This window comes from Antedon bifida, chromosome 3, assembly GCF_963402885.1.
Source record: "Antedon bifida chromosome 3, ecAntBifi1.1, whole genome shotgun sequence".
Lineage (NCBI taxonomy): Eukaryota > Metazoa > Echinodermata > Crinoidea > Comatulida > Antedonidae > Antedon > Antedon bifida.
The window spans coordinates 24,983,733-25,040,285 of NC_136228.1; the positions used below are offsets into that span (position 1 = coordinate 24,983,733).

The 56,553-nt window shown below is 34.7% G+C and overlaps 3 protein-coding genes across 22 annotated transcripts; all 3 read left to right on the top strand.

The window, feature by feature from the left end:
• The first annotated feature begins 321 nt into the window (after positions 1–321).
• Positions 322–13,301, top strand: LOC144837716 (fibrocystin-L-like). Of its 10 annotated transcripts, none has more exons than XM_078692946.1 (12): positions 322–439; positions 1,128–1,302; positions 1,624–1,791; positions 7,471–7,661; positions 9,491–9,645; positions 9,822–9,977; positions 10,109–10,456; positions 11,578–11,621; positions 11,864–11,899; positions 12,162–12,209; positions 12,325–12,357; positions 12,927–13,301. In XM_078692946.1, exons 8-12 carry the CDS (start codon positions 11,606–11,608, stop codon positions 13,037–13,039), a joined length of 246 nt encoding a protein of 81 aa, XP_078549072.1. In that variant the 5' UTR covers positions 322–439; positions 1,128–1,302; positions 1,624–1,791; positions 7,471–7,661; positions 9,491–9,645; positions 9,822–9,977; positions 10,109–10,456; positions 11,578–11,605; the 3' UTR covers positions 13,040–13,301. The 10 variants fall into 10 exon arrangements, 8 of the variants coding, with proteins under 8 accessions (XP_078549072.1, XP_078549074.1, XP_078549073.1 ...); XM_078692948.1 differs by having other exon boundaries at positions 12,165–12,209; XM_078692947.1 differs by having other exon boundaries at positions 11,867–11,899.
• A 10,589-nt stretch (positions 13,302–23,890) lies between these two features.
• LOC144836942 (fibrocystin-L-like) lies at positions 23,891–55,838 on the top strand. 11 transcript variants are annotated; one of them, XM_078691895.1, is made up of 13 exons: positions 43,904–44,082; positions 49,793–49,983; positions 50,196–50,860; positions 51,073–51,212; positions 51,404–51,652; positions 51,804–51,958; positions 52,135–52,290; positions 52,422–52,769; positions 53,891–53,934; positions 54,177–54,212; positions 54,475–54,522; positions 54,638–54,670; positions 55,240–55,838. In XM_078691895.1, the coding sequence occupies exons 9-13, from the start codon at positions 53,919–53,921 to the stop codon at positions 55,350–55,352; spliced, it is 246 nt and encodes an 81-aa protein (XP_078548021.1). In that variant the 5' UTR covers positions 43,904–44,082; positions 49,793–49,983; positions 50,196–50,860; positions 51,073–51,212; positions 51,404–51,652; positions 51,804–51,958; positions 52,135–52,290; positions 52,422–52,769; positions 53,891–53,918; the 3' UTR covers positions 55,353–55,838. The 11 variants fall into 11 exon arrangements, 7 of the variants coding, with proteins under 7 accessions (XP_078548019.1, XP_078548018.1, XP_078548021.1 ...); XM_078691897.1 differs by having other exon boundaries at positions 54,478–54,522; XM_078691896.1 differs by having other exon boundaries at positions 54,180–54,212.
• On the top strand, positions 39,056–40,466 carry LOC144838581 (uncharacterized). Its single transcript, XM_078694000.1, has 3 exons — positions 39,056–39,628; positions 39,784–39,980; positions 40,160–40,466. Exons 2-3 carry the CDS (start codon positions 39,838–39,840, stop codon positions 40,425–40,427), a joined length of 411 nt encoding a protein of 136 aa, XP_078550126.1. The 5' UTR covers positions 39,056–39,628; positions 39,784–39,837; the 3' UTR covers positions 40,428–40,466.
• Positions 55,839–56,553: the final 715 nt, after the last annotated feature.

A 56,553-nucleotide genomic window follows, 5' to 3' on the forward strand; every position in this document is an offset into this window, starting at 1 on the left:
GTGGTACACTGTTTGAAAAAAGTAGGGGATTGTCTCCCGGTGTGCTGATCTGGTAGGCGCTGCACTGCTGGCTGTCGAGGGTCCGTGGAGGGCCTAATCCGAATTTCCTTAGTTTCCTGTAAAGCTTGAGGACCAGAATAATACATTATAATAATACAGGTTGTGTTAAAATACTTCTATAAAGGAACATTCTTACATTGGAAAGTGTTAGTTCTGTAATTGTAACTTTTTTTCCCCTGGCATTTATTCATTCGATAGTGACACTTATTTATTTGTTTCAGATTTTTATGAGCCACATTATTCAGTTGCTTTCTTGGATATTGGAGAAGTTACTGTAGAAAGTCCATCGTTTGTACGTGAATATACATTTCATAATGGCTTCAGTCCTGCTATCGGGATGCAATTCAGGATAATGTAATTCACCACACAGTTGGAGCAGGTAAGCAATACCAAAATACTTCTCTTTTTTTTATATAGTAACTTACATTTTAGATTTTAGACAACAACATCGGGGTGATGCCATTTGTCATTGGGCCATCTTCTCTTTTAGTCATGAAGCTGTTGATAAGTATGTGTGAGAATGTAGTCATCGTTTATAATTGGTACAAGCCTGTTCTTTGATTGCGATGAGTTACAGGTAGGTTCAGTAAGAATATAAACATTTGTAGCATGTTACAAACCGAATACTGTAATTAAGCAATTATGATGAATTAGATTAGATAATGTATAAATGTAAAAATCATAATGAATGGAACAATGTTAATGACGATGAAATAAAAGTGGGAAACCCAAAAAAGACACAAAAAAAAGATATAAACATTTTCAATAAATATGAACATTTTTATTATTCATTTTAAAAGATTTTATTTCTGTTTTTCAAATGTTATTATTTTGTCAGTTTGGGGAACTATATTTTGCATTCTGTCAAATAAAATCAATGTATAGATATTATATATGCATACCTGACTTTCATAAGGAAATTTGTCAAAGGACTTTCTTACTCTTCTACCTTCTTTTTCTTAACGTGTACTGATAATGCCATTCCATTGTGTAATCAGTCACGTAATTTATAAATTCTGATTAAAATATTACATTTTCCCATTAACATTTTCATGTAAATATTTCAGAATCAACCGGAGAATGCAGGTCAAAATGCAAAACAGTGTGCACCTTGTGGTCCAGACAATGGAAATGCTGGATACGTGAGGGCAAATTTCATGTCTGGTGATAATGGTGCTCCATTTTTTCCATTTCATGGTATACATAATTACCCAGCTATTGCTGGAAGCACAAGATTGCAAGGTATGTAAAAGCATGACATAATCTGGTCCTTACTTGGACAAACCTAGTCCTTACTTGGACAAACCAGTTGAGTTCTATTGCAGGAAACGCATACTCATACTGTTTACACGTGAAGCTGAATGCTTATTTGGATATTACATAAAATTGCCATTGTATCCAAGTTATCGCCACTGTAATGTTGAGGTTGTCCCTTAGTACTGTTTTATCATAAAATATGTCTTTAATGTCGGAATACATTTTTGGTGAAACTTACCAAATGAATATATTTCAACATACTTATTCATTTACAAATAAAGGTATTTTGCTCTTTCTTATCAATAGATGTCACATTCGCTCATTTTGATAGTGCGTGTAAGAAAGATCATTACGCTACTATGACCAATCCATCAAATGATGATGGTATCCACCCAATGTCCGCTGTAGGTACTGTACAAAGAAGGTAACAGTCAGAGACAAGAACAGGGTTTACATACATATACCTAATTTAGGGTAAGTACTAATAGTATTTATCCTATATATCTACGGACCACTTGCATTTATCCAAGTTACGTAAATGTAAATCATTGTGTATCCTTACTTGCTAGTTGCATTATTTTCATCAACCTAGTACACTTACCTACAATACTTTTTGTAATGTACCGATTTACAATACAAATAAGTGAGAGAGAGACAAGTTCTGTTATAGTTGAAAGCTAGCACTGAAGTGTTTATTCTTTATTCTACATCTACTATATATAATAACAATATCGGTAATGGGTAATTAATCTGTCAAGGTGGAATGTTTAGTGGTCTCAGCAGAGGGGTCTACTTTAGCCATTAGTGACCATTAAGTAGCCAGGGTTATATAGAAGTGGGTTAACATAATATATATGGTAACAGGTGAAGGAAGTATAAATAATTGGTAGCAAGTAATATTAATCAAGTTCAATACATTACATTCCCTCCCTTCTATTATAAACAATTCTAAGCTATTTATTTATAATTGAATCAAAGCAGCACTGTACTACGTTATGGTTTAATAACACTTTAAATGTATATGGTATAATGCACTGTATAAAGTAAAATATAAGATCAACATTTTAAATTGTCCAGTAATAATGTCCATAAAAGTTTCTATATTTCAGTTATTAAAAATGTCCGTATCTTTCCGGCGGTTTTCTATCGCGAGTAAGGTATACTCTTCGCTGAGCAGTAATAGACTGTGCTTCGACAGTCGATTGTGATGTTTCCACTGTTCAGATTTGGATTAATGAGCATTGGAGGTAATTGTGGAGGATCATCTTTGTTTGTAAGCTGTTTATCCTGAGTTTGAACAGGCCTATCAGAACGCTTCCTGATATGGTCGGCATGACGACGACAAACTCGTCCATCTTCTAGTTTTATCTTGAATGAGATGCGACCGGATTTTAATATTATTGTTCCGGGTAACCATTTCAGATTTTGTCCTCTAAAGTTCTTTATATACACCTACTCTCCTTCTACAAAAGTGCGTTCTTTGCATGACGATCATGGGCTAATTTCTGTTTTTCAAGTTGAGTGATAACACGATCTGCTTGATAAGGGTGTAAAAGATCAATTTTCGGCCATTCAGTAATTCTGCTGGTGTTTTGCCAGTTGTGCTATGAGGTGTATTTCTATATTTAAATAGGAATCTTGAATTGTTTTTTTTTTTAACTTTATTTGGTAATCAAGGTTAAAAAACAATAAAATATAATACATAGAAAATAGAAAAACAATTGCACGGATAAAACAGGCCTTGATTACAAGGAATGCCAAGAAAAGTTAAAAACTTATTTCCACTTGGGTCCTAAAAACAAGAAACTGATAACAAGGACATACAAATTACAACATAAGAATCTTGCGACTTTTGTTTCGATATATCCATCTTTCATACGTTTCATTGTTTCTTTAAATGTGCGTACAGCACGTTCCGCAAGACCATTCGATGATGGGTGATATGGGGCTGTTAAAGAATGTCTTATTCCATTTCGCTTTACGAACGTATGAAATTCATCACTGGTGAAACATGTTCCATTGTCGGATACTATTTTATCTGGCAATCCATGCGATGCAAATATAAGCCTGAGCTTATCCACTGTGGTATTTGTCGTTGAGGAATTTACCGGAATTACCTCAAGCTATTTTGAGTATGCATCGTATTAAAAACATTTTTCCAATAAATGGTCCAGCATAGTCGATATGTAATCATGACCATGGTCTATTTGGCCAATTCCATGGGTGCAATGGTGCTTTAGGTGGTAAAGTTTGATTGGATTGGCATGTATCGCACTGCTTTGATATGTCTTTGTCCATATTAGGCCACCATAACGAATCCCTAACAAAACTTTTCATTCTGACAATTCCAGTATGACCGTCATGTAGTGCTTGTAGCAACTGTTTTCTACCAGGCTGTGGAACAACAATTCTATTTCCCCACAAAATACATCCATCTTGTGTAGAGAGTTCTCTTTGTCAGATCCATCCAATATGGTTGCAAGTTTTCAATTTTTGGATTAGTATTGGGCCAACCCTTTTCAATGTAGTAAAGAACTCGAGAAAGTGTTGGATCTTTAACCGTCCAACCTTTAATATCTGCTGTGGAAACTGGAGATTGGTTCATTGGCTCCATCAATAGAACAGTTTTGGCAGGTTGTGGAATTGATTCTGGTTTTCCTGGCAATGGTAATCTGCTTAATGCATCCGCATTGGCATGGGACTTTGTCAGTTTGAATCTTAATGTATATTTGTATGTACCTAATTTCAGTGCCCAACGTTGGATTCTAGCTGATGCTTGGCTAGGCACAAGTCTGTCCTCATTAATAAGACCCAGCAATGGCTTATGGTCTGTTACCAATGGGAAATGTCTACCATAAATGTAAGACTGAAATCGCGTTACTCCGAAAACGCATGCCAAACCTTCTTTCTCAATTTGCGAATACTTTTTTTCCGCTTCTGCAAGTGTTCTAGATGCAAATGCGATTGGTCTTTCTGTACCGTCACTTTGTCGATGTGCTAACACAGCCCCAATTCCATATTGAGATGCATCACACGATAATATTATTTCCTTTTTTGGATCATAATGTGCAAGTACTCTGCAGGAAAGTAGCAATTCCTTTGATTTATCAAAAGTAGATTGTTCTAAATTTGTCCAGTTCCAAGCTTTATCCTTACGAAGTAAGGCATATAACAGAGCAATTAAGTGTGTTGGATAAGTTTGGTAAAAACTTCATTATTAAGATAATATAATCCCAAATAAGCTCTCAGTTCTGTCTAGTTTTGAGACGCTGGAGCATCTTTAATTGCTCTCACTTTGGCGTTTGTGGGATGCAATCCCTCTTTGTCGATCAGGTGTCCCAAATAACCAACAGATTTAACCATAAAAACACACTTACTCTTTTTTAGACGAAGTCCAGCATCTGCCAGTCGCTTTAGAACGGTTTCAAGAGTTTCGAAATGCTCAAAGTCATTTTTTCCTGTAATTAATATATCGTCCAGGTATACTGTAACACCTTTAATTCCTTGTAATAGTCCTTCCATGACACGCTGGAAAATCGCTGGTGCTGAAGAGACTCCAAACGGCAACCGTGTATATTGTAAAGTCCCTTTTGAGTGTTGATTACAACATATTTTCGAGAATCTTTATCCAAGAGTAATTGTTGGTACGCTTGTGACATGTCCAATTTAGTAACTTTTTCTTCGGGGCAGTTTACAGTAATTTTGTAGTCACCACAGATCCTAATGATAGATTTATCTGCCTTAAGTACCGGAACTATTGGTGCAGCCCAGTCTGAAAACTGTATAGGTTCAATAATGCCTTCTCGTTGTAAGCGATCAAGTTCGTCATCTACTTTCTGTCGCAAAGCATACGGAACATTTCTGGCTTTGCAAAATTTTGGCATTGTCTCTTTATCAACATACATTTTTGCTTCAGTACCCTTAAGGGTACCTAGTTCATCTTTAAATATTTCTTGGTATTTACCAAGCAGTGAACTTAAATCTAATTGGTTTATTACCTTGATTTGTTGCCAGTCCAACTTTATAAACTGAAGCCAGTCTCGACCAATTAGGGTAGGTCCATCTGTTCGCACAATCGTTAACGGTAATATTGTAGTAGTACTCTGGTATGTAACTTCAGCATTAATTTTACCCAAAACATCCATTATTTGTCCAGTGTACGTACGTAGCTTAACTGACGATGGTTCAAGTTTTCTTTCAGGCCATAATTGCCTAAATTTCGTCTGCGACATTATTGATACCGCGAGGCTCCTGTGTCAATTTCCATTTCAGTATCCAAACCATCTAACAGTATCTTAACTTTCATAGGTGGAGGACTAGACGTGGTCTTTATTCCAAATAATTCTTCATACATTCTGTAGCTATGTTGCTTGGTTCATCGCTTGGCTCATCTGCCACAACATTTTTAACTGTTCGGGGCTTCCCCTTCTTTTTGCTAAGACAAACAGATTGAATCTGTCCTACCTTGTTACAATAATGGCAAGTTGTTTGCTTAAAATAACATTTGTCTGGCAAATGGTTATCCTTTCCACAGCGAAAACATGGTTTCGACTTCTTATTTGTATTTGATGTAAATTTTGACTTCTTTTTGTAAGCAATTTTGTTTACATTTTCAACTGCAGCTGCGCCAGATCTCTTACATTTCTTGTTGCAGTTTCGATGCTAGTTGCAATTTCAACAGCTTTTTCCAGTGTCAGTGCTTTTTCTGCCAAAAGACCAAATTCCGTGATTACGGACGCCAAAAACTAGACGATCTCGTAACATTGTATTGAGCGAGGCTCCAAAGTTACAGAATTCTGCCATCGATCGAAGCGATGCCATAAATTCAGGCACTGTTTCATTATCACGTCGAAAGCGTGAGTTGAATTTGTATCGCTGTACAATTTCACTAGGCACTGGACTGTGATGCCCATTCATAGCTGTTACCAGCTCATCGAATGTTTTATCCTTGGGTTTTTCTGGTGTAACCAAATTTCGTAAAAGCTTATAAGACGATGGGCCAATAACTGTTAACAGTGTTGCTTGTTTCTTCTCCTCTGTAGTAATTTCTTTTGCCTTGAAATACAAGTTACTTACTTACTTATTTGTTTTCATAGCTATCCCCAATATTGGGGACATTTCGCCGTCATTGACATTATGTTGACATAGCACAACTTTTCTTAATTTTATGAGAGACGTTAATTTTGATGAGAAGGTCATGGAACACTAAATAATTTTAAAAACAACTAAAAACCTGGGACCTGTAACCCTGACGGGTACTCTCCCTCCGGGTCAAAGGGATCCCGAAACTCATCGGTGGGCAGGGGCGCTCATCTCCCTGTTCAGGACTATTCCTGATGATTACCCAACCTATTTACATTTAAAATTAAAATTAAACATCAAGACATAACTTAATCAACTTAATGGCTACTGGACATAGTAGTTATTGTCTTCTATAAAAGATGCTGGAAGCACTTCCTTATATAGTTTTCTCGGTCTAGTTGACTAGCGTTTATAGTTCTCTGAAGTATACTTGGGCTCGGTCTTCCTATCAATTTACTTTTTTGGTCATAAAATGTAAGAACTTCGCAGGGATCATAGTTCTGTCTCCGAATACAGTGTGAAATCCAGTTAGATTGCTGTAGTTGGTAGAATATCGTGTTGGTTATTGCGTAGAGCCTCTGGTTATTGACAACGTACCGCCAATCAGTTTCCTGTTGTTCTTCTTCTTCCTCAGACTCTAGTCTAAAGTCTAAACGCTCAACAAACTGTGACCAATCTTCCCTTCCTTCAATAAATTCTTCAATTTTGCCAATAAGGGCCATTCTCGTCGCCACTGTAGTGTAATGTACCGATTTACAATACAAATAAGTGAGAGAGAGACAAGTTCTGTTATAGTTGAAAGCTAGCACTGAAGTGTTTATTCTTTATTCTACATTTACTATATATTATAATAACAATATCGGTAATGGGTAATTAATCTGTCAAGGTGGAATGTTTAGTGGTCTAAGCAGAGGGTCTACTTTAGCCATTAGTGACCATTAAGTAGCCAGGGTTATATAGAAGTGGGTTAACATATATATATATGGTAACAGGTGAAGGAAGTTTAAATAATTGATAGCAAGTAATATTATTCAAGTTCAATACATTACACTTTTCATTTAATCTTAACAGTAAAGTTAATCTTTCTGATTGCGTGGAGATGGATTGTGATGCATTTAAGAAAGCAATGATCAGAGATGAAGATGGTGGAATTCTAGGAGGATCACGGCCTGGTTATGTTATTCCTGATTCTCCATACGAGTGGGATAGAGATCCGAGACGTGGACTTAAAATTCCTTATGATGAAAAATGTCCACATAAAGGTTGGTTGTCTGCTTTAATGTTGAATTTTAGCTTTTGTAAACTGTGATTCTTCCCTAAATCTTCCTCCTATTAAAGTTGCACTCTTGAAACAAGACCAGTCCATTCACCGAGACTGGGCACGCAATTTTATTGTGGCATCCCTTTTTTGAGGAGTAGGAGAATCACTGTGTTGTAGCTGTGATCTTTTATATAATCTGCTCTTTTCATTAAGGTATCATTGGTACAGAAGTCTGCATATGGCATGAATCTTGGCAGGCTTTTGAATGCTATGACTATGATTACGCTATGTTGATTATTGAAAGTCTTGATCCTGACACAGAATTACGACGTCTTCACCAATCGTCATTGGGTCTAACGGTTATGTTGATTTGATCAATGGACCACAAGATCACGGCTGGTGTCATGGGTACACATGTCAAGAGCGCATCAGCACATTTATGTCTATCGTTGCAATTGGAGAGACTTATGAGATGTATATGAGAGTTCAACGAATCCTCAAACGCTATGACTTCATTTCCTGAACACAGCTCCAGATCAGAAAATAGTTGTCGGCATCTGGTATGCCAATCCTCAACGCTTAGATGTGTACCATCAAGGTCACTATGTCATGTCAAATAACGGGCAGCTGGATGGAGATATGTTCATATACAATACAATACAATACAATACAATACAAATCTTTCTTTATTCTGGAATAGCTCTTTCAATACACAAGTACTGGTCTCCCAAGAGGTCCAAATTTGGAAAAAAAATACAAGAAAAATAAAAGTAAAAGCTATATTAAAACTATGTACAATAGAAGTTATACAAGATGTTTAAATTCAACTTGACTAAGTGTCTCATAATTTTTACGGATATGTACAGGAAGATTATTCCATAAGGTTGATGCTCTATAATTAAACATTCTCTTTCCATAAATATTGTTCCATGCTGGAACATTTAGAGTTTTTGTTGATTGACTTCTTGTATTTTTTGTGTGAAAAGTGTCCATAAATTTGAATAGATTTGTTAAATAAGATGGTGCTAAACCCTGTAGGCATTTAAATAGCATAATTAATAAATCATTTTCCCATCTGACACTCTTCCATTTTAGTGAGGACATCAATTCTGTTATAGGGGTGTACATATCAGCATAAAGAATGATTCTAGCTACTCTATTTTGAAGTACTTGAAGACGATTAACAAGTTCTAAGTTACAATTTGACCAAACATTACTACAGTAATCAAAACAAGGTAATACTATTGCATTAGCAAGTAGTTTTAAAGCAAAATTTGGAATATAATATCTTAATCTACGAATAATACCGATACGTTGTGATACTCTAGAAGCTACTTGTTCAACATGCTGTTTCCATGACATAAGTGAATCAAATGTAAGTCCAAGATACTTAAAATTGTCAACTCTTTCGACATCATTGCCATTAATAGAAAGAGAAACATGGGTTACAGAAGATCCAAACGATCAGTTCATACCAACTCCTGACTCCAGAATTTATGGCGAGAACTATTTTGATCGCGATTGGCAGACTCTTTGGATACTTATACGTGGTAGTGACCCAATTGACATCATCACTACACCGGTTATAATGGTTGACTTTGGTGTGGCTCCTGTTGATGTTGATGACTTCTATGAAGAAGATCTTGTTAACAATCTTGCCAGTTTGGTATATATAATAAGTAAATAGCTTTCTTTAACCATATTAAAGTATCACATAATCTATCCAGATTTCTTCTTTTTTCAGTTTCATATGTTTAGAAATGAGTTGAATTTTATTTAATTACCTATTCTTTTAATATCTAAACAATAATTAATTTTTTTTCCTTACAGGCAATTCAACCCTTCAAGCAGAAATTGTTAATGCAGCACAAACCGGTACTTTGTACGAGAGTCTTGAAGTTGAGGTTATTAGCAATGACCGATCCTTCTCCCCCAGCTGAAGACCCAACAAGGGGTGTGAGAGCAACAAATACAAGCAATGAAACGTAAGTCACATTTTAAGAAGTAATGAGTTGAAGTAGAGTTTTCTGTAGAGTTACTGTAGTGCATGGCTTGTATCGTCTTGTCCAAAGTCTTAAATTGTATTCTCATGTGTGGCGTGCAACAAACATAACCATAATGCCTATATCATTACAAACCAACATAACTAATTGGTTCACAGGTATTCTGAGAAGCAAGCTGAAGAAGAGGCATCTAGTGACCAAGGAGTAGAAATCATCTATCAATTCCAAAGCACAATGAGTATACGTTTACGGCTGATGCTATGGAGAACCATCCATTTGAGGTTCAGCCTTGCATCTCTATATTAGATACCAGTGTAGGTTTTAACACAATTCTTTCTAAACTCCAATATACTGTAGGCTATCAAGCTTTGGTAATACACCATAAGTTTGATACAAATATTCTACGAAAAAAAGGAATTATTCAATGATTTTTTTATTTTTTCAGGCTGAAATTGTGCAAAATCTGGGACATTCTTCACATCCATGGAAAATGCCCAGGAGTATCTGATGCAGAGCTCGTCAGCAACAACACTGTAGATATAATCCATGGCTGGGCCAACTTCACTGATCTTGCCATTAATCTGTCGGGAAGTGGTTACTTCTTTGAATTCAGCATTGTTTATTCCAACTCATCCACGCTAGAAGGTATCAACTCAACAGAGTTTTCTGTCATTGAGGGTGTTTTCCACATATCAATCGCAGATCAACAGTAAAAGTTTTGGAGAAATTTAAAGTTCAGTTTAATCTAATTGAAGATTTTACAACGGATATTGCAGAACATCTGGATTCCAAGGTTGGTGATTTTTTAATTAATTATAAGTCATTTTCAAATTGTCAATGCAGTTCTCTCTCTAAGTAACCATCCATCTTCTATTTAATACTGCATTAAAATTCAAAAATCACCATCAATTGTAGACTAGTGACGTATCCAATCTAAGAGCAACTTCTTTTTGAAGACTACAGTCCATTTCAAATTTTCAATGCAGGTCTCCCTCTATTTAACCCACTACCTTCTATTAATACTTCCCCCTACCCCAATTTTAAAAGCATCTTCAATTGTAGACTATCGTATCCACTCTAAGAGCAACTTATGTTGAAGACTAGCCAAAAGTACCTACAAGTCACTCCCATAAAAATCCAATTACAGACTACTTTCAAATTTGATTTCATCGGCTGTATAAATCACCTCAAATTAAAGACAACCTCCAGAACAATTGGATAAATATTGGTCAAACATTGGTCAAACAAGGATAAATATAATATTCTAGGCTTTTCCTTAGGCTTTTTGTCTGGCACTTACTTGTTTTGGGTTCAGGCAGTCTTTAATTTCAGTATTTTGCAACTTAATAACAAGTTGTGTTAAAACACTTCTATAAGGGAACATATTAAGTGGATTGTTTTTAATAACAGATAATGATCACAAATCACAGGAGATCAGGAAAGTGCTAGATATGCACAAGCATGTGATGCGGTATATGCCCAAAATAAAAAGCAGGCAGCAGAGACTTCGAGGCCACAAGAACAGCCAATAGCCAAGGACATATCAACCTTGAAGAATTATAATGCAATTGCTGTAGTTGCGGGTGAAAACGTTTTAAACACGGCACATCTTTTTAAAAAAAAAATAGGCATTGTTGCTGGTACAATGCAAACTTCACTCTCACAAAGCATAAACACCTTAAAAACCAGAATCTCGCCAAAACCTAGATTATCTCAAAATATTTCCTGCCCTTTATATAGTCCGTACAGCTTATTACCCACACAGTACATATCTTTTACTTACCTGTTCTGCCAGTAGGTAATTGAAAAATCAGCAAATTTTGTCAAATTAAAAAGTGGCAACACTTGTACAGGTAAGAAGAATAAGAAAACTTAATTTTTTTTAATTAATTATTTTATTGTGTTTTGTTATAGGAGATAACCCAGAAGCCTAGAAGTAGAAATGAATACTTTTACAGGTAAGCTTTAATATAGTTTATAAACAAAGTATGTAAAATGAGAATACTTCTTTTGCTAATAGAAGAAACAATTCCAGAGTGCCATAAAATCAAGACCATATATTTGTTGGTTCTAAACATGGAAAACAATTTTATGGTAGATCTTAAGTTCTTCAATGCAATCAGTGCAATCAAAGTACTTAATGTACAGATAGATATTAGGAATATATTAAATTGTTAACTTTTCGTTTATTATTGATCAGCAGATGAAACTTTTAAAGAAGAAGAAAACATCACAGGTAAGCTTATAAAACATTACTAATAAAAATCTATACCAGCTGGTGCTGAGGTGAGGTGAAATTAAGATTGACTCTTTCTATGAAGTTCTTTTTTAGTGTTAAAATTAATTAATCCATGTCCCATTTTCCATTCCAATCTGTCCCTGTGTCATAAGAAATGTTTAAGAGTTGTGCAACTGTAGATGCCGGAAATGGCACTTATCAGACACAAATTAGATTTTCGTAAACATTATATTCTTAACATTTTATTGTTGTTTATCAGCAGATGATGCTGATAGTTATGGACAACTAGAAATTGCCACAACATCAGGTAAGTCTACTACAATATTAGCAGCAAAACATTTGAAAACACAAATGTACAATGTATCAAGAACGAAAATGTATAAAATATTAATGTTATAAATTGTTTTTGTTTACTACTATAGGAGATGACCTATACAACCATGACGATCTCACAGGTAAGTTTAAATTTAAAAAGGTTCGTTCTTCACATGCCAAAGAGCATTCAATTGGTTAAAGAGCAGTGCATATATATGATTAGACTGGGTTCCAGCCCGTAAATAGTAAAGATAAATAATTTGGCACATATGGTATGATAACCTACGTCATTCTTATCGGATGTTTGCGGGCATGCAAATCGATTTCTTCACATATTTCCCCAGTGCGTAAATCTGAGTATTATATTATACGTATAAAACGCCATATGTGCCAAAATTTACGGGCTGGAACCCAGTCTAATATAGGATGGATGTCTGAGGTTGTCATATGTACCTGTAGGCCTATACTTCTGTATTTAAGCATTTTAATTGGAATATTGTTGAACATTAAAGGGAAAGAGATCAATATAGTGTTATTTTTGAACAAGTACAGTAGTTATAAAATATGGGCCGGTTGTTGGTCGCAAATATTCAATTTCTCGATTCCAAGTGGATAGCTGTTATGTGACATCAAAATAGGACAAATTTAGGACAAATACATCTGTAAGAGATGATAGAATAATTGCATTTTTGTTTTTCTCATTTTGCAGGCAAGAAAGAGGTAGCGAAATTGTTGACATCAAATCCTGGATTCTCAATTCAAAATTGGATAATTATAAGGATGAAAGTTAAGAATGAAAAAATGATGCTGATGAGTTTTTGATTTTAAAAGGTTTGAAAATAGATATAACATAACGTATGTTAACGTTCTGATTGATATACTTGTTTTTAATAGTGTTACCATATCAATTTGTCAGGCTGTTGCACCTAAGGGCGCGTTTATACAACACGCTATTACACGCATATTCAACACGCCTACGAGAAGTGTGTTCTATAACATCGAAGAGATTCCGTGTAATGAGATTTTAATTGCAAAAAAGGCTACTTGGCTGAATCCTAACATTTTGTGGATTCCCGGTTGCTGTTATTATAAATAATAGTGTGATTTGATATTTGGGCTACAATAGTCTATAGATGGATTAATTAGTTTAAACTAATTGATACATGGTTATATACTACAAGTTGATCAATTTGGAAATGTTTGCAATATTAAAAGTGTAATTTGATATTTGGGCTACAATAGTCTATAGCATGTATTAATTAGTTTAAACTAATTGATTCCGTAAATCTTCTAATTGTAACCCTGGGTTATTATTTTTTGATTGTTTTTTAGGGTGGGTTACTATTAGAAGTGGGGGGAAGGGGGATTACTATTGGAGTAGTGGGTTATTATTACTAATCTTAAATTAGGCACCTGAAAATAGTAAGGCACCTGAAAATAGTAACCCACCCCAACTTTTCCGGTCAGCAAATCATAGAAAAATAATAAAACAGTACGAATAAATAAATTTGTTTGAACTTTATTTTATAAACTCAAAAACACTCAGTCCTCCCGAGATCAACATGCATTATCTCCTTATTTTCAAAATATTGCTGCATAATAAACGACCAGTCTTAATGTCATTTTTTCAATAGTTTTTGTGACTCTAATAATAACCTCCCCCATGGGTTACTAGTAGTAGTAGTGGGTTATTATTATAGATTGACTTATAAGTTGGGTTACTACTAGAAGGGGGGGTTACTATTAGAGTGTGGGTTACTATTAGAATTGACGGTACATGGTATAATACAAGCTGATCAATTTGGAAATGTTCACAATATTAAAGTGTAATTTATTAAGTTATTCAGTGATTAAATATTTCAAAGTATTTCAGCTAGAATGTCAATGTTTCTAATTTATTTTTCTTTACATTATGATCATTTATTTATACATAAAAATCATCACATATAAGACAAGAACAATTGTCCTGTAATTGATCCTGCTGGAGATAGATTTCATACATGTTAAAAACGTCAAATGTTTAAAAAAAAATTACCGGTATGAATATGAAAATATGAAGCACAATTAGTGTAGTATGTTCCTTAATAAAATTCTTAAAATTAATACTGTAACAGACTGAAATTAGGAACTATCCAGTGTATGTTAGATTCAATAATTAATAGTATTCCTAACACAGTACATTACTGTAGCAGCTTTGAGCGAGTAGCCAGATTTCTAATTCTTACATGATTGTACAGTAGAACAAATCATCAATAAAATAATCCAATACTTTTACTGGATTTGGACATCAGATGAATCTCTGATGAATCTAAAGATGTTAAAAACCACATGGACAATTGTTATTTAAATATTTTCAACGTCATGACAATACAAATTACATATTTAGAATATGACATCAACTAAGAACAATATAGCCATAGAAAATGAGAAAAACTGCAACCAGCTGCCCAAGAACATTTACTCCATCAACACATCAGACACTAGGCCTATATGAAAAGGAAAAAGACATTATTAATGTTAACACAACGAGTACCAGACAACATAACTCTTTTGGGATCATTTCAGCCACCAGTTATTGCGGCCGTCAGTTATGCCAGTACATTTTTTTTTTTTTTTTATTTTACATGTGCCAATAAGTATGTGTGATTTTTATAAATAAAGTTGTTTTGTTTCCGTTTTGGTTTTATTCTGCAAATTGTGTTTTTTAAATGTTGGAAATTAGTTTATTTATTATTAGTTACCATTACCAATATTAATAATTAATATTCATTTTATCGATAACAGGATTATGGTTTCTGTATCAAGTTATAAACTCCAATTGCATAAGAAATGAAGAAGTACAATTTAAAAAACGGGAAATATTGTGTTTATGAGATGAGCCTTGTTGTTTGGGGTATCATGTATAATAATGATATGCAGAAATAAGAAAAGACGTAAAAAAAAGAAATATACGATTAATTATTATAATTAATCATTAAAACTAGATGTTGGATTAGTAAAATTTGTTTTGTATTAAGACACATTGATTAGTATTTATCGGCTGTTTAATAATTAATTAATATTTACTATATTCATAAAAACATTGCGCGGCTGATACTTGACTAGATACTAAACTAGTTTAATGGCCATTTAGTTCTGTGTTTATTTATGGCTATTTGGAGGCCTCCTTTTGTTTGGTGCGCATATAAATGTGGGCCCGATCATCCGTTTAACACCCATACGCGAATCCTGGGCGAATATCTACTAGGCCTATTCTAGGCCTACCTAGCTAGGCTTAGACTAGGGCCTAGCCTAAGAAAGATAAGCTAAATAGGCCTAGGCTAGTTATTTAATTTTGGCCCTAATTAATAGCGATATACAGTACTATGCGGCGACTATAATAGGCTAGGCCTAACCTTTTAGCTTAGCTGACTAGGCCTATGCAACTAGTTTTCAAAATTGGTACCAACTCACCTCACGCCCAGCCAGGCGGCAAAGGCCGCATCACTTAGACCTAGGCTAGGCCTTCTAGGCCTAGACTAGAAGACACCGACAACAAATTAAAAGACATGCCTCTAGGACCTAGGCCTAGAATTATTTATAAATTTGGTGAAACAGAATTTAACCATTTAATTATTTTGTTTTATATAAATTGTAGCCTTAAGGAGGGGTCAATCGGTTGATTTTACTTCCCTCTTTTTAGTGTAAAATGGCCTTAAGGGTAATATAATAAATTCCCCTTAGCACAGCGATTGTGGTATGAAAACGTTAAGGGGAAAGACAAAAAGGGTTATATCTGCCATTTTACCTACAAAATAAAAAAAAAGTTTGTATCGTAATTGGAATCATTAACATATATGTTGAAACGCAAAAAAGAATATATTTAGCCGATATTTTGGTTTAAAAAGGTTGGAATACCATCTTTCCCACTACACCTGTACAAACCCATTTGCATAACAACGCCGACATACCACCAACGATGAGATATAAATTCTTTTCTAAACACGTAACGAAGAGAACTATAATTCCTTTTTTTCTGACATTCAATTGTTAGTCATTCGCGGCGGTCAACGCGCCACACTGTTGAATTTTGATGTTGTTAATCTTTTACATTATATTATCCTAAATTAACCTGACTCTCTAAATATCTCTCTTTCAAAATAAAAGAAAAGCATTTTATATTTATTTTAAAAAAAAAGAAATCCGTAGAGATTCGAACCCCAGCCAGTAGAGCTGAGAGAATTCAATCCAAACGATAGTTACTAGAGCACTACCCGTTATGCCACAATGTACACGAGTAATAAAAGGTGACAATAGTATAGTCTTATACGCGCTTCATATTACGTCATTCTAATCGTTACGTCATAAATTTGCATATTCATGACGTAATTTTGAGGAAACGAATCTAGTTTTAACCTTGCTATTAACCAGAGGGCCGGATAGCTCAGTTGGTAGAGCGTCGTGGAACACGATTATCGTGGGTTCAAACCCCATGCCGGTCGGTGGAAAAGAGTTAAAGCTATGCGAGCTTCTGTGTTTGGGGTTCACAGATTTAAACGTCCCCCTTTCCACCACACATTATGAGGCAATAACATCAAAGCATCTGATGTGTGGTACCCCCAAGGCTGTGAGAGAGCCTTACCGTGCTAGAGGCAAGGGAGCACACCATCATTTTTTTTGGCTTCCCGCCTCTTTCCGATCTCGTAAATTTTATGTTTGGCGCCCTCAATTTTAAGAACACCCAAGTTATGTCAGAAAATTAGGAACAAATAAATAGAAATGTGTAAAGATGCCGATGCCTAGCCTGGCTAGTGTATTCTCTCTATTTATTTAAATACATATGCATTATTGTAATAAATAATTTCACAATTTCTGTGTGAATTATTAACTTTGAACAAACAAACATTATTTCAAACCATGTACTACATTTTACTGTGTTTGATCATGAATAAATGAAATGAATTAAGTGAATAATTGATCATGAGAAATCAAAACAACTGATACAATGAATTAAATGATGAACAACAGCAGCCATCCAACCAACCCATTGATTGCTACTCCTATACAAATATTGTTCAGTTGGTATGCCGTGCGTTATTATGCAAATGAGTTGGTGCAGGACGGTGTAGTGGGGAAGATGGTATTGTTATTCATTGCGGTCAACACGCCACACTGTTGAATGTTGATATTGTTGATTATTCAAATCTTGTAAGAAAAACTATTTCTCCGGGCGGGAACCTAGCAGATCCCCTCATTTAGTTTGAAAGAAATCTCGAAAAGAAATCCATCTGGAAAAGATCTACACACATGTTCTAGCTATTCCAAATCCATTATAAAAATAATACCATTTATAATGCAAATGGCGAATGTAAACAAAAACAGACGTTAAGGCGAAATCGCAAAATTATATTTGTTGACAAATGTTATGGACATTTTAATTCACGTTCATTCCCCTGATATAGTAAAGTTTAAACTACACATTGTTCTAGGTATTCCAAATCCAGTATAAATTATAATACCATTTATAATGCGGCGATGTAGGCCTAGGCCTAAATGGCGAATGTTAAAAAAACAGACGTTAAGGCGAAATAGTAAAATTATATTTGTTGACAAATTTTATTGAAATTTTAATTCACGACTGCTTTAATCTCACTCTTCCCTGATTTAGTGTAGTCAAAACTACTATCACACATGTTCTAGCTATTCTAAATCCACTAAAAAATAATAATACCATTTATAATTTGCAATGTAAATGGCGAATGTTAAAAAAACAGACGTTAAGGCGAAATAGTAAAAAGAGCTGTCCCCAATTAAACGAGGGGTTCTACTATAATATAAATGTAGGCCTACACTATAATACCTTATGAGAAGAAAAATTTACTACACAAATGTTATAATGTAAAAGAAAAATACTAGTATCAGGTTTGTTTTTTTTAATAACTTAGGCGCACTTTTAGTAAAAAAAATGTTGTAAATGTATAGTAGAACCATAGGCATCATATTTTGAAAAATAAAAAATGTCCAAATCATCTAAAATTCTAGTAAATTACCCAATTTTTATACTAAAGATAAATAAATACATATAGAATTATTGTACCAAATTTGAACAAAATTGAAGTTGGTTAAGTATTTTTCCACGATGGTTTTTGAATGATGTTTTTACAGTTTTATTTTATCCAAATAATACTAAATTTCTATCACTAATAAAAATCTAACTTTTCGATATACTGTATTACAATTTTGGAATTAAATACTCTTTTATGAGTGGAACACACTTATACTATTAAATATTAAAATGTAATGTAATTATTAGTCATTAATTAGATATTACTTCACTTTTTTTCCCCGTTATTTGAAACCTACGCGAAATAATAAGAGAGGACGCTGTTTTACTGGTAATAGATATGGTTATTATGTGTTGTATTCTTCCGCTCGAGTATTCTTTAACCCCACAGACTACATCGCCCAGATAAATAGCGAGATCCTAAATATTTTTGTATTCTTATATACTATAGGAAAGATGATTCCATTTTGCTAAAGGAACCTTTAGATATACAATAGCTTTATTTATTTGCAGTTTATTCAACAAGAAACGGAAACTAAATATCTAAATAAAATAATAAAGTATAGACATAATGCATTAAATTAATAAGTACTTTTAGTACGAGAAAATGTATTATCAATGGGCAAAATGTGTAGCATTGATGCCATAAACAATAAATTGACGACTATCGGTAAATATGTAGGCTTAGCTCGTGGTTCAGTGTAGCGGAGGAAATTCACTTTAGCTGCGTATCCTTATTACCACAACGCGAGAGAAATTGGCCTAACTGGTAGGCCTAGGACTTGTAGTGTGGGGGCCTAGAAAGTCAAGCAGAGTGCCTCGGCCAACCTACGTTCCCTAGTAGGTAGAATGTTAATTTAGACCAGGCCATTTTTAAATAGGGCTGTATAGCGGAAATAGTTCTGGTGGTTCTACTTATATTTATTTGTATTAAATGATTTACCAAATCCTATACTTATACTACCTTAACAGAAACATTAGCAATAAACTAATAATTACTTCTACGGGAAAATATTTTATATCGACGGGGCAAAACATATCTGCATTCTTAAACAATAAGTTGACGAGTCTCAAAAAGTGTGGGCCTAGGCCTATTTAAGTGTTTTTTTGCACGAACCTCCTGCGGGGAAGTTTGATTTCGGCCTAGCCTAGGCCTAGCTGGCCTATCCGTTGTATTGTATTGTATAGCAATACACTTTTTATACTTAGCTAGGCCTAGGCCCCTAGCTAGTAGTTTTTTTTATTGGAATGTGGAAGGATGTCTTCGTATCAAATTAGCTTTGGATACAAATTGTTTTTTTAAGGTAAAGTGGTTGCAACAATAGAATAGGCCTAGGCCTAGTAGGCCTAGGCCTAATCATAATAATAGGCCTAGTATTAGCTCTAGGCCTACTAGGCCTATAGTCTATTATAGCTCTAGGCCTAGTTAGGCTAGCTAGGCCTATATGACAGATCTGTTTTCTTCTTCTTTCTTTTATGGGAATGGGTTAGGCCTAAGGCCTAGCTAGGCTAGTATTATTACTATAAAGGCTATATCGTTAGTCTAGTGTTTAATGTGTAGTAGGCCTTCGTATAGATTAGTTAAAACAATAACAGCGTTGTAAGACAATGAGTGTTATAGGCTACTTATTGATCATTTTGCATTTATTGACAAGTTATGTGTCTATTGTTATTTAATTTTATTATGACTTTTCAAAATGAAGAAATAAAAAATACTCAAAAAAAAAAAAGGATTTCATCGCCGATATGATCGTTTTATACATGCAGGTATTTTAGCAAAATTAAAACGCTACATTTTGACCATGGAAAAACCATCGTAGAGTATCGTGTGCGTGTTTTTTTAAAAAGGGGAATCCCCGACGGTGGTCAGCAGAAAGACGTAGCAGCTGTGAGAAAACAGATACCAGAAGGCGCAGCTCCGATTGGTTTCAGATTGCGAGTCGCCTTTTATTCAACAGTACAGTGATCATTTTACTGAAGAAATTCTTTTCAACCCTTTTGGTTATAGAACATTCTAATTATCATGCCTAAAATATCCTCATATCGGGTGTTTATTTAATTTTAAATTAAACAAGACAGTGAAGAGGCACGGAATAATACGTACACGGACGTACGACGAATACACACACGCACGCCGTCATCATTTACGACATAAGTGGTTATTTGATGCAATTTTATAATGGATATAATGATGGGATTGCCTTTCCAGGCTTATAATCAATGTTAATTGTAATACTAATAGTAAACTGAATGTTTATAAATAAATTGTTTTAGGTAATTTGTTGCATATAAAATAAAAGACACAGACGTAGCCTACGTTCCCTATCAAATATTTCACATTTAAATAATTATGTACTGTTAAATGACATTATGCCGAATAATACTATAATATAATCTTAAACTATGTTTACAAATTGTCAAGGCACACATCTTTCTCATCATAAACCTGTAAAATAAAAAAAAAAATCAATTATTAATATAGCCCTAATAATAATAATAAATATTCATCGACCAAAGTAAAAATAATCTAGATCGTAACATCATTTTATCGCGACCACAATTAAACACGACCGATTTCAAACGCGACGCGACTGATATCATCGTAAAACTCCGGTGGGGTTTCCCGATGGTGCGTTGTATAGTGCGACAACGGCTGAGTAATTACGGGGGTTTCCCTCTGGGTGGTGAGCTCAGTGCGACCGCGGAGTGATTAGTCGGGGGCTTCCTCTCTGCTGATGATGGGGGAGCGTGCCGATCGTGTGACCTGAGACTACATGGCGGGGCTTCCCATTTTATGTTTACACGTTCCGTGTTTTTTTTTGGTATCATATTGCGACATTTTACGCACTTGTAAACTATTTTAACGTTTTGGGGCGACTTTGCGATGGGGCGACTTTGTGTTGGGGCGACTTTGCAATGGGTGGACTTTGCGTTGGGGCGACTTTGCGTTGGGGCGACTTTGCGATGGGGCGACTGTGTCGGGGCGACTTTGTTTTGGGGCGACTTTGCGATGGGGCGACTGTGTAAGGGGCGACTTTGTATGGGGCGACTTTGTATGGGGCGACTTTGCGATGGGGCGACTTGACTAGCATCCCAATAGAATATAGGCCAATGCCTAGGCCTAATCATAATAATAGGCCTAGGCCTAGTATTAGCTCTTACCTTTAGCTCTAGGCCTACTAGGCCTAGCTCTAGGCCTAGTTAGGCTAGCTAGGCCTATATGACAGATCTGTTTTTTTCTTCTTTCTTTTATGGGAATGGGTTAGGCCTAAGGCCTAGCTAGGCTAGTATTATTACTATAAAGGCTATATCGTTAGTCTAGTATCAAGCTAGCCTAGGCCGAAGACCCTATATTCAATTAGGCCTAGCTTAGATATCAATTGGTTTTTCTGTTGACAGCTTTCATTCTAAAAACTAGGAAATGTAATTTTGGTTTAAGGTTTATTTTTTTTAGGCCCAGCAGGCTAGCCTACATGCTGGGACCTATCATCCTAGTATTGGCCTAGCCTATATACCAATACCTAATAAATACAGTACAATCTATCCGCATGTCCTATATTAAACACCAAACCAAAGACTATTCAGGGTTATATGTAACAAATACGATGTAAATAGGCCTATATGCTTTTTATAAATCAACTTCAGTTCCAAAAAGTCAATATTTATATAGTTAAAAACAAGGAATATTTAAATAACGCTAACTGTTACGCCGTACACATCTTTTGATCGATTCAATAAGCAATATTTTATAATTCGAGATCTGTGCTGACTTGTCTGTGTTCTTGGGTGATTCTTCAGACAAGACATAAAGTTGTTGGTCACTGTCTGTACGACCTAATAATTAATAATTAATTAAAAAATTAGTAGAATTGTTATTGTTTCTTCAGAAGAAAAAAATCTCAAAATGACCAACAGAAGACGACTGGATATGTGTTTTGAAGCATCACATATTAGAAGACAAGACCCAGATGGACATTTACTGTATTCTATTTGAAGGAAAAGGTAATCTTATAATAGGCTTACTAATATTTTATGCAGTGTAGTGAAATTCAGGCATCACTGCATCAGTGGAAAATTCAGAATGTTAACACCAGACCATGATTTACTGGCTAATTGTTAAAAAGTGATATATGCAGTAGTTATTTGAAAAAAAACATAAATCATTAATTAAAAATACTGTTGCAGCCAATGGCGCAATTGCAGATAATTCTTCTTTTTATAAAAAAAAGTGCAAAAAAGAATTATAAGGCTTCCATTTCAGCAGGGCTTGATTTTTGTTTTTTTTGTGACTAGCCCACTGGGCAAGATAACTTAACTTAATTATATTAAGCCTATAGTTTAAGTAAATGCTAAATTAAATTATAAATAAACAACTATAAAATAAAATTATTTTTAATTTACACTAAAATATGTTTTAATGTTAATAATAAATTAAGTACAAAGTACTGTAAAATATTTCATCCCAATTGTTAATTAACTTAATCAACAGGTAAGTATAATGTTCCCTTAGGTTGCTTTCTTGGATATTGGAGAAGTTACTGTAGAAGGTCCAGCGGTTGTATACATTTCATAATGGCTTCAGTCCTGCTATCGGGATGTTTGGTACTTCAGGACTAACAATTCAGGATAATGTAATTCACCACACAGTTGGAGCAGGTAAGCAATGCCAAAATACTTCTCTTTCCCTTATATAGTAACTTACATTTTAGATTAATCTGCTGTTCTGTCTTTCCTGGTACATATCAAGACCGCTACAATGCTGAGGATATATCGTGGCCAGCAGGTATTGAAATTGAGAGCTCCAGAGATGTCATCCTACAAGACAACACTGTGGTAGGCTCTGAGATGGTGCTGTACCATGTCAGTGGGGAGATTGTGACGTTGAAAGTCAATGGAGCAACAACGAAGGCCATACTTCTTTGCACGGTGTTCATGACGAGGGATGGTCAGAAAGACTGCACACAGATTGCCAATTTCTTCATCTGGAAGAATTGGGATTATGGAGTCTTTTTCCAAATTTCGAGTTCCGTTGTAAATGACTGATCTTGTTCTTGCTGACAACAACATCGGGGTGATGCCATTTGTCATTGAGCCATCTTCTCTTAGTCATGAAGCTGAATGGACGTTTATAATTGGTACAAGCCTGTTCTTTGATTGCGATGAGTTACAGGTAGGTTCAGTAAGATTTAACATTAAATAGCATGTTACAAACCGAATACTGTATATATTATGTAATTATGATGAATTAGATTAGATAATGTATAAATGTAAAAATCATAATGAATGAAACAATGTTAATGACGACGAAATAAAAGTGGGAAACCAAAAAAAAAGAAAAGATATAAACAGTTTCAATAAATATGAACATTTTTATTATTCATTTTAAAAGATGTTTTTTTTTTTTTTCTGTATTTCAATTTTTATTATATTTTCATTTTGGGGAATTATAGGATTATAGAATTCCAAACATGATGGTTACAGACATCAATGGTAGTAAAATCTTTTATCTAATCTGCTCTTTTCATTAAGGTATCATTGGTACAGAAGACTGCATATGGCATGAATCTTGGCAGGCTTTTGAATGCTATGATTACGATTACGCTATGTTGATTATTGAAAGTCTTGATCCTGACACAAGAATTACGACGTCTTCACCAATCGTCATTGTGTCTAACGGTTATGTTGATTTGATCAATGGACCACAAGATCACGGCTGGTGTCATGGGTACACATGTCAAGAGCGCATCAGCACATTTATGTCTATCGTTGCAATTGGAGAGACTTATGAGATGTATATGAGAGTTCAACGAATCCTCAAACGTTATGACTTCATTTCCTGAACACAGCTCCAGATCAGAAAATAGTTGTCGGCATCTGGTATGCCAATCCTCAACGCTTAGATGTGTACCATCAAGGTCACTATGTCATGCCAAATAACAGGCAGCTGGATGGAGATATGTTCATATGGGTTCCAGAAGATCCAAATAGACCAGACGATCAGTTCATGACTCCAGCGTTTATGGCGAGAACTATTTTGATCGCGATTGGCAGACTCTTTGGATACTTATACGTGGTAGTGACCCAATTGACATCATCACTACACCGGTTATAATGGTTGACGTTGGTGTGGCTTCTGTTGATGTTGATGACTTCTATGAAGAAGATCTTGTTAACAATCTTGCCAGTTTGGTATATATAATACAGTAAGTAAATAGCTTTCTTTAACCATATTAAAGTATCACATAATCTATCAAGATTTCTTCTTTTTTCAGTTTTATATGTTTAGAAATGAGTTGAATTTTATTTCATTGCCTATTCTTTTAATATCTAAACAATAATTAATATTTCTTCCTTACAGGCAATTCAACCCTAGAACATGATGAGTTAGTTAACCTTCAAGCAGAAATTGTTAATGCAGCACAAACCGGTACTTTGTACGAGAGTCTTGAAGTTGAGGTTATTAGCAATGGCCGATCCTTCTCCCCCAGCCGAAGACCCAACAAGCGGTGTGAGAGCAACAAATACAACAGGAGGTCCAAGTACAGGCAATAAAACGTAAGTCACATTTAAGAAGTAATGAGTTGAAGTAGAGTTTTCTGTAGAGTTACTGTAGTAAAGAACTGGCTTGTATCGTCTTGTCCAAAGTCTTAAATTGTATTCTCATGTGTGGCTTGTAACGAACATAACCATAATGCCTATATCATTACAAAACAACATAACTAATTGGTTCACAGGTATTCTGAGAAGCAAGCTGAAGAAGAGGCATCTAGTGACCCAGGAGTAGAAATCATCTATCAATTCTCAAGCACAATGAGTATACGTTTACAACGGCTGATGCTATTTGAGATTCAACCTTGCATCTCTATATTGGATACCAGTGCAGATTTAACACAATTCTTTCTAAACTCCAATATAAGCTATCAAGCTGTGGTAATACACCATAGGTTTGATACAAATATTCTACGAAAAAAAAGGAATTATTCAATGATTTTTACAGGGTGAAATTGTGCAAAATCTGGGACATTCTTCACATCCATGGAAAATGCCCAGGAGTATCTGATGCAGAGCTCGTCAGCAACAACACTGTAGATATAATCCATGGCTGGGCCAACTTCACTGATCTTGCCATTAATCTGTCGGGAAGTGGTTACTTCTTTGAATTCAGCATTGTTTATTCCAACTCATCCACGCTAGAAGGTATCAACTCAACAGAGTTTTCTGTCATTGAGGGTGTTTTCCACATATCAATCGCAGATCAACAGTAAAAGTTTTGGAGAAATTTAAAGTTCAGTTTAATCTAATTGAAGATTTTACAACGGATATTGCAGAACATCTGGATTCCAAGGTTGGTGATTTTTTAATTAATTATAAGTCATTTTCAAATTGTCAATGCAGTTCTCTCTCTAAGTAACCATCCATCTTCTATTTAATACTGCATTAAAATTCAAAAATCACCATCAATTGTAGACTAGTGACGTATCCAATCTAAGAGCAACTTCTTTTTGAAGACTACAGTCCATTTCAAATTTTCAATGCAGGTCTCCCTCTATTTAACCCACTACCTTCTATTAATACTTCCCCCTACCCCAATTTTAAAAGCATCTTCAATTGTAGACTATCGTATCCACTCTAAGAGCAACTTATGTTGAAGACTAGCCAAAAGTACCTACAAGTCACTCCCATAAAAATCCAATTACAGACTACTTTCAAATTTGATTTCATCGGCTGTATAAATCACCTCAAATTAAAGACAACCTCCAGAACAATTGGATAAATATTGGTCAAACATTGGTCAAACAAGGATAAATATAATATTCTAGGCTTTTCCTTAGGCTTTTTGTCTGGCACTTACTTGTTTTGGGTTCAGGCAGTCTTTAATTTCAGTATTTTGCAACTTAATAACAAGTTGTGTTAAAACACTTCTATAAGGGAACATATTAAGTGGATTGTTTTTAATAACAGATAATGATCACAAATCACAGGAGATCAGGAAAGTGCTAGATATGCACAAGCATGTGATGCGGTATATGCCCAAAATAAAAAGCAGGCAGCAGAGACTTCGAGGCCACAAGAACAGCCAATAGCCAAGGACATATCAACCTTGAAGAATTATAATGCAATTGCTGTAGTTGCGGGTGAAAACGTTTTAAACACGGCACATCTTTTTAAAAAAAAAATAGGCATTGTTGCTGGTACAATGCAAACTTCACTCTCACAAAGCATAAACACCTTAAAAACCAGAATCTCGCCAAAACCTAGATTATCTCAAAATATTTCCTGCCCTTTATATAGTCCGTACAGCTTATTACCCACACAGTACATATCTTTTACTTACCTGTTCTGCCAGTAGGTAATTGAAAAATCAGCAAATTTTGTCAAATTAAAAAGTGGCAACACTTGTACAGGTAAGAAGAATAAGAAAACTTAATTTTTTTTAATTAATTATTTTATTGTGTTTTTCTATAGGAGATAACCCAGAAGCCTAGAAGTAGAAATGAATACTTTTACAGGTAAGCTTTAATATAGTTTATAAACAAAGTATGTAAAATGAGAATACTTCTTTTGCTAATAGAAGAAACAATTCCAGAGTGCCATAAAATCAAGACCATATATTTGTTGGTTCTAAACATGGAAAAAAATTTTATGGTAGATCTTAAGTTCTTCAATGCAATCAGTGCAATCAAAGTACTTAATGTACAGATAGATATTAGGAATATATTAAATTGTTAACTTTTCGTTTATTATTGATCAGCAGATGAAACTTTTAAAGAAGAAGAAAACATCACAGGTAAGCTTATAAAACATTACTAATAAAAATCTATACCAGCTGGTGCTGAGGTGAGGTGAAATTAAGATTGACTCTTTCTATGAAGTTCTTTTTTAGTGTTAAAATTAATTAATCCATGTCCCATTTTCCATTCCAATCTGTCCCTGTGTCATAAGAAATGTTTAAGAGTTGTGCAACTGTAGATGCCGGAAATGGCACTTATCAGACACAAATTAGATTTTCGTAAACATTATATTCTTAACATTTTATTGTTGTTTATCAGCAGATGATGCTGATAGTTATGGACAACTAGAAATTGCCACAACATCAGGTAAGTCTACTACAATATTAGCAGCAAAACATTTGAAAACACAAATGTACAATGTATCAAGAATGAAAATGTATAAAATATTAATGTTATAAATTGTTTTTGTTTACTACTATAGGAGATGACCTATACAACCATGACGATCTCACAGGTAAGTTTAAATTTAAAAAGGTTCGTTCTTCACATGCCAAAGAGCATTCAATTGGTTAAAGAGCAGTGCATATATATGATTAGACTGGGTTCCAGCCCGTAAATAGTAAAGATAAATAATTTGGCACATATGGTATGATAACCTACGTCATTCTTATCGGATGTTTGCGGGCATGCAAATCGATTTCTTCACATATTTCCCCAGTGCGTAAATCTGAGTATTATATTATACGTATAAAACGCCATATGTGCCAAAATTTACGGGCTGGAACCCAGTCTAATATAGGATGGATGTCTGAGGTTGTCATATGTACCTGTAGGCCTATACTTCTGTATTTAAGCATTTTAATTGGAATATTGTTTAACATTAAAGGGAAAGAGATCAATATAGTGTTATTTTTGAACAAGTACAGTAGTTATAAAATATGGGCCGGTTGTTGGTCGCAAATATTCAATTTCTCGATTCCAAGTGGATAGCTGTTATGTGACATCAAAATAGGACAAATTTAGGACAAATACATCTGTAAGAGATGATAGAATAATTGCATTTTTGTTTTTCTCATTTTGCAGGCAAGAAAGAGGTAGCGAAATTGTTGACATCAAATCCTGGATTCTCAATTCAAAATTGGATAATTATAAGGATGAAAGTTAAGAATGAAAAAATGATGCTGATGAGTTTTTGATTTTAAAAGGTTTGAAAATAGATATAACATAACGTATGTTAACGTTCTGATTGATATACTTGTTTTTAATAGTGTTACCATATCAATTTGTCAGGCTGTTGCACCTAAGGGCGCGTTTATACAACACGCTATTACACGCATATTCAACACGCCTACGAGAAGTGTGTTCTATAACATCGAAGAGATTCCGTGTAATGAGATTTTAATTGCAAAAAAGGCTACTTGGCTGAATCCTAACATTTTGTGGATTCCCGGTTGCTGTTATTATAAATAATAGTGTAATTTGATATTTGGGCTACAATAGTCTATAGATTATAGCATGGATTAATTAGTTTAAACTAATTGATACATGGTTATATACTATAAGTTGATCAATTTGGAAATGTTTGCAATATTAAAAGTGTAATTTGATATTTGGGCTACAATAGTCTATAGCATGTATTAATTAGTTTAAACTAATTGATTCCGTAAATCTTCTAATTGTAACCCTGGGTTATTATTTTTTGATTGTTTTTTAGGGTGGGTTACTATTAGAAGTGGGGGGGGGGGGGGAAGGGGGATTACTATTGGAGTAGTGGGTTATTATTACTAATCTTAAATTAGGCACCTGAAAATAGTAAGGCACCTGAAAATAGTAACCCACCCCAACTTTTCCGGTCAGCAAATCATAGAAAAATAATAAAACAGTACGAATAAATAAATTTGTTTGAACTTTATTTTATAAACTCAAAAACACTCAGTCCTCCCGAGATCAACATGCATTATCTCCTTATTTTCAAAATATTGCTGCATAATAAACGACCAGTCTTAATGTCATTTTTTCAATAGTTTTTGTGACTCTAATAATAACCTCCCCCATGGGTTACTAGTAGTAGTAGTGGGTTATTATTATAGATTGACTTATAAGTTGGGTTACTACTAGAAGGGGGGGTTACTATTAGAGTGTGGGTTACTATTAGAATTGACGGTACATGGTATAATACAAGCTGATCAATTTGGAAATGTTCACAATATTAAAGTGTAATTTATTAAGTTATTCAGTGATTAAATATTTCAAAGTATTTCAGCTAGAATGTCAATGTTTCTAATTTATTTTTCTTTACATTATGATCATTTATTTATACATAAAAATCATCACATATAAGACAAGAACAATTGTCCTGTAATTGATCCTGCTGGAGATAGATTTCATACATGTTAAAAACGTCAAATGTTTAAAAAAAAATTACCGGTATGAATATGAAAATATGAAGCACAATTAGTGTAGTATGTTCCTTAATAAAATTCTTAAAATTAATACTGTAACAGACTGAAATTAGGAACTATCCAGTGTATGTTAGATTCAATAATTAATAGTATTCCTAACACAGTACATTACTGTAGCAGCTTTGAGCGAGTAGCCAGATTTCTAATTCTTACATGATTGTACAGTAGAACAAATCATCAATAAAATAATCCAATACTTTTACTGGATTTGGACATCAGATGAATCTCTGATGAATCTAAAGATGTTAAAAACCACATGGACAATTGTTATTTAAATATTTTCAACGTCATGACAATACAAATTACATATTTAGAATATGACATCAACTAAGAACAATATAGCCATAGAAAATGAGAAAAACTGCAACCAGCTGCCCAAGAACATTTACTCCATCAACACATCAGACACTAGGCCTATATGAAAAGGAAAAAGACATTATTAATGTTAACACAACGAGTACCAGACAACATAACTCTTTTGGGATCATTTCAGCCACCAGTTATTGCGGCCGTCAGTTATGCCAGTACATTTTTTTTTTTTTTTTATTTTACATGTGCCAATAAGTATGTGTGATTTTTATAAATAAAGTTGTTTTGTTTCCGTTTTGGTTTTATTCTGCAAATTGTGTTTTTTAAATGTTGGAAATTAGTTTATTTATTATTAGTTACCATTACCAATATTAATAATTAATATTCATTTTATCGATAACAGGATTATGGTTTCTGTATCAAGTTATAAACTCCAATTGCATAAGAAATGAAGAAGTACAATTTAAAAAACGGGAAATATTGTGTTTATGAGATGAGCCTTGTTGTTTGGGGTATCATGTATAATAATGATATGCAGAAATAAGAAAAGACGTAAAAAAAAGAAATATACGATTAATTATTATAATTAATCATTAAAACTAGATGTTGGATTAGTAAAATTTGTTTTGTATTAAGACACATTGATTAGTATTTATCGGCTGTTTAATAATTAATTAATATTTACTATATTCATAAAAACATTGCGCGGCTGATACTTGACTAGATACTAAACTAGTTTAATGGCCATTTAGTTCTGTGTTTATTTATGGCTATTTGGAGGCCTCCTTTTGTTTGGTGCGCATATAAATGTGGGCCCGATCATCCGTTTAACACCCATACGCGAATCCTGGGCGAATATCTACTAGGCCTATTCTAGGCCTACCTAGCTAGGCTTAGACTAGGGCCTAGCCTAAGAAAGATAAGCTAAATAGGCCTAGGCTAGTTATTTAATTTTGGCCCTAATTAATAGCGATATACAGTACTATGCGGCGACTATAATAGGCTAGGCCTAACCTTTTAGCTTAGCTGACTAGGCCTATGCAACTAGTTTTCAAAATTGGTACCAACTCACCTCACGCCCAGCCAGGCGGCAAAGGCCGCATCACTTAGACCTAGGCTAGGCCTTCTAGGCCTAGACTAGAAGACACCGACAACAAATTAAAAGACATGCCTCTAGGACCTAGGCCTAGAATTATTTATAAATTTGGTGAAACAGAATTTAACCATTTAATTATTTTGTTTTATATAAATTGTAGCCTTAAGGAGGGGTCAATCGGTTGATTTTACTTCCCTCTTTTTAGTGTAAAATGGCCTTAAGGGTAATATAATAAATTCCCCTTAGCACAGCGATTGTGGTATGAAAACGTTAAGGGGAAAGACAAAAAGGGTTATATCTGCCATTTTACCTACAAAATAAAAAAAAAGTTTGTATCGTAATTGGAATCATTAACATATATGTTGAAACGCAAAAAAGAATATATTTAGCCGATATTTTGGTTTAAAAAGGTTGGAATACCATCTTTCCCACTACACCTGTACAAACCCATTTGCATAACAACGCCGACATACCACCAACGATGAGATATAAATTCTTTTCTAAACACGTAACGAAGAGAACTATAATTCCTTTTTTTCTGACATTCAATTGTTAGTCATTCGCGGCGGTCAACGCGCCACACTGTTGAATTTTGATGTTGTTAATCTTTTACATTATATTATCCTAAATTAACCTGACTCTCTAAATATCTCTCTTTCAAAATAAAAGAAAAGCATTTTATATTTATTTAACAAAAAAAGAAATCCGTAGAGATTCGAACCCCAGCCAGTAGAGCTGAGAGAATTCAATCCAAACGATAGTTACTAGAGCACTACCCGTTATGCCACAATGTACACGAGTAATAAAAGGTGACAATAGTATAGTCTTATACGCGCTTCATATTACGTCATTCTAATCGTTACGTCATAAATTTGCATATTCATGACGTAATTTTGAGGAAACGAATCTAGTTTTAACCTTGCTATTAACCAGAGGGCCGGATAGCTCAGTTGGTAGAGCGTCGTGGAACACGATTATCGTGGGTTCAAACCCCATGCCGGTCGGTGGAAAAGAGTTAAAGCTATGCGAGCTTCTGTGTTTGGGGTTCACAGATTTAAACGTCCCCCTTTCCACCACACATTATGAGGCAATAACATCAAAGCATCTGATGTGTGGTACCCCCAAGGCTGTGAGAGAGCCTTACCGTGCTAGAGGCAAGGGAGCACACCATCATTTTTTTTGGCTTCCCGCCTCTTTCCGATCTCGTAAATTTTATGTTTGGCGCCCTCAATTTTAAGAACACCCAAGTTATGTCAGAAAATTAGGAACAAATAAATAGAAATGTGTAAAGATGCCGATGCCTAGCCTGGCTAGTGTATTCTCTCTATTTATTTAAATACATATGCATTATTGTAATAAATAATTTCACAATTTCTGTGTGAATTATTAACTTTGAACAAACAAACATTATTTCAAACCATGTACTACATTTTACTGTGTTTGATCATGAATAAATGAAATGAATTAAGTGAATAATTGATCATGAGAAATCAAAACAACTGATACAATGAATTAAATGATGAACAACAGCAGCCATCCAACCAACCCATTGATTGCTACTCCTATACAAATATTGTTCAGTTGGTATGCCGTGCGTTATTATGCAAATGAGTTGGTGCAGGACGGTGTAGTGGGGAAGATGGTATTGTTATTCATTGCGGTCAACACGCCACACTGTTGAATGTTGATATTGTTGATTATTCAAATCTTGTAAGAAAAACTATTTCTCCGGGCGGGAACCTAGCAGATCCCCTCATTTAGTTTGAAAGAAATCTCGAAAAGAAATCCATCTGGAAAAGATCTACACACATGTTCTAGCTATTCCAAATCCATTATAAAAATAATACCATTTATAATGCAAATGGCGAATGTAAACAAAAACAGACGTTAAGGCGAAATCGCAAAATTATATTTGTTGACAAATGTTATGGACATTTTAATTCACGTTCATTCCCCTGATATAGTAAAGTTTAAACTACACATTGTTCTAGGTATTCCAAATCCAGTATAAATTATAATACCATTTATAATGCGGCGATGTAGGCCTAGGCCTAAATGGCGAATGTTAAAAAAACAGACGTTAAGGCGAAATAGTAAAATTATATTTGTTGACAAATTTTATTGAAATTTTAATTCACGACTGCTTTAATCTCACTCTTCCCTGATTTAGTGTAGTCAAAACTACTATCACACATGTTCTAGCTATTCTAAATCCACTAAAAAATAATAATACCATTTATAATTTGCAATGTAAATGGCGAATGTTAAAAAAACAGACGTTAAGGCGAAATAGTAAAAAGAGCTGTCCCCAATTAAACGAGGGGTTCTACTATAATATAAATGTAGGCCTACACTATAATACCTTATGAGAAGAAAAATTTACTACACAAATGTTATAATGTAAAAGAAAAATACTAGTATCAGGTTTGTTTTTTTTAATAACTTAGGCGCACTTTTAGTAAAAAAAATGTTGTAAATGTATAGTAGAACCATAGGCATCATATTTTGAAAAATAAAAAATGTCCAAATCATCTAAAATTCTAGTAAATTACCCAATTTTTATACTAAAGATAAATAAATACATATAGAATTATTGTACCAAATTTGAACAAAATTGAAGTTGGTTAAGTATTTTTCCACGATGGTTTTTGAATGATGTTTTTACAGTTTTATTTTATCCAAATAATACTAAATTTCTATCACTAATAAAAATCTAACTTTTCGATATACTGTATTACAATTTTGGAATTAAATACTCTTTTATGAGTGGAACACACTTATACTATTAAATATTAAAATGTAATGTAATTATTAGTCATTAATTAGATATTACTTCACTTTTTTTCCCCGTTATTTGAAACCTACGCGAAATAATAAGAGAGGACGCTGTTTTACTGGTAATAGATATGGTTATTATGTGTTGTATTCTTCCGCTCGAGTATTCTTTAACCCCACAGACTACATCGCCCAGATAAATAGCGAGATCCTAAATATTTTTGTATTCTTATATACTATAGGAAAGATGATTCCATTTTGCTAAAGGAACCTTTAGATATACAATAGCTTTATTTATTTGCAGTTTATTCAACAAGAAACGGAAACTAAATATCTAAATAAAATAATAAAGTATAGACATAATGCATTAAATTAATAAGTACTTTTAGTACGAGAAAATGTATTATCAATGGGCAAAATGTGTAGCATTGATGCCATAAACAATAAATTGACGACTATCGGTAAATATGTAGGCTTAGCTCGTGGTTCAGTGTAGCGGAGGAAATTCACTTTAGCTGCGTATCCTTATTACCACAACGCGAGAGAAATTGGCCTAACTGGTAGGCCTAGGACTTGTAGTGTGGGGGCCTAGAAAGTCAAGCAGAGTGCCTCGGCCAACCTACGTTCCCTAGTAGGTAGAATGTTAATTTAGACCAGGCCATTTTTAAATAGGGCTGTATAGCGGAAATAGTTCTGGTGGTTCTACTTATATTTATTTGTATTAAATGATTTACCAAATCCTATACTTATACTACCTTAACAGAAACATTAGCAATAAACTAATAATTACTTCTACGGGAAAATATTTTATATCGACGGGGCAAAACATATCTGCATTCTTAAACAATAAGTTGACGAGTCTCAAAAAGTGTGGGCCTAGGCCTATTTAAGTGTTTTTTTGCACGAACCTCCTGCGGGGAAGTTTGATTTCGGCCTAGCCTAGGCCTAGCTGGCCTATCCGTTGTATTGTATTGTATAGCAATACACTTTTTATACTTAGCTAGGCCTAGGCCCCTAGCTAGTAGTTTTTTTTATTGGAATGTGGAAGGATGTCTTCGTATCAAATTAGCTTTGGATACAAATTGTTTTTTTAAGGTAAAGTGGTTGCAACAATAGAATAGGCCTAGGCCTAGTAGGCCTAGGCCTAATCATAATAATAGGCCTAGTATTAGCTCTAGGCCTACTAGGCCTATAGTCTATTATAGCTCTAGGCCTAGTTAGGCTAGCTAGGCCTATATGACAGATCTGTTTTCTTCTTCTTTCTTTTATGGGAATGGGTTAGGCCTAAGGCCTAGCTAGGCTAGTATTATTACTATAAAGGCTATATCGTTAGTCTAGTGTTTAATGTGTAGTAGGCCTTCGTATAGATTAGTTAAAACAATAACAGCGTTGTAAGACAATGAGTGTTATAGGCTACTTATTGATCATTTTGCATTTATTGACAAGTTATGTGTCTATTGTTATTTAATTTTATTATGACTTTTCAAAATGAAGAAATAAAAAATACTCAAAAAAAAAAAAGGATTTCATCGCCGATATGATCGTTTTATACATGCAGGTATTTTAGCAAAATTAAAACGCTACATTTTGACCATGGAAAAACCATCGTAGAGTATCGTGTGCGTGTTTTTTTAAAAAGGGGAATCCCCGACGGTGGTCAGCAGAAAGACGTAGCAGCTGTGAGAAAACAGATACCAGAAGGCGCAGCTCCGATTGGTTTCAGATTGCGAGTCGCCTTTTATTCAACAGTACAGTGATCATTTTACTGAAGAAATTCTTTTCAACCCTTTTGGTTATAGAACATTCTAATTATCATGCCTAAAATATCCTCATATCGGGTGTTTATTTAATTTTAAATTAAACAAGACAGTGAAGAGGCACGGAATAATACGTACACGGACGTACGACGAATACACACACGCACGCCGTCATCATTTACGACATAAGTGGTTATTTGATGCAATTTTATAATGGATATAATGATGGGATTGCCTTTCCAGGCTTATAATCAATGTTAATTGTAATACTAATAGTAAACTGAATGTTTATAAATAAATTGTTTTAGGTAATTTGTTGCATATAAAATAAAAGACACAGACGTAGCCTACGTTCCCTATCAAATATTTCACATTTAAATAATTATGTACTGTTAAATGACATTATGCCGAATAATACTATAATATAATCTTAAACTATGTTTACAAATTGTCAAGGCACACATCTTTCTCATCATAAACCTGTAAAATAAAAAAAAAAATCAATTATTAATATAGCCCTAATAATAATAATAAATATTCATCGACCAAAGTAAAAATAATCTAGATCGTAACATCATTTTATCGCGACCACAATTAAACACGACCGATTTCAAACGCGACGCGACTGATATCATCGTAAAACTCCGGTGGGGTTTCCCGATGGTGCGTTGTATAGTGCGACAACGGCTGAGTAATTACGGGGGTTTCCCTCTGGGTGGTGAGCTCAGTGCGACCGCGGAGTGATTAGTCGGGGGCTTCCTCTCTGCTGATGATGGGGGAGCGTGCCGATCGTGTGACCTGAGACTACATGGCGGGGCTTCCCATTTTATGTTTACACGTTCCGTGTTTTTTTTTGGTATCATATTGCGACATTTTACGCACTTGTAAACTATTTTAACGTTTTGGGGCGACTTTGCGATGGGGCGACTTTGTGTTGGGGCGACTTTGCAATGGGTGGACTTTGCGTTGGGGCGACTTTGCGTTGGGGCGACTTTGCGATGGGGCGACTGTGTCGGGGCGACTTTGTTTTGGGGCGACTTTGCGATGGGGCGACTGTGTAAGGGGCGACTTTGTATGGGGCGACTTTGTATGGGGCGACTTTGCGATGGGGCGACTTGACTAGCATCCCAATAGAATATAGGCCAATGCCTAGGCCTAATCATAATAATAGGCCTAGGCCTAGTATTAGCTCTTACCTTTAGCTCTAGGCCTACTAGGCCTAGCTCTAGGCCTAGTTAGGCTAGCTAGGCCTATATGACAGATCTGTTTTTTTCTTCTTTCTTTTATGGGAATGGGTTAGGCCTAAGGCCTAGCTAGGCTAGTATTATTACTATAAAGGCTATATCGTTAGTCTAGTATCAAGCTAGCCTAGGCCGAAGACCCTATATTCAATTAGGCCTAGCTTAGATATCAATTGGTTTTTCTGTTGACAGCTTTCATTCTAAAAACTAGGAAATGTAATTTTGGTTTAAGGTTTATTTTTTTTAGGCCCAGCAGGCTAGCCTACATGCTGGGACCTATCATCCTAGTATTGGCCTAGCCTATATACCAATACCTAATAAATACAGTACAATCTATCCGCATGTCCTATATTAAACACCAAACCAAAGACTATTCAGGGTTATATGTAACAAATACGATGTAAATAGGCCTATATGCTTTTTATAAATCAACTTCAGTTCCAAAAAGTCAATATTTATATAGTTAAAAACAAGGAATATTTAAATAACGCTAACTGTTACGCCGTACACATCTTTTGATCGATTCAATAAGCAATATTTTATAATTCGAGATCTGTGCTGACTTGTCTGTGTTCTTGGGTGATTCTTCAGACAAGACATAAAGTTGTTGGTCACTGTCTGTACGACCTAATAATTAATAATTAATTAAAAAATTAGTAGAATTGTTATTGTTTCTTCAGAAGAAAAAAATCTCAAAATGACCAACAGAAGACGACTGGATATGTGTTTTGAAGCATCACATATTAGAAGACAAGACCCAGATGGACATTTACTGTATTCTATTTGAAGGAAAAGGTAATCTTATAATAGGCTTACTAATATTTTATGCAGTGTAGTGAAATTCAGGCATCACTGCATCAGTGGAAAATTCAGAATGTTAACACCAGACCATGATTTACTGGCTAATTGTTAAAAAGTGATATATGCAGTAGTTATTTGAAAAAAAACATAAATCATTAATTAAAAATACTGTTGCAGCCAATGGCGCAATTGCAGATAATTCTTCTTTTTATAAAAAAAAGTGCAAAAAAGAATTATAAGGCTTCCATTTCAGCAGGGCTTGATTTTTGTTTTTTTTGTGACTAGCCCACTGGGCAAGATAACTTAACTTAATTATATTAAGCCTATAGTTTAAGTAAATGCTAAATTAAATTATAAATAAACAACTATAAAATAAAATTATTTTTAATTTACACTAAAATATGTTTTAATGTTAATAATAAATTAAGTACAAAGTACTGTAAAATATTTCATCCCAATTGTTAATTAACTTAATCAACAGGTAAGTATAATGTTCCCTTAGGTTGCTTTCTTGGATATTGGAGAAGTTACTGTAGAAGGTCCAGCGGTTGTATACATTTCATAATGGCTTCAGTCCTGCTATCGGGATGTTTGGTACTTCAGGACTAACAATTCAGGATAATGTAATTCACCACACAGTTGGAGCAGGTAAGCAATGCCAAAATACTTCTCTTTCCCTTATATAGTAACTTACATTTTAGATTAATCTGCTGTTCTGTCTTTCCTGGTACATATCAAGACCGCTACAATGCTGAGGATATATCGTGGCCAGCAGGTATTGAAATTGAGAGCTCCAGAGATGTCATCCTACAAGACAACACTGTGGTAGGCTCTGAGATGGTGCTGTACCATGTCAGTGGGGAGATTGTGACGTTGAAAGTCAATGGAGCAACAACGAAGGCCATACTTCTTTGCACGGTGTTCATGACGAGGGATGGTCAGAAAGACTGCACACAGATTGCCAATTTCTTCATCTGGAAGAATTGGGATTATGGAGTCTTTTTCCAAATTTCGAGTTCCGTTGTAAATGACTGATCTTGTTCTTGCTGACAACAACATCGGGGTGATGCCATTTGTCATTGAGCCATCTTCTCTTAGTCATGAAGCTGAATGGACGTTTATAATTGGTACAAGCCTGTTCTTTGATTGCGATGAGTTACAGGTAGGTTCAGTAAGATTTAACATTAAATAGCATGTTACAAACCGAATACTGTATATATTATGTAATTATGATGAATTAGATTAGATAATGTATAAATGTAAAAATCATAATGAATGAAACAATGTTAATGACGACGAAATAAAAGTGGGAAACCAAAAAAAAAGAAAAGATATAAACAGTTTCAATAAATATGAACATTTTTATTATTCATTTTAAAAGATGTTTTTTTTTTTTTTCTGTATTTCAATTTTTATTATATTTTCATTTTGGGGAATTATAGGATTATAGAATTCCAAACATGATGGTTACAGACATCAATGGTAGTAAAATCTTTTATCTAATCTGCTCTTTTCATTAAGGTATCATTGGTACAGAAGACTGCATATGGCATGAATCTTGGCAGGCTTTTGAATGCTATGATTACGATTACGCTATGTTGATTATTGAAAGTCTTGATCCTGACACAAGAATTACGACGTCTTCACCAATCGTCATTGTGTCTAACGGTTATGTTGATTTGATCAATGGACCACAAGATCACGGCTGGTGTCATGGGTACACATGTCAAGAGCGCATCAGCACATTTATGTCTATCGTTGCAATTGGAGAGACTTATGAGATGTATATGAGAGTTCAACGAATCCTCAAACGTTATGACTTCATTTCCTGAACACAGCTCCAGATCAGAAAATAGTTGTCGGCATCTGGTATGCCAATCCTCAACGCTTAGATGTGTACCATCAAGGTCACTATGTCATGCCAAATAACAGGCAGCTGGATGGAGATATGTTCATATGGGTTCCAGAAGATCCAAATAGACCAGACGATCAGTTCATGACTCCAGCGTTTATGGCGAGAACTATTTTGATCGCGATTGGCAGACTCTTTGGATACTTATACGTGGTAGTGACCCAATTGACATCATCACTACACCGGTTATAATGGTTGACGTTGGTGTGGCTTCTGTTGATGTTGATGACTTCTATGAAGAAGATCTTGTTAACAATCTTGCCAGTTTGGTATATATAATACAGTAAGTAAATAGCTTTCTTTAACCATATTAAAGTATCACATAATCTATCAAGATTTCTTCTTTTTTCAGTTTTATATGTTTAGAAATGAGTTGAATTTTATTTCATTGCCTATTCTTTTAATATCTAAACAATAATTAATATTTCTTCCTTACAGGCAATTCAACCCTAGAACATGATGAGTTAGTTAACCTTCAAGCAGAAATTGTTAATGCAGCACAAACCGGTACTTTGTACGAGAGTCTTGAAGTTGAGGTTATTAGCAATGGCCGATCCTTCTCCCCCAGCCGAAGACCCAACAAGCGGTGTGAGAGCAACAAATACAACAGGAGGTCCAAGTACAGGCAATAAAACGTAAGTCACATTTAAGAAGTAATGAGTTGAAGTAGAGTTTTCTGTAGAGTTACTGTAGTAAAGAACTGGCTTGTATCGTCTTGTCCAAAGTCTTAAATTGTATTCTCATGTGTGGCTTGTAACGAACATAACCATAATGCCTATATCATTACAAAACAACATAACTAATTGGTTCACAGGTATTCTGAGAAGCAAGCTGAAGAAGAGGCATCTAGTGACCCAGGAGTAGAAATCATCTATCAATTCTCAAGCACAATGAGTATACGTTTACAACGGCTGATGCTATTTGAGATTCAACCTTGCATCTCTATATTGGATACCAGTGTAGATTTAACACAATTCTTTCTAAACTCCAATATAAGCTATCAAGCTGTGGTAATACACCATAGGTTTGATACAAATATTCTACGAAAAAAAAGGAATTATTCAATGATTTTTACAGGGTGAAATTGTGCAAAATCTGGGACATTCTTCACATCCATGGAAAATGCCCAGGAGTATCTGATGCAGAGCTCGTCAGCAACAACACTGTAGATATAATCCATGGCTGGGCCAACTTCACTGATCTTGCCATTAATCTGTCAGGAAGTGGTTACTTCTTTAAATTCAGCATTGTTTATTCCAACTCATCCACGCTAGAAGGTATCAACTCAACAGAGTTTTCTGTCATTGAGGGTGTTTTCCACATATCAATCGCAGATCAACACTAAAAGTTGTTGAGAAATTTGATGTTCAGTTTAATCTAATTGAAGATTTTACAATGGATATTGCAGAACATCTGGATTCCAAGGTTGGTGATTTTTTAATTAATTATAAGTCATTTTCAAATTGTCAATGCAGTTTTTCTCTCTAATTAACCATCCATCTTCTATTTAATACTGCATTATAATTCTAAAATCACCATCAATTGTAGACTAGTGTATCCAATCTAAGAGCAACTTCTTTTTGAAGACTACAGTCCATTTCAAATTTTCAATGCAGGTCTCCCTCTATTTAACCCACTACCTTCTATTAATACTTCCCCCTACTTCCCCCAATTTTAAAAGCATCTTCAATTGTAGACTATCGTATCCACTCTAAGAGCAACAAACGTTACTGTTACCATGAATAGGTATAATAAGTTCAATTTATCCACGGAGGCCCAGATCAACACAGGGTTGCTCTTCCCAGCTTCTCGAACTTCACTAAATTCTTATTGGATGCTACACACACAGATCCTCTCAATTTAAGATGCAGGCGAGCATGTTCATACATGCATACATACTGTACATTAATTAAACAAATATCCAGTCAAATGTGTGTACAACAGGGTCATTGTTTAGAAATTGAGCAACGCATTGCTTTTTCAACCTTTGACATCCATTGACAGTTTTCATTTGAGCACCCACAGCGCCTTAAACTTCTCACTAAAGCTTTTCTGGTAGCTACTTAAAATCTATCCGTTTTAAAAGCAGGTATTTTGAGTCTCTAAGATGAGGAGTGCCATAATCTGTCTTCATATACAAAATGAAGTTTGTAATTGTTAAATATACAGTATATGTTGACATAGTGTGGACACCTTCTTCATCTAGACTCCGATATCCCAGCTCAAAGAGCTCTATGCGAGGAAACACAATGAGAAAAGTTAAGAGACTAAGGGGACGACCCAAAATCACATCAAAATTATAGAAAATGAAAAAACAAAAATAAACAAGTCTATGCACACTTTGGACAATAATCGCTCTGATTGGGGAAGTCTTGTTAAGTGCGCTATGTCGCAAGATGTTCAGCGTTCGTGATAGTGATATGTTTGCGGTACAGAACGATCACAGCATGTTGATTGAAATGTGGAGAAAAACGCAACCGTTCTTTTCATATTGATTTCATCATGCAACAATATGTCAAATAATTTGCACCTACCGTGTATACGTTTATGTACTGCATGTAAGTTTTTTTTTAATATTGTGAGTTATATTAAATATTTGTGTTTCTTTGTAGAGCACAATTTTCTAAAATAGAGAAAATGGCACTGCCTGAGAAGGTACCTTAAGTTAAAATGTCAGACTATGCGAATGAATCTAAGGAAGAAGAGTGCTAGCAGTGGATCTAATCAACTATTGTAAGTATTAAGCCTAAGAAATAAATATTTAGAATATTTATTCTTTGTGTTGAAGTATACAGTGCCAGTAACTACTGTTTATGTGTACACTAAACTGTTTGCCAGTCCAAACTTCTAGCATTCTCTTTATTTGCCTTCTTTCCTTCTTTGGAAACTTAAGATTATATAATCGTTGGGAAAACTAACATTATCAGCTCTATCACTCATTATTTCTGGTCATTAATGGTGATGATTTTTATATTTTTAATTAATAAACAATTTATTGAATCATGGCAATGATTGTTATTAGATTGAGAGAAAATAATTATAAATACTAGACCACCATGGTTCCTTAGGCAGGATGCTTTACTCTCATTGCCTTATTCTTCGGATGAGATGTAAAGCCGTTGGTCCTGTGTACTTAACAGTGCACATTAAAGAACGTGGTACACTGTTTGAAAAAAGTAGGGGATTGTCTCCCGGTGTGCTGATCTGGTAGGCGCTGCACTGCTGGCTGTCGAGGGTCCGTGGAGGGCCTAATCCGAATTTCCTCAGTTTCCAGTAAAGCTTGAGGACCAGAATAATACATTATAATAATACAGGTTGTGTTAAAATACTTCTATAAAGGAACATTCTTACATTGGAAAGTGTTAGTTCTGTAATTGTAACTTTTTTTCCCCTGAGGTTTTTGTCTGGCATTTATTCATTCGATAGTGACACTTATTTATTTGTTTCAGATTTTTATGAGCCACATTATTCAGTTGCTTTCTTGGATATTGGAGAAGTAACTGTAGAAAGTCCATCGTTTGTACGTGAATATACATTTCATAATGGCTTCAGTCCTGCTATCGGGATGCAATTCAGGATAATGTAATTCACCACACAGTTGGAGCAGGTAAGCAATACCAAAATACTTCTCTTTTTTTTATATAGTAACTTACATTTTAGATTTTAGACAACAACATCGGGGTGATGCCATTTGTCATTGGGCCATCTTCTCTTAGTCATGAAGCTGTTGATAAGTATGTGTGAGAATGTAGTCATCGTTTATAATTGGTACAAGCCTGTTCTTTGATTGCGATGAGTTACAGGTAGGTTCAGTAAGAATATAAACATTTGTAGCATGTTACAAACCGAATACTGTAATTAAGCAATTATGATGAATTAGATTAGATAATGTATAAATGTAAAAATCATAATGAATGGAACAATGTTAATGACGATGAAATAAAAGTGGGAAACCCAAAAAAGACACAAAAAAAAGATATAAACATTTTCAATAAATATGAACATTTTTATTATTCATTTTAAAAGATTTTATTTCTGTTTTTCAAATGTTATTATTTTGTCAGTTTGGGGAACTATATTTTGCATTCTGTCAAATAAAATCAATGTATAGATATTATATATGCATACCTGACTTTCATAAGGAAATTTGTCAAAGGACTTTCTTACTCTTCTACCTTCTTTTTCTTAACGTGTACTGATAATGCCATTCCATTGTGTAATCAGTCACGTAATTTATAAATTCTGATTAAAATATTACATTTTCCCATTAACATTTTCATGTAAATATTTCAGAATCAACCGGAGAATGCAGGTCAAAATGCAAAACAGTGTGCACCTTGTGGTCCAGACAATGGAAATGCTGGATACGTGAGGGCAAATTTCATGTCTGGTGATAATGGTGCTCCATTTTTTCCATTTCATGGTATACATAATTACCCAGCTATTGCTGGAAGCACAAGATTGCAAGGTATGTAAAAGCATGACATAATCTGGTCCTTACTTGGACAAACCTAGTCCTTACTTGGACAAACCAGTTGAGTTCTATTGCAGGAAACGCATACTCATACTGTTTACACGTGAAGCTGAATGCTTATTTATGTAAGAAAGATCATTACGCTACTATGACCAATCCATCAAATGATGATGGTATCCACCCAATGTCCGCTGTAGGTACTGTACAAAGAAGGTAACAGTCAGAGACAAGAACAGGGTTTACATACATATACCTAATTTAGGGTAAGTACTAATAGTATTTATCCTATATATCTACGGACCACTTGCATTTATCCAAGTTACGTAAATGTAAATCATTGTGTATCCTTACTTGCTAGTTGCATTATTTTCATCAACCTAGTACACTTACCTACAATACTTTTTGTAATGTACCGATTTACAATACAAATAAGTGAGAGAGAGACAAGTTCTGTTATAGTTGAAAGCTAGCACTGAAGTGTTTATTCTTTATTCTACATCTACTATAATTATATAATAACAATATCGGTAATGGGTAATTAATCTGTCAAGGTGGAATGTTTAGTGGTCTCAGCAGAGGGGTCTACTTTAGCCATTAGTGACCATTAAGTAGCCAGGGTTATATAGAAGTGGGTTAACATAATATATATGGTAACAGGTGAAGGAAGTATAAATAATTGGTAGCAAGTAATATTAATCAAGTTCAATACATTACATTCCCTCCCTTCTATTATAAACAATTCTAAGCTATTTATTTATAATTGAATCAAAGCAGCACTGTACTAAGTTATGGTTTAATAACACTTTAAATGTATATGGTATAATGCACTGTATAAAGTAAAATATAAGATCAACATTTTAAATTGTCCAGTAATAATGTCCATAAAAGTTTCTATATTTCAGTTATTAAAAATGTCCGTATCTTTCCGGCGGTTTTCTATCGCGAGTAAGGTATACTCTTCGCTGAGCAGTAATAGACTGTGCTTCGACAGTCGATTGTGATGTTTCCACTGTTCAGATTTGGATTAATGAGCATTGGAGGTAATTGTGGAGGATCATCTTTGTTTGTAAGCTGTTTATCCTGAGTTTGAACAGGCCTATCAGAACGCTTCCTGATATGGTCGGCATGACGACGACAAACTCGTCCATCTTCTAGTTTTATCTTGAATGAGATGCGACCGGATTTTAATATTATTGTTCCGGGTAACCATTTCAGATTTTGTCCTCTAAAGTTCTTTATATACACCTACTCTCCTTCTACAAAAGTGCGTTCTTTGCATGACGATCATGGGCTAATTTCTGTTTTTCAAGTTGAGTGATAACACGATCTGCTTGATAAGGGTGTAAAAGATCAATTTTCGGCCATTCAGTAATTCTGCTGGTGTTTTGCCAGTTGTGCTATGAGGTGTATTTCTATATTTAAATAGGAATCTTGAATTGTTTTTTTTTTTAACTTTATTTGGTAATCAAGGTTAAAAAACAATAAAATATAATACATAGAAAATAGAAAAACAATTGCACGGATAAAACAGGCCTTGATTACAAGGAATGCCAAGAAAAGTTAAAAACTTATTTCCACTTGGGTCCTAAAAACAAGAAACTGATAACAAGGACATACAAATTACAACATAAGAATCTTGCGACTTTTGTTTCGATATATCCATCTTTCATACGTTTCATTGTTTCTTTAAATGTGCGTACAGCACGTTCCGCAAGACCATTCGATGATGGGTGATATGGGGCTGTTAAAGAATGTCTTATTCCATTTCGCTTTACGAACGTATGAAATTCATCACTGGTGAAACATGTTCCATTGTCGGATACTATTTTATCTGGCAATCCATGCGATGCAAATATAAGCCTGAGCTTATCCACTGTGGTATTTGTCGTTGAGGAATTTACCGGAATTACCTCAAGCTATTTTGAGTATGCATCGTATTAAAAACATTTTTCCAATAAATGGTCCAGCATAGTCGATATGTAATCATGACCATGGTCTATTTGGCCAATTCCATGGGTGCAATGGTGCTTTAGGTGGTAAAGTTTGATTGGATTGGCATGTATCGCACTGCTTTGATATGTCTTTGTCCATATTAGGCCACCATAACGAATCCCTAACAAAACTTTTCATTCTGACAATTCCAGTATGACCGTCATGTAGTGCTTGTAGCAACTGTTTTCTACCAGGCTGTGGAACAACAATTCTATTTCCCCACAAAATACATCCATCTTGTGTAGAGAGTTCTCTTTGTCAGATCCATCCAATATGGTTGCAAGTTTTCAATTTTTGGATTAGTATTGGGCCAACCCTTTTCAATGTAGTAAAGAACTCGAGAAAGTGTTGGATCTTTAACCGTCCAACCTTTAATATCTGCTGTGGAAACTGGAGATTGGTTCATTGGCTCCATCAATAGAACAGTTTTGGCAGGTTGTGGAATTGATTCTGGTTTTCCTGGCAATGGTAATCTGCTTAAGGCATCCGCATTGGCATGGGACTTTGTCAGTTTGAATCTTAATGTATATTTGTATGTACCTAATTTCAGTGCCCAACGTTGGATTCTAGCTGATGCTTGGCTAGGCACAAGTCTGTCCTCATTAATAAGACCCAGCAATGGCTTATGGTCTGTTACCAATGGGAAATGTCTACCATAAATGTAAGACTGAGATCGCGTTACTCCGAAAACGCATGCCAAACCTTCTTTCTCAATTTGCGAATACTTTTTTTCCGCTTCTGCAAGTGTTCTAGATGCAAATGCGATTGGTCTTTCTGTACCGTCACTTTGTCGATGTGCTAACACAGCCCCAATTCCATATTGAGATGCATCACACGATAATATTATTTCCTTTTTTGGATCATAATGTGCAAGTACTCTGCAGGAAAGTAGCAATTCCTTTGATTTATCAAAAGTAGATTGTTCTAAATTTGTCCAGTTCCAAGCTTTATCCTTACGAAGTAAGGCATATAACAGAGCAATTAAGTGTGTTGGATAAGTTTGGTAAAAACTTCATAATAAGATAATATAATCCCAAATAAGCTCTCAGTTCTGTCAAGTTTTGAGACGCTGGAGCATCTTTAATTGCTCTCACTTTGGCGTTTGTGGGATGCAATCCCTCTTTGTCGATCAGGTGTCCCAAATAACCAACAGATTTAACCATAAAAACACACTTACTCTTTTTTAGACGAAGTCCAGCATCTGCCAGTCGCTTTAGAACGGTTTCAAGAGTTTCGAAATGCTCAAAGTCATTTTTTCCTGTAATTAATATATCGTCCAGGTATACTGTAACACCTTTAATTCCTTGTAATAGTCCTTCCATGACACGCTGGAAAATCGCTGGTGCTGAAGAGACTCCAAACGGCAACCGTGTATATTGTAAAGTCCCTTTTGAGTGTTGATTACAACATATTTTCGAGAATCTTTATCCAAGAGTAATTGTTGGTACGCTTGTGACATGTCCAATTTAGTAACTTTTTCTTCGGGGCAAAGGATACTGATCAACTTTGGCTGCTTTATTTACAGTAATTTTGTAGTCACCACAGATCCTAATGGTAGATTTATCTGCCTTAAGTACCGGAACTATTGGTGCAGCCCAGTCTGAAAACTGTATAGGTTCAATAATGCCTTCTCGTTGTAAGCGATCAAGTTCGTCATCTACTTTCTGTCGCAAAGCATACGGAACATTTCTGGCTTTGCAAAATTTTGGCATTGTCTCTTTATCAACATACATTTTTGCTTCAGTACCCTTAAGGGTACCTAGTTCATCTTTAAATATTTCTTGGTATTTACCAAGCAGTGAACTTAAATCTAATTGGTTTATTACCTTGATTTGTTGCCAGTCCAACTTTATAAACTGAAGCCAGTCTCGACCAATTAGGGTAGGTCCATCTGTTCGCACAATCGTTAACGGTAATATTGTAGTAGTACTCTGGTATGTAACTTCAGCATTAATTTTACCCAAAACATCCATTATTTGTCCAGTGTACGTACGTAGCTTAACTGACGATGGTTCAAGTTTTCTTTCAGGCCATAATTGCCTAAATTTCGTCTGCGACATTATTGATACCGCGAGGCTCCTGTGTCAATTTCCATTTCAGTATCCAAACCATCTAACAGTATCTTAACTTTCATAGGTGGAGGACTAGACGTGGTCTTTATTCCAAATAATTCTTCATACATTCTGTAGCTATGTTGCTTGGTTCATCGCTTGGCTCATCTGCCACAACATTTTTAACTGTTCGGGGCTTCCCCTTCTTTTTGCTAAGACAAACAGATTGAATCTGTCCTACCTTGTTACAATAATGGCAAGTTGTTTGCTTAAAATAACATTTGTCTGGCAAATGGTTATTCTTTCCACAGCGAAAACATGGTTTCGACTTCTTATTTGTATTTGATGTAAATTTTGACTTCTTTTTGTAAGCAATTTTGTTTACATTTTCAACTGCAGCTGCGCCAGATTTCTTACATTTCTTGTTGCAGTTTCGATGCTAGTTGCAATTTCAACAGCTTTTTCCAGTGTCAGTGCTTTTTCTGCCAAAAGACCAAATTCCGTGATTACGGACGCCAAAAACTAGACGATCTCGTAACATTGTATTGAGCGAGGCTCCAAAGTTACAGAATTCTGCCATCGATCGAAGCGATGCCATAAATTCAGGCACTGTTTCATTATCACGTCGAAAGCGTGAGTTGAATTTGTATCGCTGTACAATTTCACTAGGCACTGGACTGTGATGCCCATTCATAGCTGTTACCAGCTCATCGAATGTTTTATCCTTGGGTTTTTCTGGTGTAACCAAATTTCGTAAAAGCTTATAAGACGATGGGCCAATAACTGTTAACAGTGTTGCTTGTTTCTTCTCCTCTGTAGTAATTTCTTTTGCCTTGAAATACAAGTTACTTACTTACTTATTTGTTTTCATAGCTATCCCCAATATTGGGGACATTTCGCCGTCATTGACATTATGTTGACATAGCACAACTTTTCTTAATTTTATGAGAGACGTTAATTTTGATGAGAAGGTCATGGAACACTAAATAATTTTAAAAACAACTAAAAACCTGGGACCTGTAACCCTGACGGGTACTCTCCCTCCGGGTCAAAGGGATCCCGAAACTCATCGGTGGGCAGGGGCGCTCATCTCCCTGTTCAGGACTATTCCTGATGATTACCCAACCTATTTACATTTAAAATTAAAATTAAACATCAAGACATAACTTAATCAACTTAATGGCTACTGGACATAGTAGTTATTGTCTTCTATAAAAGATGCTGGAAGCACTTCCTTATATAGTTTTCTCGGTCTAGTTGACTAGCGTTTATAGTTCTCTGAAGTATACTTGGGCTCGGTCTTCCTATCAATTTACTTTTTTGGTCATAAAATGTAAGAACTTCGCAGGGATCATAGTTCTGTCTCCGAATACAGTGTGAAATCCAGTTAGATTGCTGTAGTTGGTAGAATATCGTGTTGGTTATTGCGTAGAGCCTCTGGTTATTGACAACGTACCGCCAATCAGTTTCCTGTTGTTCTTCTTCTTCCTCAGACTCTAGTCTAAAGTCTAAACGCTCAACAAACTGTGACCAATCTTCCCTTCCTTCAATAAATTCTTCAATTTTGCCAATAAGGGCCATTCTCGTCGCCACTGTAGTGTAATGTACCGATTTACAATACAAATAAGTGAGAGAGAGACAAGTTCTGTTATAGTTGAAAGCTAGCACTGAAGTGTTTATTCTTTATTCTACATTTACTATATATTATAATAACAATATCGGTAATGGGTAATTAATCTGTCAAGGTGGAATGTTTAGTGGTCTAAGCAGAGGGTCTACTTTAGCCATTAGTGACCATTAAGTAGCCAGGGTTATATAGAAGTGGGTTAACATATATATATATGGTAACAGGTGAAGGAAGTTTAAATAATTGGTAGCAAGTAATATTATTCAAGTTCAATACATTACACTTTTCATTTAATCTTAACAGTAAAGTTAATCTTTCTGATTGCGTGGAGATGGATTGTGATGCATTTAAGAAAGCAATGATCAGAGATGAAGATGGTGGAATTCTAGGAGGATCACGGCCTGGTTATGTTATTCCTGATTCTCCATACGAGTGGGATAGAGATCCGAGACGTGGACTTAAAATTCCTTATGATGAAAAATGTCCACATAAAGGTTGGTTGTCTGCTTTAATGTTGAATTTTAGCTTTTGTAAACTGTGATTCTTCCCTAAATCTTCCTCCTATTAAAGTTGCACTCTTGAAACAAGACCAGTCCATTCACCGAGACTGGGCACGCAATTTTATTGTGGCATCCCTTTTTTGAGGAGTAGGAGAATCACTGTGTTGTAGCTGTGATCTTTTATATAATCTGCTCTTTTCATTAAGGTATCATTGGTACAGAAGTCTGCATATGGCATGAATCTTGGCAGGCTTTTGAATGCTATGACTATGATTACGCTATGTTGATTATTGAAAGTCTTGATCCTGACACAGAATTACGACGTCTTCACCAATCGTCATTGGGTCTAACGGTTATGTTGATTTGATCAATGGACCACAAGATCACGGCTGGTGTCATGGGTACACATGTCAAGAGCGCATCAGCACATTTATGTCTATCGTTGCAATTGGAGAGACTTATGAGATGTATATGAGAGTTCAACGAATCCTCAAACGCTATGACTTCATTTCCTGAACACAGCTCCAGATCAGAAAATAGTTGTCGGCATCTGGTATGCCAATCCTCAACGCTTAGATGTGTACCATCAAGGTCACTATGTCATGTCAAATAACGGGCAGCTGGATGGAGATATGTTCATATACAATACAATACAATACAATACAAATCTTTCTTTATTCTGGAATAGCTCTTTCAATACACAAGTACTGGTCTCCCAAGAGGTCCAAATTTGGAAAAAAAATACAAGAAAAATAAAAGTAAAAGCTATATTAAAACTATGTACAATAGAAGTTATACAAGATGTTTAAATTCAACTTGACTAAGTGTCTCATAATTTTTACGGATATGTACAGGAAGATTATTCCATAAGGTTGATGCTCTATAATTAAACATTCTCTTTCCATAAATATTGTTCCATGCTGGAACATTTAGAGTTTTTGTTGATTGACTTCTTGTATTTTTTGTGTGAAAAGTGTCCATAAATTTGAATAGATTTGTTAAATAAGATGGTGCTAAACCCTGTAGGCATTTAAATAGCATAATTAATAAATCATTTTCCCATCTGACACTCTTCCATTTTAGTGAGGACATCAATTCTGTTATAGGGGTGTACATATCAGCATAAAGAATGATTCTAGCTACTCTATTTTGAAGTACTTGAAGACGATTAACAAGTTCTAAGTTACAATTTGACCAAACATTACTACAGTAATCAAAACAAGGTAATACTATTGCATTAGCAAGTAGTTTTAAAGCAAAATTTGGAATATAATATCTTAATCTACGAATAATACCGATACGTTGTGATACTCTAGAAGCTACTTGTTCAACATGCTGTTTCCATGACATAAGTGAATCAAATGTAAGTCCAAGATACTTAAAATTGTCAACTCGACATCATTGCCATTAATAGAAAGAGAAACATGGGTTACAGAAGATCCAAACGATCAGTTCATACCAACTCCTGACTCCAGCATTTATGGCGAGAACTATTTTGATCGCGATTGGCAGACTCTTTGGATACTTATACGTGGTAGTGACCCAATTGACATCATCACTACACCGGTTATAATGGTTGACTTTGGTGTGGCTCCTGTTGATGTTGATGACTTCTATGAAGAAGATCTTGTTAACAATCTTGCCAGTTTGGTATATATAATAAGTAAATAGCTTTCTTTAACCATATTAAAGTATCACATAATCTATCCAGATTTCTTCTTTTTTCAGTTTCATATGTTTAGAAATGAGTTGAATTTTATTTAATTACCTATTCTTTTAATATCTAAACAATAATTAATTTTTTTTCCTTACAGGCAATTCAACCCTTCAAGCAGAAATTGTTAATGCAGCACAAACCGGTACTTTGTACGAGAGTCTTGAAGTTGAGGTTATTAGCAATGACCGATCCTTCTCCCCCAGCTGAAGACCCAACAAGGAGTGTGAGAGCAACAAATACAAGCAATGAAACGTAAGTCACATTTTAAGAAGTAATGAGTTGAAGTAGAGTTTTCTGTAGAGTTACTGTAGTGCATGGCTTGTATCGTCTTGTCCAAAGTCTTAAATTGTATTCTCATGTGTGGCGTGCAACAAACATAACCATAATGCCTATATCATTACAAACCAACATAACTAATTGGTTCACAGGTATTCTGAGAAGCAAGCTGAAGAAGAGGCATCTAGTGACCAAGGAGTAGAAATCATCTATCAATTCCAAAGCACAATGAGTATACGTTTACGGCTGATGCTATGGAGAACCATCCATTTGAGGTTCAGCCTTGCATCTCTATATTAGATACCAGTGTAGGTTTTAACACAATTCTTTCTAAACTCCAATATACTGTAGGCTATCAAGCTTTGGTAATACACCATAAGTTTGATACAAATATTCTACGAAAAAAAGGAATTATTCAATGATTTTTTTATTTTTTCAGGCTGAAATTGTGCAAAATCTGGGACATTCTTCACATCCATGGAAAATGCCCAGGAGTATCTGATGCAGAGCTCGTCAGCAACAACACTGTAGATATAATCCATGGCTGGGCCAACTTCACTGATCTTGCCATTAATCTGTCGGGAAGTGGTTACTTCTTTGAATTCAGCATTGTTTATTCCAACTCATCCACGCTAGAAGGTATCAACTCAACAGAGTTTTCTGTCATTGAGGGTGTTTTCCACATATCAATCGCAGATCAACAGTAAAAGTTTTGGAGAAATTTAAAGTTCAGTTTAATCTAATTGAAGATTTTACAACGGATATTGCAGAACATCTGGATTCCAAGGTTGGTGATTTTTTAATTAATTATAAGTCATTTTCAAATTGTCAATGCAGTTCTCTCTCTAAGTAACCATCCATCTTCTATTTAATACTGCATTAAAATTAAAAAATCACCATCAATTGTAGACTAGTGACGTATCCAATCTAAGAGCAACTTCTTTTTGAAGACTACAGTCCATTTCAAATTTTCAATGCAGGTCTCCCTCTATTTAACCCACTACCTTCTATTAATACTTCCCCCTACCCCAATTTTAAAAGCATCTTCAATTGTAGACTATCGTATCCACTCTAAGAGCAACTTATGTTGAAGACTAGCCAAAAGTACCTACAAGTCACTCCCATAAAAATCCAATTACAGACTACTTTCAAATTTGATTTCATCGGCTGTATAAATCACCTCAAATTAAAGACAACCTCCAGAACAATTGGATAAATATTGGTCAAACATTGGTCAAACAAGGATAAATATAATATTCTAGGCTTTTCCTTAGGCTTTTTGTCTGGCACTTACTTGTTTTGGGTTCAGGCAGTCTTTAATTTCAGTATTTTGCAACTTAATAACAAGTTGTGTTAAAACACTTCTATAAGGGAACATATTAAGTGGATTGTTTTTAATAACAGATAATGATCACAAATCACAGGAGATCAGGAAAGTGCTAGATATGCACAAGCATGTGATGCGGTATATGCCCAAAATAAAAAGCAGGCAGCAGAGACTTCGAGGCCACAAGAACAGCCAATAGCCAAGGACATATCAACCTTGAAGAATTATAATGCAATTGCTGTAGTTGCGGGTGAAAACGTTTTAAACACGGCACATCTTTTTAAAAAAAAAATAGGCATTGTTGCTGGTACAATGCAAACTTCACTCTCACAAAGCATAAACACCTTAAAAACCAGAATCTCGCCAAAACCTAGATTATCTCAAAATATTTCCTGCCCTTTATATAGTCCGTACAGCTTATTACCCACACAGTACATATCTTTTACTTACCTGTTCTGCCAGTAGGTAATTGAAAAATCAGCAAATTTTGTCAAATTAAAAAGTGGCAACACTTGTACAGGTAAGAAGAATAAGAAAACTTAATTTTTTTTAATTAATTATTTTATTGTGTTTTTCTATAGGAGATAACCCAGAAGCCTAGAAGTAGAAATGAATACTTTTACAGGTAAGCTTTAATATAGTTTATAAACAAAGTATGTAAAATGAGAATACTTCTTTTGCTAATAGAAGAAACAATTCCAGAGTGCCATAAAATCAAGACCATATATTTGTTGGTTCTAAACATGGAAAAAAATGTTATGGTAGATCTTAAGTTCTTCAATGCAATCAGTGCAATCAAAGTACTTAATGTACAGATAGATATTAGGAATATATTAAATTGTTAACTTTTCGTTTATTATTGATCAGCAGATGAAACTTTTAAAGAAGAAGAAAACATCACAGGTAAGCTTATAAAACATTACTAATAAAAATCTATACCAGCTGGTGCTGAGGTGAGGTGAAATTAAGATTGACTCTTTCTATGAAGTTCTTTTTTAGTGTTAAAATTAATTAATCCATGTCCCATTTTCCATTCCAATCTGTCCCTGTGTCATAAGAAATGTTTAAGAGTTGTGCAACTGTAGATGCCGGAAATGGCACTTATCAGACACAAATTAGATTTTCGTAAACATTATATTCTTAACATTTTATTGTTGTTTATCAGCAGATGATGCTGATAGTTATGGACAACTAGAAATTGCCACAACATCAGGTAAGTCTACTACAATATTAGCAGCAAAACATTTGAAAACACAAATGTACAATGTATCAAGAACGAAAATGTATAAAATATTAATGTTATAAATTGTTTTTGTTTACTACTATAGGAGATGACCTATACAACCATGACGATCTCACAGGTAAGTTTAAATTTAAAAAGGTTCGTTCTTCACATGCCAAAGAGCATTCAATTGGTTAAAGAGCAGTGCATATATATGATTAGACTGGGTTCCAGCCCGTAAATAGTAAAGATAAATAATTTGGCACATATGGTATGATAACCTACGTCATTCTTATCGGATGTTTGCGGGCATGCAAATCGATTTCTTCACATATTTCCCCAGTGCGTAAATCTGAGTATTATATTATACGTATAAAACGCCATATGTGCCAAAATTTACGGGCTGGAACCCAGTCTAATATAGGATGGATGTCTGAGGTTGTCATATGTACCTGTAGGCCTATACTTCTGTATTTAAGCATTTTAATTGGAATATTGTTTAACATTAAAGGGAAAGAGATCAATATAGTGTTATTTTTGAACAAGTACAGTAGTTATAAAATATGGGCCGGTTGTTGGTCGCAAATATTCAATTTCTCGATTCCAAGTGGATAGCTGTTATGTGACATCAAAATAGGACAAATTTAGGACAAATACATCTGTAAGAGATGATAGAATAATTGCATTTTTGTTTTTCTCATTTTGCAGGCAAGAAAGAGGTAGCGAAATTGTTGACATCAAATCCTGGATTCTCAATTCAAAATTGGATAATTATAAGGATGAAAGTTAAGAATGAAAAAATGATGCTGATGAGTTTTTGATTTTAAAAGGTTTGAAAATAGATATAACATAACGTATGTTAACGTTCTGATTGATATACTTGTTTTTAATAGTGTTACCATATCAATTTGTCAGGCTGTTGCACCTAAGGGCGCGTTTATACAACACGCTATTACACGCATATTCAACACGCCTACGAGAAGTGTGTTCTATAACATCGAAGAGATTCCGTGTAATGAGATTTTAATTGCAAAAAAGGCTACTTGGCTGAATCCTAACATTTTGTGGATTCCCGGTTGCTGTTATTATAAATAATAGTGTAATTTGATATTTGGGCTACAATAGTCTATAGATTATAGCATGGATTAATTAGTTTAAACTAATTGATACATGGTTATATACTACAAGTTGATCAATTTGGAAATGTTTGCAATATTAAAAGTGTAATTTGATATTTGGGCTACAATAGTCTATAGCATGTATTAATTAGTTTAAACTAATTGATTCCGTAAATCTTCTAATTGTAACCCTGGGTTATTATTTTTTGATTGTTTTTTAGGGTGGGTTACTATTAGAAGTGGGGGGGGGGGGGGGAAGGGGGATTACTATTGGAGTAGTGGGTTATTATTACTAATCTTAAATTAGGCACCTGAAAATAGTAAGGCACCTGAAAATAGTAACCCACCCCAACTTTTCCGGTCAGCAAATCATAGAAAAATAATAAAACAGTACGAATAAATAAATTTGTTTGAACTTTATTTTATAAACTCAAAAACACTCAGTCCTCCCGAGATCAACATGCATTATTTCCTTATTTTCAAAATATTGCTGCATAATAAACGACCAGTCTTAATGTCATTTTTTCAATAGTTTTTGTGACTCTAATAATAACCTCCCCCATGGGTTACTAGTAGTAGTAGTGGGTTATTATTATAGATTGACTTATAAGTTGGGTTACTACTAGAAGGGGGGGTTACTATTAGAGTGTGGGTTACTATTAGAATTGACGGTACATGGTATAATACAAGCTGATCAATTTGGAAATGTTCACAATATTAAAGTGTAATTTATTAAGTTATTCAGTGATTAAATATTTCAAAGTATTTCAGCTAGAATGTCAATGTTTCTAATTTATTTTTCTTTACATTATGATCATTTATTTATACATAAAAATCATCACATATAAGACAAGAACAATTGTCCTGTAATTGATCCTGCTGGAGATAGATTTCATACATGTTA

Coding starts and splice junctions, on each gene's coding strand:
- LOC144837716 (XM_078692942.1), top strand. CDS start 7,575: ATGTTATTCCTGATTCTCCATACGAGTGGGATAGAGATCCGAGACGTG. Junction 7,662..9,490: donor TGAAAAATGTCCACATAAAG/GTTGGTTGTCTG, acceptor TTTTCCTTACAG/GCAATTCAACCCTTCAAGCA. Junction 9,646..9,821: donor ACAAATACAAGCAATGAAAC/GTAAGTCACATT, acceptor ATTGGTTCACAG/GTATTCTGAGAAGCAAGCTG.
- LOC144838581 (XM_078694000.1), top strand. CDS start 39,838: ATGCAGCACAAACCGGTACTTTGTACGAGAGTCTTGAAGTTGAGGTTA. Junction 39,981..40,159: donor CCAAGTACAGGCAATAAAAC/GTAAGTCACATT, acceptor ATTGGTTCACAG/GTATTCTGAGAAGCAAGCTG.
- LOC144836942 (XM_078691892.1), top strand. CDS start 49,897: ATGTTATTCCTGATTCTCCATACGAGTGGGATAGAGATCCGAGACGTG. Junction 49,984..51,803: donor TGAAAAATGTCCACATAAAG/GTTGGTTGTCTG, acceptor TTTTCCTTACAG/GCAATTCAACCCTTCAAGCA. Junction 51,959..52,134: donor ACAAATACAAGCAATGAAAC/GTAAGTCACATT, acceptor ATTGGTTCACAG/GTATTCTGAGAAGCAAGCTG.